Source organism: Thermobia domestica, chromosome 1 (genome assembly GCF_964235325.1).
Source record: "Thermobia domestica chromosome 1, izTheDome1.hap1.1, whole genome shotgun sequence".
In the NCBI taxonomy this organism is placed as follows: domain Eukaryota; kingdom Metazoa; phylum Arthropoda; class Insecta; order Zygentoma; family Lepismatidae; genus Thermobia; species Thermobia domestica.
Window position 1 is genome coordinate 364,646,912 of NC_137454.1, and position 72,089 is coordinate 364,719,000.

Here is a 72,089-nt window from a genome sequence, read left to right on the forward strand (position 1 = left end):
ATCTATTTTGTGAGTGGACTCTCTAGTTTAGTGGGAAGAGCGAAGGATTCACGTTCCAGTTCTCGGTCGGGGCAGTCTAAGTTTCGGTGTCCACCCAGCGTTGTGAGGCAAACTGGGGAGCCGCGAATAAAAGATGAGACGTGAATAAAATTTACGTGTTCGTCACTATAATTTATTCAAGGAACGTTCAGTACCTCATGCAAACATATACACGTGGTAATTGTTTCATTTTATTGGCTAAAGAGCCTTGGAACATGCGGCAGAAGAAAATAATCCATTGTCAAGTAAGCTCAATGTTTTTGTTGCTTATAAGACTCAATACCAGAAATCAAATTTCCTTACAATTAAATAACAGAAACAGCAGTGTATCTAAGAACTAAATTGAATTGATACAATAAAGGAGAATATGTATGCGTAGAAAGTGACTTTGACCCACCTTACGCGTGAATCACTGTTCAAATTATGGTCTCGTGCGCGAAAAATGTAAAATACGGACAGGGCACAAGCACGTGCTTCCCGAAAGAAGAGTTAACCGATAGTCAATCAACCGATGACTAGTGGAGTAATACCATTCCGCAATATTTACAGCAGGATCAGAAGGTTCGTTGAATGAACTTTAGGCTGGACGTACACACAGAGCCCGAAACGACTCAAAACGACACAAAAATGCATGTCTTCAAATTTGGACATGAATTGCCTTCTAATGGTGGACATAAGGAAATATGTCGATCTTTTGACTTTACGTATATGTCCGCCATGAACATAAAAAAATGTGAGCAACTATAGCATGTCAAAATAATCTACTGCCTTGTTTTCATTAGTTTTGACGGATTAGTATGTTATGTTTTGATTACTTGGGTAATGTTTGAGCTGACATAATTGTACGTCAAAAATTAATTACATATGCGCGGAAACGTGAGGCGGTTGTCGTTTGTCTCTTGTTATTAGTGTTACCAATGTAGCACTTTGTCTCTTGATCTAGAAATTTTTAAGGTTATTTTTTATTAAAAAATAATTGGTTCATTTATATTGTTAGAATAGAAATAGCTTTTAAATGTTGTCTAGTGACTAAACTAGCATTATTTGCACTAAAATTAATATTTTTAGCGTCTTCTTGCAGTGTGTTTAGTGACAGTATTATTCATGTTGTTGGCAGTGTGTTCAGTATCATTACGACATGTGTGTGTGCCCTATTACGGACAGGTTTGACATTATTTTTATGCATATTAAGGTATTTTTATGCCTTACCTTGTCCTTTGGGCTCTGTGTGTACTTCCGCTGATCGCTAACAAGTGGCATTGGAGGATGACGGAACTTCAGTATATCAGTATCTGGAACGCGAACACCAGAATTGGACTCACGTCTGCGCGGTCCCAGGTTCGGTTCTTGGCCGGGGCATCGCAATTTTCGGCGTCCACCCGGCACCCAGTCGGTCCGCCCGGCATCGCGAGACAAATTGGGGAGTCATGTGAATAAAAGTTGTGACGGCACTAGATCCAGAAAGTTCCTGATACAGCTGTTACAGGCAGGACGACTCAATACACTGCCCTCGTGTTCGTTGCTAGGTTCAACGAAGTTTCGCCGGTCGCTAACAGATGGCGTTGGAGAATGAGGAAACTCCAATCAGTATATTAGTATCCAGACGCGAATACCAGGATCTCGATCAGAATCTACTTGATCTAATTAGATTCAGATAACCGGGTATTGTATCGGTCTATAGTACTGTATATACTCAGTGGCGGCTCGTGGCCTAGCCAGACAGGTGTGCAACACTAGCTAATTTAGATCCAGATTTTTTCACATTTGCACACACACGCACATTGCAAGCCCCAGCTTAAAGGTTCTACTTAAAATTTGGCACAATTAATTATTTGAGCAAACACAAGGACTGCAGCTACGGAATGGCCCGGTGCACTGCTCAGCCCCACTTCGACCACCTTCAGTCCTCGGAAACTTGAAATTATTTCTTGGTATATACTGGTAAGTATAATACGCTTATTAACTGAAGTTAGGTCCTCAAAAAAATATCTTGGTTCTCTCCTGTCTTATCATGTTCTGGTTACTGGTCTGAGAATACATAGACTATATCTATTTCTTGTAATTTATTCATTATACTTTTCAATATTACGTCTAAAATTTATGGTTTTACAAGTTAATGAAAATGATTCATATCATATGTTACGACGAACTACAACGTGAACAAGAAAAATAACCTAAAACTCATTAAACATGCAAACATCAAAGTAAACAGAGGGCAGAATTATTCTCACAAAACTTATTAAAAATATTTCTAGCGTACTGTATGTGTCAGACGTAAACGCACTTTAGAACTCCTTCAGGGTTATATGGTTAGCGCAGGAGACCCGAGTTTGGCTCCTAGCAGAGCTCATGAATCGGATTCCAAGTGGAGCTCAGGGGCGCCCACTACGATGGTGCTCCGGTGCTTGAGTACCTCTATAATTCCTATGAGGGTGCTCAGCACTCACACAAAAAAGATAGAGGAAAGAAGGAAAAGAGAAAAGAAAAGAAGAAACAAGAAGAAAAGAAAAAAGGGAAAAATTCTGATATTTGACTGCATTTCTTAAATGATAGTAGGATGCGATATTTTCACAGCCGAAAGAATATATATGAAGTTTGGGCAGACTTTACCAGTGATGAAAACATGTAAAGTCCCAGAACTGTGACGCTGACAATTTTTAAGTGACAACTTAATTTAAGTGCCGTGCTAATATTTTCAGCTAAAATTTTTCACACTTGTGTATCACTAATGGTCAGCGTTGAGAATTTTGTGACGAGAACTTAGATCGGGGATTAGAACCTTAGAACACTAGAACAGTTACGCCCTCTACTCTCATTCAAGAATATATATTTTTCACTGTGAAAAAAGATGAAAAAGGAAAACAGGCAAGAAAAGGAATTCTTTCAAACATGCCTCGAACTGCATTTTCAGGAGCACCAATTCAAATTTTCAAGGGTGGACTTCCCACTATTCCTGAGTGGTATTGCATACTTCAAAATCCCCCTCTCGACGTTGGTTAACCTGTTGGTCCATGTCTCATATAACCTCGGTATAGGAAGGGATACTAAAAATCTAAAGCCTGTGACAAACATCTTGGCATTTGAGATAAACGAATAAAACGCAAGCTCTGACGCGACGTTGCCAAGTGTTAAAGAGGTGCAGCTATGACTTGGCTAATCACACAAACTACAGCGCGATCAGGTGACAGGAAATACACTGAAGTGAATGTGTACAAAATAAACGTGGCAATACCGCATGCCTCTCATTTGCTAGCAGCATTTAAAGGGTACTTGGAGCGCTGCCTTCAAATGCCAAGATGTTTGTCACGCCGTTTAATACAGTGCAAACATGCTCTAAATACACTGCTTTAGATTTCACACCAATACAAAATTTTCCACTTAACGAGAAATTGCCATCTTCACTTGGGAATACTGAATGCAAAAAGCCTGTCAGGTGAATCTTGATATCTTTCCAATATATTTCTAATACAAAAGCGAAAGGGTAAAGGGAATTTTGTCACAAATGGAATTTTTCATCGACATCCACAACATTCTCCATGGGCGGAAAATAGACCTATGATGCTTCAATAATTTTGAAATCAGACTTAGTTGTCAAATTTTCTTACCCGAATATGATGCTAGTGCAAAAGTAACTTGCGATTCTTAAAAAGACAAACACCAAAAAATATAAATTGTGATCTGGTATTTTTTTAACGCAAAATAAATAAATAAATAAATAAAAATAAATAAATAGAAAATAAGAAACAACCAATTTCGAACATGTTATACACAACTGGAGAATAAAGTTCTTCTACTAAACTTAAGTTCATTCTAACATGATGATACAAAGAAATTATGTAAATACCAGATTCTGACGTAAAATGTGCTTATTTTCCCCGACATTTTCAACTCTCTCTCTTTCAATTGAGGAAAGTAGTTATTTACCAACTACTTGATAAAACCCAGAAGATCGAAGTTTACGGATGGTTTAATCGTATATTGAAGGAAGTATGTGACATATAATAGTTTCACAATTCATTTTTTTAAAAGAATAATTTTGTATTTAGTATAACGCAGCAAATTCAAGATCAAAATGGGAATTTGCGCCTCTCGAGATGAAATTTTATAACTTTTCAGATTGAATCACTGGACACCGACGTATTTCCATGGGGTTTCTTGAAGCAAGTAGATAGTATAGAGCTACATTAAGGATAGTGACGTCACGCATAATTTTTCAAAGGTGACCATGAAGACTCTTGTTTGAAAAGTAAAGAATACATCAACCACTCTCAAATATTACGCGATTTGAAGCACGATATTATCAGGAGATTCGTTGTGCTTAGCAAAGAAGAAGAAGCCTTGATCATGGAACGATGTTATCAATTGTGTCTTCAATAGCAAGGTGAACACTTTCAGAATCTGCTGTAAACATTCCAAGTCTCCCACCCACATATACCTCTTTGAGGGTAGATGTTAGTTGTTCGTGTTATTGACTGATCGATTTTTGCTTTAGGTCTTTACGCAACATGTAGGTTGTTGGTTCGTCAGTGGCAACCTTCGAGTGCATATCGTATTCCCGCGGTACTGTGTAGAAGAGGGTTAAGTGAGACTTTCTTCACACATACATTACACTTAAACATACCTTCTTTATACGTACATTTACTCTTTCGTACACCCACTTCTTTTCTTCACACTTTCTTCCTCTTTTCATCGTACATTTTCCTCTTTCTCCCACCTTGTTTGTCCTGTCTATCTGGGTATTTAGCCTTCTTTGATTGTCTGAACTTCTCTCCTGATTTTGACCTTTTCTTTTCCTGATCGTGTCACTTTTTACGTTCATTTTAGATATGGCCAGAACCGGTTTCTGGTGGAACCGGTTTTCGGGTCTAAACGGATCCGGTTCTAGAAGATCCGGTTCCGGAACCGTTTTTTCGGATCCAGGTCTGGAACCGGTTTTTCCGATCCAAGTTTGGAACCGGTTCCCAAGATCCATTTCTGGAACTGGGTTTTCGGATCCAGGTCTGGAACCGGTTCCGGAAACCGGATCTCCAAGAACCGGTTCATTGCTGGAACCGAAACTTTGTGACCATCCCTACGCTAAACCCGAGCTGCTGGCAGACTGTGAATAGTGTGCTAGATGAAATGGTGGAAGCGACAGGCAGGTGCCCAGGCGGCGGCCGCTTGTCTCATTTGGCTAAATAAACTGGGTAACTGGCAAACTCATTGGCTAAACAGGCAAACTGGCCAACTCATTTGGCTAAACACCCACTGGTGGACCAATTTTTTTTTCTGGAGGCACAAGCGGGTCTGGGCGGGGAGGGCACAAGCGCATGGTCCTCTTTGCAGTGTTTTGAAGATGAACTTTGTGCCTACTTTACAGGTCTTTTGGGGCTTTCGGATCCAGGTCTGGAACCGGTTCCTAAGATCCGGTTCTGGAACCGGGTTTTCAGATCCAGATCTGAAACAGGTTCCTAAGATCTGGTTCTGGAACCGGATTTTCGGATAAAGGTCTGGAACTGGTTCCTAAGATCCGGTTCTGGAACCGGGTTTTCGGATCCAGGTCTGGAACCGGTTCCTGAGATCCGGTTCTGGAACCCGGTTTTCGGATCTAAGTTCAGAACCGGTTCCAGAACCTATTCTGAAAACCGGATCTCCGAGAACCGGATCCTCGCGGAACCGGTTCCGACGGAACCTGTTCTTTGTGGTCATCCCTAGTTTATTTACCTTACCACAATCCTTACTTTGTAGATTTTCTATTACTTTTTTCTATACTTATAACGTTTTTACAAATTCTACTTTTCTATTAATCAAATCTTTACATTATACATGTGTAATTACTTTTGTAAATTGCCGACAAGTCTTGTACAAGATAGTGGCAACTTTTTGCGTGGCGTTTGTGGCATTTCAAAGAACATGATGGTTACGGCAAGGAGGACGAAAGTTACTATTTACGTAGGCTTAAAAAGACATTTGAAGCTTGAATCTGGGTGCTGTTGGTGGAATCACATAGCTAATATACAAGACCACATTGCGCAGAGCAAGCCTTTCCGCACCACACCATTTTGCCTCCATGAAATTTGGATTACAGGACCACACTATAAAGTTTTTGGCCGCACCATTTATCTTAAAAATAAATAAATATGTGAGTTTCACATATATCATTGTGTAGCAACCCTGTATTTCATATGCAGTTTGTGTCTTTTTTTGTCGATTTTCTGTATAGAAGAGGAAAGAAAGAAATGAAATGAAATCTTTCAGTTTAACGTCCCACACTTATGCCCGTTAGGCTAAGAGAGACGATTGTTAAGGCAAGTGAATGATGATGGATGAATTGGTGGAATGAGAAAATGGGAGTACCCCGAGAAAACCCAAGCACGCGATGTTATCTACCACAAACTTACTTGGCCGGGGCTCGAACCAGGAGCCCTACGCACCAGAGGTAAGCACTCTACCGCTCAGCCTACCGTGTCCCCCAACTAAAGAAGATGGACCAATCGCAGCAATAAGAACCCTTAACCGGTGTTCCTTACCTTGTTTACCCGGCGTTCTCCTTTGTAAACCCTGCATACTTCATAAATTATGAGTCGGTGAGTGGTGGGTCAAGCTGGCCGAGATTTGTAAGTGAATCATTGGATAGTGGGTCAACAGGACGCGACCCATGTCGACACACAACCCACTATGACCCAGCAACCTACTCTGACCCTCTCTGCTCAGTTCATTGTAGATAGCATCTTCTAAACACTGCTGAATTTGTCTACGGTTTACTTCCAAGGTCTCCATTTTCTTCCTTTTCCACTTGTTTCTATTTACTTAACTGAGACGAATATATCTATATGAAAAAAGAACTTCCAATATTGATATTTGTAATTGTAATAAGAGCAATAGAACTTACTACTTGGCTTTCGACACACAGTCGAATTAAACACTTTTTTCTCTCCTTTACGATGGTCTGCTTTAACTTTATTTGAGAGTTTCAAATTTCATCCTATTTTCCTCTTACAAAGTAGCTGTAATTCAACAAGAAAATAATTATATACGAAAATTAAATTGAAATTCATCGTAATATGACCCATGACAAACACTTTACCATTTTATATCCTAAAGGTCAGATCCACTGGTATTGTAACAGAGCAGTTTGACCGTAGAAATTCAAACTCCAATTAGTGATAATTTCACAGCCTTGTTTTATTACAAATGTAAACTCTTTAGTCACTGGAAAAGAGGGCGTGGATCATGTGTCAGACTTGATGAAGATGGTTTTTGGTGGGCCAAAGTAGTCATGGTGGGTTGTGCGTCAGAGTGGGTCACAGTGGGTCAGTGTTAAGGGTCACGCCATCTCTGTTCAAAATAATAATAAATCATCAATCTACATTTATATCCTGCAAAACTTCTGCAAAAAAAAAAAAAAAAAAAAAAATTCTTACCATTGTAGATAGTATTATACCGGCTTTCTTCTTAATGGAGCTACAGTTCTTCCTGAATACCTATTTTGTGCTTGTATGGTATTTAACTTAACGCCTCTTCGTTATAAGATTCGTAATACTTCTAATTACTGCACGTCTAATTACTAATAAAAAGAAAATTATTAAAATTACACTTTCTTTTATTACAAAACAAATACAAATATTATTTTAAAAAAATAGTTTACAAGGAATCAAGGCAACATGATAAGTCATCAATTATCATTGAGTTCATTTTTTCAGTCGCTGCATCAATCTAGATTTTGGGGTAATTCACATTCTGATCACACTATAAATTTTTATGGATGGCAACACTGAAAATTCTCCCGATTCGTATCTTCGGATATAGAATAGCATTATCTTTTATTGTGGTACGTTACATTTCATTATCTCTTTTCATTTACGAAAAACAGGCAAAAGAAAAATGGTTAGCTTTCCCATCAGTTTTAGTAGTCTGCCCCCTTAATAAAGTTTTGTATTCATTTAGCCTATAATTAAAAGAAATATGATTTTCTCTTTTATGGTTTGAATTTTTTGCATATATTGTTCATACTTAGGATGAGCAGTGGGTGGGAAAAATAAATAATAAAAGCAAAACATGGTGCTGCATTAATTCAGGTTCATGATATTCAGCCGATTATTTACGTTGTTTCCAACGACTCGTCTTATGTGTAGTCGTCTCCTTGGGGGGGGGGAGGGGACTCAAACACCAATTGTCCCATCCCAATTTTTTCTTAAGAAAAGTTGGCAACCCTGCCTCATAGTACTTTGTTTCTTCCTCTTTTGTCGAAAACTAGAATCCCCCGAACTTGACCTTAAGAAAACAAAGATGGTGTGTAGCTGTAACCTTTCTATTCAAAGCGTCATTCTTTCTATTCTTGTGTCGTGTGTGTGTACGGAGAAACGAATAGGTCTTCTCGAAACATCTGATTCTGAAGCGGTTTCTAAGAAAATCATCTTTCGTTGCACAGTAGCGCCCTCTGGCTTTTCTTTTCTTTCATTGTGCCCTTAGAAGAAATAACGGAAGGAGTTTAAAAAAAACTGTATATAAAAATAGAATAAAGCTAAATCAATGTAAAAATGTGTTCACTGTGTTTTTCTGACATTTCAATCTCGTTTTCTTTACTTCGTTTTCAAAATCAGCAATAGTCGACCTGTTGTCAGACAGTGGTGCCAGATGAGAAACCATTATCACGACTCACTTATCTGCTTTCGATTTCGAGCCATTTTGAAAATCGGCATTTATTTTCGCGTTTCTAAACAGCTGAAAACGGAAAGCCACTAGGTGACTTGTGAAAACGGTACCTCACGCAAAATAATATTGTCTAGGGCGCTCTTGCTCCATATCTCAATTATCTTTTAACTATTTGAAGATATCACATAATTACTGTAAAATTAGCGGTATTTTAATTTCGCCGGGATGAAGACTCTTAAGTCAAAACTATCATTTCTACTTGAGAAGTTTTCACGAAACATTCTTTTTTAAGACATTCTACAATAATCTCTGTATGACTTCAAAGTCTTACTATAATGATAAGGTCATCTATATACTAATCCGTTAAATAAACAGAATGGCGCTACAACTTCGATGGAAGCACATACTTCACAGTTGCACAGCATGATGTCACTGCTTCTTTCTCTCCGTCTTTTCCCACTTATGTGGTTATCGATATTTCTGGTGAGTTTTCTCCTGTAACATTGATCTGGAACGAGCGGTGCGAGCGGTCCCGGGTTCGATTTCCGATAGGCACCCGGTCGAAAAAGTATGAAAAGCTTTTTCACCCAGCCATCCTGAATGAGGTTTCCCTCATTCACACCAGGCAAATGCCGGGATGATATCTAACATATAGGTCCCAGGCTGCTTCCTTCCCTTCCCCGGATAGTGTGCTCGCCGAGAGACGCCATCCTTCATACGTGACGGGTAAGCATGGCCATAGATGTCGAAAGCCCAGAAATCTAAATCCTAAATCTTCTGTAAAACCTTTCTTCCTGAAATAACATTCTAACCTTCCTTCTTGGTCTCCTTCTTCCTCTCTTCCTATCCACTTTCATTTGCCATAATAGTGGGGCGGGTTAACTCGAAATATAAGAAGAAATGTGCACTTTATGACTAAAGCATGAAATTTTCAGAATATGATGTACACTCATGTCCAAAATTATTGTCGCATGTCTATAAATATGTTGTTACAGGAATGTAATTTGATAACTAATACGCCGGTATTTCTTATAATGTTAGTATGTATATAATCGGCAAAGACATGTATTTGGCAAACTTCATGTCAAAAGAGCAGTAAATAAGAATAATAAAACGAAAATAAAACCTTTATTGTTCATTTAGCAACATTTTGTTTTACTCACTCTAATTTTTTGTATTTATAATTCTTATCCTATGAAATTTACCAAAAATATACATTTCCTGATTATACACATAGTATCAGTATTAAAAGTACCCTGCAAAATCATTATCAAATTATATTCTTACAAGAAGACAGTTATAGATATGCGACAATAATTTTGGACATGAGTGTACATGCCACAAGGTTTATTTCAAGATGTGGAAACATTTTGTGCTTGACATTTGTTGACTTTCAAAGGTCATTGACCTTGGGGCACTACATAGTAGATAGTCCAAAAGGTATTGGCATGTCCTAATAAATGTCAAATGCTGCAAAAATATCCAAATAAGCAATATATGTGGTTAATAGGGGTGGAGAAAGTTTTTTTGATGATACATGACAATGACATCCGCCATCTTGAAATCTGCCATCGTGAATCTTCCTCAACTTTCTTAAACGGAAAGTATAGCATGTGATATATCATTTTAAGAGCAAATTTTCTCAAAAAATCAATACTGTGCTTATTTTTGCTCTATCAGTTACGAAGAGCTGGTAAGAAGTTATGAGTTATTTGTAATTTGTAACTAGTAATAACAACAAAACGACCAGATCAGAAGAGCCCACCGACAACGCAATATTAAAGGACTTATTCATTGTACTCTTCGTTTCCATTGATTGTTGTTTTTTCTGAGTTTCCACAAACGCAAAATCTTATTCAAAATGCCAGCTGGAATGTTGGACCATATATCTGTTTTGCAGAAGGACAACATCAATAATTTCCACCGAATACACTACAGACATAACAAATTTAGGTAAAACAAAATTAGGCGATATTAAAGTGTAATAAATAATACCAGAAAAACACAACTGTTGTAAAGTAGTCTATTTATTGTATTCCTGGACTGCTGTTACAGTTTTTCATACGAGCCAAATATTTCTGAAATTAATTATCACAGCCTGCTGAACAGGCACATAATGACATCACAGCATTACATATGTCATTATGTGCCTGATGTCATATAATGACATCACAGAATGATTTCAGGCACATGTGAAATCAGGCACATAACGCTGTGATTTCAGGCACATAATGCTGTGATATCCTTACTTTGTACCGACAATTACAGCATCCAGTACATCCACTTCTGCAGGAGCAGTGCCACAGTTTGTAACAAGATTTGGAAGCTTCTGGAAGAGTAGTCCACTGAGGTTGCCAACCCGTGTTTTCATTTATCATCCCCAGTCCGTATGGCTTGGCAGATGTGGATCCAGAACTAAGGCTTGATTTCAAATATTCGCCCGGTACGAAACACGTTTCAAGTGAAACTTCAGAGCATCTTTTTTTGTGTTGGCGGAATATTTTCAACCGTCCTAGACTTGTTTGAAAAGATCTTCCTTGCTTCATTACATGAGAACCACAAAGCGCTCTAACTTTTCCAGGGAGTTCTCACTTACACTTTTGTTGGTACCTGAACCAACTCCTCAAAGGCTTCGAGGGAAAGCTTTCCAAGTGTCCCATCCTGTTTTTTTTTCTTTTTTTTTCTTTGCCAAAGAATGCAGATGTGGTTTCTGAGTCGGTTGAAGCATGAAACACTGGGAGAGTATCGCAGATTCTTGGATCCAAATTTGCCACCAAATCATGAATAGAAATGTGTCTGAAATTCGATCCAACTCCGAAAGCTATCCATATTTCCTCATGTTTAATCTTTAGGAATAAAGTCAAAGCCAACACAGCTACGTCTATATCTATTGTACGTATAGATAGTGTTTTGCTACCTTCTGCACAGCATCTAAAACATGAAGAAACACACGTGTGTCTGCTTCCTCATGAGAGCAAGGAGATATTTTACTTACGTCAGACCACTGTGGAGCACAAAGCTCTGTGTTTCCGTGTGTTGCGTACACTGTCTTGCCGTAATGTATAACTAGTTCAGCCATACACTCTACGAGTTCGGTTTTATTTATATCTACAGTTCCTTGGTACTTGAGTATTTGGTCCTACTTTTCTTCTGATATCTCTTCTTCTGTTATGTCTCACTGTAGTTTTTAAACTGTTTATTCTGTACTCATCGAAAAGTATATCTTCACGATTCACGTTAGTTAATTGCGTGTTTACGTAAGGCAGAAGCACATTATCTGATTGTTCCTTGAAAACTTCTGCAGTGGAAGATTCAGCATTTGTACAACCGCTACTCCGTCTAGGAACACAGCACCTACAAGTGGCGAGTTAACTGAAGCAATATCCTTTGGTACAATTGCAGCTTACCAGATCTGACATCGTGCCAGTCTTACATTTCCACCTTGTGATAGGGATGGTGCTGTGAGCTGGTTTTCATGGCTGAAGAACTCACCCAAATTACCTCACTTGTCTGACAAGATGTGAACAATCGAGAGAAGAGACTGCAGACATTTTTGAGTGCTTCAAGTTTTAACTCTTGTCTAGATTTGGTTTTCAGTGGAGGTCTGCTAAAGAGTGGTGGTTTACTCTTAGAAATTGTCAGTAAGTGGTTTTGTACGTTTAATTAGCCGTCTCTCTATGAAAGTCTTATATTGTCTCCTACCCACTCAGACAACTATTCTGACTGTATTTGCAACAGGTTCATTCATAACTATCTTCGTATCGATCACCAAAAGATCTCTTTGTTCCAAGAATGGATTCCACATATTCTTAATTACCTCAGTTAAGGACTGGACATCTTTCAAGTAAGCAACTTGCACACTAGGTAATTGGTCATGATGTTGCTGATCTTTGTCCGAAACGCACTGCTGCGCAATGGTTCTCGAATTCTTCAACCATTCTAGCAATTTCAGGACCAGCTAACATCCAATGACGTGATGCCCTAGGGTTTTCAGTGACACCAACTGCTTCGCCTGACCTATTATCGCACATTGTTCTGTTCATGGCATAGGTCGAGAGCCATTCCTGAGAATTTTTTGCTTCTTTTAGGCACGACAAAACTTCCAGCTGTAAATTCTGCATGAATGGCTGGGTGTTTATCACGAAGAATAATCATATCTTGCACATGAACCGAGAGCCACTTGGAGTAATGAGTATGATCCAAGACAAACATCCAGAGAAGCATGCAAATCATTCATTGCAACTTTGGAAAATTCAAGATCAGAGATACATACTAAACTGCTTCCAGGATTGCTATACAGCCGGATGTTAGGGAAAATGCCTATTCTTTAATATTAAAGATATGATCAAAAATAACATTTTAAAGTTTATGTGGGGGTCATAGTTTCGATTTAAGCACATTTTATTTTGCCTATTTTGCCTATTTCGACCTTTTCTGCCTAAATAATTGCTTTAGTGCCTAATGTTGCCTATTCTATGCATTTTCTTTAAAATAAACCTTCATTGGGAAAATATATAATTTATACAACATAAATAATATACACGTATATATGTATAATAAGTGTTTGTAAGTACAAGCAAGTGCTACGTTACAATGTACATACTGGGTGAACTTCAAAGATGTGCACATACTTTGGAAGGTGATTAATGACATCAAAAGAAGACAAAAAGTCCTCTTGTATTTTGTCGAATTCTTTGTCGTGTACGAGTGACAGTGGTGTCAACTTGGAATCGAAAATCGAATCTTGACAGTTGGAACGGAACAGATAGATGTGCACATACGTTGGGAGGTGATTCGTGACATGAAAAGAAGATAAAAAGTCCTGTTCCATGTTGTCGAATTCCTCGTCGTGTACGAGTGACGCAGGTGCCAACTTGGAATGGAAAATCGTGCACATACTTCGACAGATGATTCGTGACATGTAAAGAAGACAAAAAGTTCTCTTGAATGTCAGGAAACACCTCCCGAAGTATGTGCACACTTTTATGTCTCGTTCCAATTGTCAGGATTCGATTTTCAATTCCAAGATGGCACCCCTGTCACTCGTACACGACACGGAATTCCACAACATGCAACAGGACTTTTTGTCTTCTTTTGATATGCATCATGCAATAGTTCTTCTTTTGATATTACGAATCACCTCCCGAAGTATGTGCAGATGTTTTAGGTTCACCCACTATGTATGGAAAGCATAACAAGCTTCGTTTTTATGTGTACAAAAAAAAGAAGATATTAACAGACAGGTATGTTTGTATATTCTTTGAACATTATCTATGACCTGAATCTATTTTTTAATGGTATTGAGTATTTATCTTCATTATTTATAGTTACATTTTAGTGCCTATTTTACTGCCTATTTTTGAAATTTTGAGTGCCTATTTGCCTGCCTATTTTACAGGTTTTTAGTGCCTAAACATCCGGTCTCTACCAATAAGACTCAACTAGCCAAAGAAGTATGTATACTCTTAATACATATATATATATATATATATATATATATATATATATATATATATATATATATATATATATATATATATGTATGTATGTATTAAGAGTATACATACTTCTTTGGCTAGTTGAGTCTTATTAGTAGAGACCGGATGTTTAGGCACTAAAAACCTGTAAAATAGGCAGGCAAATATATACTGCTTTGGTCAGTTGGAGTTTTATTAGCAACCAGGGAAGCAATTTAATAAGTATCTCTGCATACAACTGAAAGTTATGTTCTCTCAACGACCTCACAAAGAAGCATGACGATTTCCAGTGATAGTGTTTTGAAACCAGAAGTAGTCAACTGCAAGACGCACCATGAACGTTCCTATGCCTTCTTTCAACAGGATGGAGCGACCTGTCAGTGCCACGAATTCATGAAAGATTCACAGAAGAAATGACTGTCAGTAAAGGATTGTGGCCGCCGTATTCGCCGGACCTGGCCACTTGTGACATTTATCTGTGGGGTAATCTAAAGGGAAAAGTGTACGCAAATAATCCAAAAACATCAGAAGACTTGATGGACAATATTTGTAATGAGATTTTGGCAATTGATGCGACAGAATTGCGCAAAGTGTATAATAACTTGTTAGTGCGCGCAAAAAAAAAAAAAAAAAAAAAAGCATTGAAACACAAGGCGGTCATTTTCAGCATCTACTGTAAAAGACAAGACAAGATCACTTCAGTAAATAAATAAATAAAGTAAGTAAGTAAAGTAAGTGCATTTCACTAACCAAACCTTTGCATTTTCTATGTATTTTTGTATATGCTCGTGGCGTACTGGGCCGGTTTTTCGTGCGCCACCCCGTTTACACACACACACACACACACACACACACACACACACATATATATATATATATATATATATATATATACAGTGGTGCCCCCCCCATGTCCATGACGCACCCCCCCTCAATTGCCTATCCGTAGGTGTTCTTCCATGAAAAAAAATCTTTTCGATTAATTTTTACACCCTCTCAAACATATTTATATAGATTTTTAACCCTCCCCAAATAATTCAATGACACAGTTTGCGTCATAGCCCCCCCTTGTGGGCACCCCTGATATATATATATATATATATATATATATATATATATATATATATATATATATATATATATATATATATATATATATATATATATATATATATATATACGGTGTTTCCAAAGGAATATCGTTGTTTTAAGGCTTTGTAAAAAATGAAATGAAATCTTTTAAGTTTTACGTCCCACGCTTATGCCGGTTAGGCTAAAGGAGACGGTGATTATGAGAAATGAATGAAATGATGGAATGAAGAAAGTGGGAGGAAACGGAAGAACCCCGAGGAAACCCACGCAGACGGCGTTTGTCCACCACAAAGTTCACTTGGCGGGAGCTGGGATCGAACCCAGGACCCCAAGCACCGTTAATACTTTGTAGTATTTATTACATTTAACGCACAAATATAAATAATATATCAAGTTAAAGAGCAACTCAAACATTTTTCGCTACAAGTCAAGTGTTCAATGTGCACACCATTCGTCACACGGCACACATCGAGTCGATAGGCGAGAAAGGCCCATAAACTTTTCGCACAAAAGACATTCAATTTAGGGGAGTCTCATTGCAACTGTAATTACCATCTCATAGGGATTTACTGACCCCCAGATGCGAACATTATGAATGTTCAGATCGCCAGTTAGGTGAAATATCCATTCATCACTGAAGACGAGACGATCCAGAAAATCTTCATCCTCATAGAGCAACATTTCATTTGCAAAGTTGTCACGTAAACCATATCCTGTAGGTTTTAGATCTTGAAAATGAAATGAAATATGTAAGTTTTACGTCCCACGTTATGCCGGTTTGGCTAAAGGAGACGGTGATTATGAGAAATGAGTGAAATGAAGAAAGTGGGAGGAAACGGGAGAACCCCGAGAAAACCCACGAGCACGGTGTTTGTCCACCACAAAGTCCGCACGGAGCGATTTGGGATCGAACCAGGGACTCCAAGCACCGGAAGTGAACGCTCTACCACTGAGCCACCGCGCCCCCCACACTTTAGATCTTGTAACAACTGTAAACGATAAGGACGTAGTTATAAGCGTCTCGTTAAAATTCTCCATACAGACTTGTTGTACTTGCAAAATGTAAAACACAAAACGCTTTTTGCTCACTAGTCGCCATCTTTGCTACTGGCGCCTCCTAATGGCAAACAGAGGAAACAATATATGAGTGTGTATTAAACTGTTTCAGTTGCTCTTTCACTTGATGTATTATTCATAATTGTAAGTTTCTGAAGACTAAAATTTAGTGCTATTAACAATGAAAGAAACAATATATGTATAAACGATTATTTTTGGATTATTTGAGCTGCTCGGGATAATATAATGCCTGTCACATTTTGTAACTTTCAAGTAAACTGGAAAAGCAGGTTCAACATTCCCATGTAATTCAATGCAATTACATATACTAAACAAGCTCTCCCTGCCATCTACAGGTGAATTTCCGAAATTAAACTACCTACGTACTATTCTGTGGTTCGATGATAATCCATTCCGCCTAATAATTCAATTTTACCGGAAGTGGCGCTTAGAATTATGTTCGTCCGAGCAGCTCATATATTCATATCCCAAATTTGATTGAATTATTTTGAATATTGTTTTTCATTACAAAATGTATTGGAAATATAGGGGGCATGTCCTGCCATCTATTATTTTTGAGGGTTTTTACTTACCTTGAGTAAGACCGTTCGTCAAGGGAGTAATTTTATGAGGAAAATATTATTTTGAAATATAGTAAAGTAGAGCCATCTAGTGAGCTACTTTGAAAATTATTCTATGTGAATTCAGAATATTTTAATGCAGTTAGAAAGGGGGCGATTGTTAAACCTATTCTGAAGAAACGGTTTCGTTGCACGAATCGTGGGTGGTCACTTAAGTGTGCAGCCACTTCCCAAACCTCTAAGTGGTTTCAGAACATATAAATAGCTGCAAAGGGGAGGAAATGGATGGGGATAACTATAACATAATAATAATAAAAGAATTTGAACCAGCATTCCGAGGAGGCTCTTGCCTTTTCATACATAGGGCCTATACACAATTTCTGAAAGGATTTCGCCTCAAAGTGGCTTCCAGGGTCCCTTTTGTCCTGCCGACCTGACTTTACCCAGCCCTGCTACCTAATCTTTTCCTCAACAATCAAGTGAGCACTATAGACTTCAAAGGTAGGCTATAAGCACACACACGCTTTTTTGTACTTCTACTTCGATTGTTCCTTTCAGAAATATTAAAAATTTCTCTTTCTGGAAACACTCTGAATTTCTGGCACACATCACAAACACACACGGTCTACCAGAGGCGGATATATACATATATGACGTGTTTGAGTATACAAAGACTGGCCAGAAACATAAATGCATCTCAGGTAATCTTGAAGATGCACACACAATAGCAGAAAGTATTCTGTTTTCTGCTTCCTTATTTCTGTTTTGGAGTTGAAGCGGAACTTTGACTTTCTAAAAAGAAAAGATTACAGTATTTATATATAAAGAATTCCTGCAAAGAAAAGCAATATACTTCGTTGGTGGCAATATTTATATATACAGCGTCCAGAAAATCAATGCACAGAAATGAAAATAGTACCTTGCACTATTTTTTTTTTTTTTTTTTTACATGAATTACAGTCTACTTCTTTTCTGAGTTTGTCAGTCTGTCTGTTTAGTTTAGCTTTGCAATAATTTTTTAGGACCTAATTGTAATACAATGAGCCCCATATAGGGCTCGTCATTCATGATAAGGAATGAACTATAATAAAATGAGCCCCTTCTAATGCTCGTCATTCATGTTAAGAGCTAATTATAATACAACAAGATCCTTCTAGTGCTCGTCATTCATGTTAAGGAGCGAATTATAATACAATGAGCTCCTGCTGCTCGTCATTCATGTTAAGGAGCGAAGTATAATACAGTGAGCTCCTTTTAGTGATCATCATTCATGTTAAGGAGCAAATTATAATACAATGATCGTCTTCTGATGCTTGTCATTCATGTTCAGGAGCGAATTATAATACAATGAGCTCCTAGTGCTCGTCATTCATGTTAAGGAGCGAATCATAATGCAGTGAGCTTCTTCTAGTGCTCGTCATTCATGTTATGGAGCGAATTATAATGCAGTGAGCTCCTTCTAGTGCTCGTCATTCATGATAAGGAGCGAATTATAATACAATGAACGCCTTCTGGTGCTTGTCATTCATGTTAAGGAGCAATTATAATACAATGAGCTCCTGCTGCTCGTCATTCATGTTAAGGAGCGAAGTATAATACAGTGAGCTCATTTTAGTGATCATCATTCATGTTAAGGAGCAAATTATAATACAATGAACGTCTTCTGGTGCTTGTCATTCATGTTAAGGAGCGAATTATAATACAATGAGCTCCTAGTGCTCGTCATTCATGTTAAGGAGCGAATCATAATACAGTGAGCTCCTTTCATTGTTCATCATTCATGCGAATTATAATATAAAAAAGAGTTCCTTATAGCACTCGTAATTAATGTCTGCCTGTGGTATGGAATTCGGATTCGGGGAGATGTTGTATGCTGACGGTGATTAGCGATTGAAAATCTTTAAGTTTTACGTCCCACGGTTATGCCGACTAGGCTAAAGGACAAGGGGATGATGAGAAATAAATGAAATGGTGGAATGAAGAAAGTGGGAGAACCCCGAGGAAAACCACGCACACGGTATTTGTTCACCACAAAGTTTACTTGGCGCGAGCTGGGATCGAACCAGGAACCCCAGGTAGCAGAGGTGAACGCTCTACCACTGAGCCACTTCGGCCCTAATTAGCGATTGAGGATGCACATGAAGATTGAGGAGGAGGAAGAGAGCAGCAGAAAATAATATCAATAAGATATTATAAGGAAGTGAGGAAGTCTTGTGAAGAATGTGGGATGAAAATAAATTAAAACAACAAAAGCTATGGTGATTGGAACGAATCGGTCGGTGTCAATATAGAAGAAGGAAGGGAGAAAATTGAGCAGGTGGCTGGTTTTGGATATCTGGGTAGTAGGCTATTATTAGTAATGATATGAAGTGTGAACGTGAAATAAAAGCAAGGATAGGAATGGCGAAAGAAGCATTGAGGAGGAAGAAAAGTATATTTTGTGAGACCTTCAATAAACAACTGACGTGAGAAAAGATTCACAAACTGCTTCATGTAGAGTATTGTAGCGTATTGTTCAGAAACATGGACATTACGCAAGAATGAAAAAAAAATGTCTGGAAGCTTTCGAAATGTGGGTGTAGAAAAGAATGGAGAGAATTTATTGGGTCAAACGGATAACGAATGAGAAAGTGTTAGGAATGCTGGGGGGAGAAAAGAGCGATTTTAGATGTTATTGAAAAGAGGAAGAGAAGGTGTTTGGGACATTGGTTAAGAAGGAACTCTATCATGAGTGACGTGCTAGAGGGTGTGGAGAGAATTTATTGGGTCAAACGGATAACGAATGAGAAAGTGTTAGGAATGCTGGGGGGAGAAAAGAGCGATTTTAGATGTTATTGAAAAGAGGAAGAGAAGGTGTTTGGGACATTGGTTAAGAAGGAACTCTATCATGAGTGACGTGCTAGAGGGTGTGGTGGCAGGTAAAAGAGGAGGGGCGAAGGAGGATACAATTTATGGACGACATCAAAACGGAAAAATCGTACGTGAAGACGAAGAGGTTAGCTGAAGACTGAAACATGAAAGCTCTTAGTTGCGGCAAGTGACCTGCCAATAGTGGCAGAATACCTTTGATGATAATGGTCTCGTCTTTGATGTGAGTGGTTCCGGGCTCGATTCCCAGTGAGGACACTTGGTCGGAAAGGTTTCAGGTCAGCCATCCTGAGCGAGATTCATTCTGGGTTTTCCTTATTCACATCAGGCAAATGCTGGGATAGTACCTCATATAAAAGCCTCAGACCGCTTCCTTCCTTCCCCACTTCCCCAGATAATGTGATCGCAGATGGACGTCATCCCTCGTACTTGAAGGGTTAAAATGGAAATAGACGCCGGAAACTCAGAATTATAATTCCTGATTCTTTAATTTCTTTTTAGCCTATTGAAGTATGTGGGAGTATTTTTCTCTTTTCTGTGGAAAAAAATGAGATTTTAATTATTTTATCTTACTGATTTTTTTCTTGAAATCTATTAAATAGTTCCTTTCTTCCTGAAAATTAAATTTTGTTACATTTGACTTTCATATAAAATTTTATATTTAATAATGCAAATTAATTTTGAAAGAAAGAAGGAATACTTAACTAGAGCTCTAGAAGAAATCAGTTAGAGTCACTTCAAGAGAGAATTCCAATTGATTTCAGAGTAATTTCCGGTATAAACCATTGGTCAAAGATTAGAATTACGAATAGGAATTAGGTTTCTAAGGTGAGGATGAGGCTCTCTGCGGACACATTATTCGGGGAGTCGTACAAGAAGAAAGGATTGAGAACGGAAGGAAACGGCCTGGGACCATTATCTTAGACCACGTTTCCATTTACATGAATCTTGTAGCTATCATGAAAAGAAAAACTTGCAACCCGATTTTTCTATTTACATTTTACATGTTACAACTTCTTGAAAGCAAGAAAGGTATGGCCACCCATGCAGCACTGCACTCTAGTGGACAAATAATGAACCTCCTCATTAAAAACGTATATTTTGGCGCACTTCCCCTCCCTGCCCAAAAGAATCCGTTGTTTCGAAAGCGGCGAACCTGGTTTTTCCTTTATGTCAGCGGGAGAGCGGTAGCAGGTAGCAAGCAAGACGACCCAGAAAGTTGCACATGGTTTAACTCCTTGCAAGACGGAAAAAAATGTTGTATGTCCCTTTCAAGATTATGTTTACATGGGAAAATATTGTAGGGTTGCAGTTTTTTTTTTTTTTTTTTTATGACAGCTACAAGATTCATGTAACGTGACAACCAAGCTTTAGGTATCATCCTGGTGTGAATGAAGCAAAGCTACGAAAATCCTCACTCACGATGACCAGCTATAAAAGCTGTTACACTTTTTTTCTTTCTTCAACCGAGTGTCCCCTCTGGGACCGTTCCACCAAAGTCAAGAGCGCGAGTGACTACGTTATGGAGGCCACCCAATGGTCAAAGAGTAAAGATGTTATCATCCATTACACTGTATATTGTCACGGACACTGTAATTAAGTTTCACAACTATTGTATCTTGCAATAAAATTAATACAGTAAATGAAATAAATAAAAAATAAATAAATAAATAAATAAATAACCTAATTTATTTGGAAGATTGCACTGCTAAATTCATCTGATGACTTCAGAAAATGAAGTTCAAACATTACATTTCGTTTGCAGCCATAAAAAATTGAAACCAATTTGAGGTATCACTCTAATTTTGGAAATTTTGAATTCTGAAGTGTAGTCAACATTCTGAGCGCTAACATAGAAACAGAATAATAAAATTCGGTGAGAAAGAAGAAATATTTAAATTAATCCTGAAAAATAATTAGAGTTAATTTCATTTTAACGTAAAACATTTTAAAACATAACTTTGAACATTTTTGTTGTAAGTTAAAAGCACTCTTATTGTTTTTTTTTTTAATCTTTCCTAAAATTAAAACGCAAGTATTTTTTTTTTCCTGACTCTATGCTGAGCGTTGCTCCTCCCTCAAAACCTATGTCCCTGGTTATTTATTAACTACTGCAATCCTGGTTGTTTGTCATATTTAGTTGTAAGCTACTTTATTACGTTAGAAGGTCTTGTATATATTACTTTAGTAGTTCCTGTCTCATTTTAACTGCACAGTATTGTATAATAAAAATTACGATTGAATGAAACAAAACATAAAAGAACCAAAACTAATCAAAGGGGTTATAAATGTTCCCAGACTAATTTTGCAAACGCTCCCACATACATTGGCATCTTCAATTGCAGCCACCAACGATTCTGCATCATGAGAGCTAATATTCTCTAAGATCTTTCCCGTTTCATTCTATATATATATATATATATATATATATATATATATATATATATATATATATATATATATATATATATATATGTGTGTGTGTGGTATATGTGAATGTGTGTGGCACAGAAACTAAATTGGCTAAGCATGCAGTATAGAACAGTTGTCATATTTTACGGAGGGCGAATTAAATTGTGTAGCACTGAAGTAGTAGTAATAGAACGAGAGCAATCTAACGGGGTTTGGTATGCAGCACTATATAATAGAAAGGAGAAGCACATATCGCAAAGTCATTCCTGCGGATCAAATTATTCGCAATTCGTTTATCCGTGATGATTTCTCATCTAACGATGGCTTTGGAAGGGCAATCTATACTTTACCTCCTACAGACCAAGACAACAAGAGAGAAAGATAGAGTAAAAGACATAGACGAGATTAAAAACCCTCCCACCCGCCACTGCGTCCTTCGTGTGACTCACGCCCCTACATTAAATCAGGGTGTTGAGGATCAATAGAGTATTGCGAGAGGGGTGCCTATAATAGTGACGAGAAGGGGGTTAACTTGTCACGGACCGTAGAATCGAAATCTCAAATTGTGTCCAAGGGGAAGCAGGAGCATGAAACAGGCGAATAGGTCATCCCTCATCGTTAGCCCAGTGACAAATGATTTTTTTTAGAAGGACCAGAGAGCGGTGGAGGTTCAAGAGTGGTAATCACCCCCACGGGAGGCTTACCTCTTCCCTCAAACCCCCTCATGAAATCAACTCTACCTTTAGTTTCATCGTCAGTCAGTTTGAGCTTTTCCAATGCACACTAACTCAGCTAGGGAACCGTTCGAAACTGATAACTGTCGTATGGAGACTCCTAAGGGACATTAAGTTCGTAAACCTGCATAATTTGGTTCCCTTTCTTTGCTCTACCACCAGACAGGGTTTCTCTGAAAAGAAGGAACCGATTTCACAATAAAGATTATTCAGCAATATTACACTCTCTTCCGAGCTATTGATCTACCTCCATCGTATTCAAAGCAATTTAGCTCTTTATAAAAAAAGACTGCAAAAACCTTGGCCTTTCCGCCAGCTTTTTTTTTTTTTTTTTTTAAAGGAAAACTTTACGGTTATTTTACTTATCTGGCCATGAAGCCAAATTGGCTAATATGAACTCACCGTTAGCACTTATTCTTTCCTGAAATTTCCCCTTCCCACTCTTACAAGGAGGGAAAAATAGTGTTTTCTAATGGACAGATAAATTGAGTGATGAATATTCCCAATAGAGACATTAACTTTTGGTGTAATTTTTAGGAATCAGCCCTTTTTATCCTATAATTCTTCTTCAACCTATTAAAAAATAAGAAATCTTCTTTTCTCCCCACTTTCTCTAGAAAACAGTTCTGAAGTGAAAAATAACATGAAATCTTTCTTCGAGAGGCATTACTATCCAAGGATTAACAAGCAAGAACGAAACTATAAAACACTTTACACTTTGGGATTAAATTTATTTTAATTCATTGATACAGTTGAAAAATCTGATTGACAAATGAGACCTGATATAAATATATCTAAGATTTATCCATGGTATATGAAAACTAAGAGCTGTTTTTTTTGAACCTCGATAACTCGAATTTCTTGATAACTCGAGTTGTTTCACATTTCCTTGGACTCTTAATAACAACCAATGATAAAATAGCTTCCATAACTCGAGCGTTTAAAAAAGTACAACCTCTATAATTCGAATTTTAAGGGTTTCATAATCAAATTAAAAAAAAAAAAACACCGTAACTCGAACTTTCGTATCTGCATTAATAAGAGGTGTGGTTATCTTTGGTCTTACAAATATAAGTCTTATCTCTATTTTATCGAAAACTATGCATGACAATTTATAATGTAATATCCCATGTGATGTTGTAAACAAACAATTCCACATGTCAATGTTTACAAACACCACCACGTTGTTCGGCAAGAAGACTTCACACCAGATGGATCTATAATCACTTGCAGACGACGGCTTCTAGCCCCTCCCATGCAGCAGAAGACGACATCGGAACAGCAGCGCCACCGCCACCCAAGGAACCCTATAAATTGGATGGACAAAGGCAATTCAGTACAAATTTTCTGGTGACTCTCCTACTGTCTGCTTTGGGACTTTAGGAGTAACTTAACCCCAGGGCCTCTAGTCTAGGCTCTGTTGGCCAACTAACCTACCCACTGCTTGCTTCGGAGCTTAGGGAACCTAATTCACTCTGCTCAGCCTGCTTCGGGGCTCTGACTGGGAATCCCAATCTCAGCTGCTTCGCCTGCTTCGGGGCTCTGTTGGCCATTTAACCATCCCTCAGCTTGCTTCGGAGCTTTGGGTCCCTAACTTCACTCTGCTTAGCCTGCTACGGGGCTCTGTAGAGATCCTGTCTGCGACCTTACGGTCAAAGACCACCTATAACTAACCTTTGAAATTAGAGAGATTAATTTGTACAGTATTTTGTGAAAATACTTGTTATAGATAAATTTGATGATAAAATTGGTAGTGGGAGATCGATTCCGGGCACTCTTTTTATTAACGCTCTACCTATACCTATATGGGACAGAGTTTTACAATAATCACGTACATCATATTTTTTTTCTCAATGAAATCTACTGACTGACATATCTAATCTCTAGAGAGCCTTTTTTCGTTAAATAATAATAGTATTATAGAATCTGATTAAAATGTGTTGTGCTTTGTTTTCCTTGAGTCCTGCAACAAATTTTGCACATTTTATTTAGTTTTTTTTTTTTTTTTTTGCGCCACACATGCATTATGTTAACCAACACCAACACTGTCATAACTTGATAATATAAGCTAGGTTCTGTGTGCAGTGCTATTTAACATATAGTGTTATTACTAAGTGGGTGTCTTGCGAAAAGGCATTCTGCATTTAAGCTATCTTAAAGCAGGAAGGTATTGATATGATAAGCTTGTGTTCCCAGCTGTCACTTCCTGAATTTACCATATGTTTGCGAAAAGGGTTATCTGGCAAAAGTAGGACTATTCTGTGTAATTTTCATTTGAATTTTGTGTCTCATAAAGCCCTAAGATAATAGATATATATTTGTTTTTATTGCCAGGTTCAAAATTCTGTATACCGGGTGTAACAAAAGTCCGTGGCCATAGGTTATCTTTATTATGAGTAAAGATACGAAAGAAGAATGATTTTGAAAAATGTGTCAAAAGATTGCGATCTTGGCTAATAATTAGTTTTTGGATCAGGGCCTAAATCAGGGCCTAAAATTTTTGAACAGCGCCTAAATCGTGTTTTTGTACTTTTTACGGAATAAGTGCATCATATTGAATTAAATGCTACTTTGCGTTTGGCTACACTGTATATAGTTCTCCAGATATAAGGCCTACAAGGAAATTTTTGACTGAAATGTAATATATCTTTTGATCCAAAAATATAAAGAAAACAAAGTTGTTGGAAATTGGTGGTGTTTGGACTTCACTCTTGTTATGCGCCCATTGTTTTTGAATGAAAATGCACGTTGCCGATTCAGCAGGCTGGGTAGAACGAGAAGTAAGGCCAGACAAAAACGATGTCAGTTCAGCAAGCTGGTCGAACGGAACGTAAGGCCAAACAAAAACCTTGTTAGTTCAGCAAACTGATCGAACGGAAAGTAAGGCCAGACAAAAAAGTTGTCAGTTTAGTAAGTTGGTCGAACAGTTCATAAGACCAGATAAAAACGTCAGTTCAGCAATCTGGTCAAACGGAACGTAAATCCAGTCAAAACGATGTCAGTTCATCAAGTTGGTCGAACGACACGTAATGTTAGACAAAAACATTGTCAGTTCAGCAAGCTCGTCGAACGGAATGTAAGGCCAGACAAAAACGGTATCAGTTGAACAAACTGGTCGAACGCAAAGTTAGGCCTAACAAAAACGTTGTCAGTGCAGCAAACTGATCGAACAGAACGTTAGGCCAGACAGAAATGATGTTAGTTCTGCAAACTGGTCGAACGGAACGTAAAGCCAATCCAAAATAACATAGAGAAAGTTCACATTGTTGTGTGAAGAAACTAAAACACCTCTTATCCATTTCTCAATAGCTCTATTTTGTGGGAATGCTGAGGGCTTGTAAGTGGTTCAGAAACGTTCTTCATGGCATTTATTTAAAACGTTCTATAAACATTTTTGACATAATTTCAAACAGTTACTTACTCAGATTTTATTGAATGGAAGTGTATTTTGGTCGAGGCTACTATGCGAAGGCAGAATTCCTTTGGCAGAAAGTGGATATATTTTGAGCAAGACTACTATGCCAAGACAAAATTTCTTTAGAAAAAAGTGAAAGGGTTTTGAACGAGGATAGTATACCAAGACAAAATTATTTTAGAAGAAAGGGGAAGAGTACTATACTAAGGGAAAATTCCTGTGAAAGAAACTGGAAATGTTTCGGGTGTTGCTACTATACGAAGGCAGAATTCCTTTGGATATGTTTTGAACAAGACTACTATGCAAAAGGAAAATTTTCTTTAGAAAAACGTGAGAGTGTTTTGAGCGAGGAAGAGTACTATACCTGGGAAACTCCCAGTGAAACAAACTTTAAATATTTCGGGCGAGATTACTATACGAATTCAACATTATTTTGACAGAAAGTAGATACTTTTTTTTTTAGTAGCAAAACCACTATACCAAGGCAAAACTTCTTTAGAAAAAAGTGGAAGTGTTTTGAGCGAGAGTACTATACCAATAGAAAATTGCTGTGAAAGAAACTGGAAATGTTTTGGATGAGGCTATACTATATGATGGCAAAATTCCTTTGATAACAATTGGAAACATCCTGAATAAGGCTTAGTACTTGAGGTTTCGTGCTCGAAAACAGGTTGAGATGAATTTAATATTTACATTATTTCTCATCATTTTCCTTTACTCTAATCTGCACAAGACAATCTTTCAGTAGTCTAAACCTTCCTTGGCAAACCTTTTATATCCCCTAAAGGCTTTTGCTGCAGGTTGGGAAACGCTGTACTACTGTACCACGTAAAAGAGTCGTCATTAGGCATTATTGTATATTGGTCACAGTTATATAAACTCTTTAGAGTTAGCAACATCGACTCATTGATTGACAGGACAAAGAACATAAATAATTTAATTGTATCCATGGCGACAACTAAAGAGAAAAAAGAAAAAAATCCAGGAGAAATGAAATCAAATGAAAAGCAATTTTATTTCTTCCTGCCTGTTTATGTGCATGGAAATATAATAGTATAGGTAAAATTTATGCAAATAAATAAATAAATTAAGTGATTGGGTATGTTAACGTAATATCCGAATATGTGGTCGAATATTAACAAATTCTGCTTTAGAGTATTTGGACAGTTGTATAGGAAAAGACGAGAGGGCCTTTGACAAATAGTGTGAAGAAAGAGAGAGGGAAATGTTCTCTGGACCAAAGGGAGGGGGCAGAGAGGGAGGTGTAAAAGGTCCATTGTCGGGATGAGTTCTAATGAAAGTGGATGAAGTCAGATTGGCAGGCCATTGTGTGCAGCCAATCAGTGTGATAGCTCTGTGATTCCCTTTGTATGTCCAAAAGGTGGGAAAGTCAACAGCTGTCTCGTATGCATACAGCTGGCTGATAGATTAAACGAGGTAAAAAAAAAAAAGTTAGATTTCACGCAAGCCAGTAAAGCAATAGTTACAATCATACAGGCCAATGAGAACTAATACGTAAATATGTCTTCCCTTCTAGCGATATCTCTCGAACAACAGAAAGTGTTATTATTCCATGCAAAATGTCTTCCTGCTGAATAACACGATATCTAACATCTCGAATGGATGTCATAGAAAGTGGCCCAATCGAAACAGGATATAACTATTAGGTTGAGTTCATTTCAACAACCTAGTACTTGATTCTTATGCAGGCTTCTTCAATATATGGATAGATCAAAACTTTTTCTTTTAAATCTCATAACGGACACAAGAGAATACAGAAACTAAAATATATCACTCTAGTATTGGGAATAAAATAATACAGAAAGTCAATGTCGGTTCTTAGAGGCAGTCATCTACGTATTAAAATTCTAGGTTTATATGTTTGTGAACGTTTATATGTTCGTGGCCAATTCATTTCACAATGATATCTCGGAAACCACAAGATCTAGAAAGATGCTGTTGTCACTGATCAATTGAAAATTTTGTGTAGATAGTTCAGTTTTCATTGAACATTTAAAAAAAAGTATGCGTTATTTCTTTATTACATTTTTAGGGGTACACTGGAAGTATTGAAATTTTAAAAGGTAAAGCATCATATCCTACAAGTTATACATTCCAACACCACATATTTGTATACAGGATTAGTATATCTCTCCAGCGTTTGTTTCGTGACCAAATGATAATGAAAAATGAAGAATAACAATTTCTCCAGTCTTAGATGAATCTTTATTGTTTGGAGTGACCCAATCAACACCATATATCACTTACATTATAATTAATTGTGTGTGTAATATATTTGCTTATTACATACTGCATGCAAGAAGAAAGAAAACACTGATCATACATGAATTAGAATCTCCAAACAGAAGTAGGCTCAAATTTTTTAAACGGTGTGAGATATTGAAAAAATACTCTAAAAAATCTCCCCTTTTTGACACCCCTTTCTGATTTTTATCAAGACGTCTTTCACTTGTGTCTGTAAAGGGACGTGTACATATGTTGTAAGGAATGACAAGGAGATTCATGCTCATATGTGAATGATATACTGTGTAGAAAGAACAGGCTCAGCTAGTATCTGTAATGATTTAAATGTAACCACTACATGCAAAGGAAGGAACGGTTACCCACTCGAACAACAGCTTTCCGAAACTGTATTAGACTTTTTTATCCTTAACTTGGAATGGAAAAAAAATAAATTTTTAACGACGTGACGTCCCACAAAAGCCGCTACTGCAGAAACTGGATCTAAAGGAAATTAATCGAATAATGGATATAAAACATTTCAGAAATTGCAATTAAAGAAAATCGAACTAATAATGGACAGAAAACAATACAAAAATTATAGTTAAAGATATTAATCTAATAATGTATGTAAAACAATACAGAAACTTAATAAAACAAAGTAAATTTAATGATAAATATACGACAATACATGAATTGTGATTAATGAAATCAATGTAATACGAGGGTTGCATTGAAAGTTACGGAAAAAAGATAGAACGCAAGAACATCAAAGTACAGCATTTTTTTTTATTACTTTTCAAACTGGTACAGGAATGCATAGTTTCATGCGATAGAACCACATCTTGAAAGTTATGCCACTCCGAAGTTTGAACCTGTGAAACATGCAATTGGTATGCTTTGATGGCTTCTTCTGGAGTGCAAAAGCTCTTCCTATCCCACGTAACATGTTCTTGATTGTTGGGAACAAAAATAAATTACTGGGAGCTAAATCAGGGGAATAAGACGGATGTATCATAACTTCAACGTTTTCCTGGTCCAGAAAATTATTTGTGGAAGCTTGCGAGCTGACATTGTCGTGATGGCAGAATGATTCGACGGTTGAGGTTGGACTGCTCACATTCAGTACTTCTGGTAGACGTATTGTTGCGTATCATTCTGCATTGACTGTTCTACGATTCTCCAGTGGGACAGTTGCAATATGACATGATTTACCCCCCCCCCAAAAAAAAATGGTGCAATCATTTGTTTGGTGACACTGCTTGCACGAACAACTTTGGTTGGTTTAGGTTCATCGGAACACCCACACAGCAGATTGTAGCTTTGTTTCCGGTTCGTATGCATAAATCCACGTTTCATCATCTGTTACAATGCTAAACACCAAATTAGATGTTTCAGATCTGAACCGTTTCGTCATAGCTGTGCACCACTTCAGAAGGGAGTCTGTACTTGAGTTAAATTATCTCGGATCCAACGAGCTCAAATGGTCACACCTAAATGGTCATGCTATATCGGTTGTAATTGGCTCATGACATGTCTAAGGTCTCCTGAATTTTGCGATAAGTCACGTGTCGTTTAGTGTTAATTAATTCACGAACAGCTTCAATGTTTTTGGGCACAGTGGCTGTCGATGGACGACCTGCATGATCTTCATCACTCAGGCTGACCCGACCACATCTGAATTTCTGAAACCAACTGCAAATTGTAGTCTGGGATGGGGGTTCATCAGGAAAAGCAGCAGTCATCCGACGAACACACTTTTGCTATGTTATCCCTTGGAGAAAATCATATAATCCCCTGAAGAAGATAAGAAAATAAATCATGGCACGAAAATGCTCTCTCATCAGGTCCGTTTTTGACCACGACCATCTCACTTCAAAGTAGTGCCCTGCAACGAGAAAGATTCCGAGTTACATACGGTTTTGCATTTAGAATGAATAAAGACGACAGTTTATAACTAAAACAAAATCTAGCATATTACAGTGTTCCCAGTACGTGATTCCCGAAACTTCCAGTGCAAACCTCGTAATAGATAGAATATAAAACAATGCAGAAACTGCATTCAAAGAAAATCAATCTAGTAATGAACACAAAGCAACAATCATAGAAAATCAATCTAAAAAGCAATATGAAACATAAAAATCAATCTGTAATAGTTAAATAATACAGAAATTGTTAATGAAGAAAATTTTTCTAATATTGATATAAAGTAATACACACTCCGAAATTTAAAAAAAATGAAAATAATAGTGGGTATAAAACAATAAAGAAATTGAAATAAATGAAATCAATTTAATAATGGACATAACACAATACACAAACTGAATTAAATAAAATAAATTTTTGATTGACATAAAATAATACAGGGATTGTAATTAAAGAAAATCAATCTAATAAGGTATATAAAACAATATAAAAAAGGAAATTAAAGAAAATCAATCTAACAATAGAAATAAAACAATGTATCATAGAAACAGTAATTAAAGAAAATCAATTTAATAATGGATAATGGACAATATATGTTCTAAAATGTAAAAAAATCAATTTAAAAGCAAATATAAATCAATTCAAGAACTTAAGTAATGGAAAACCAATCTAATAATGAATATAAACCAATCAGAAACTTAAATTAAAGGAAATCAATTTAATAATGAACATGATACAATAAAAAACTAAATTAAAGAAAATAATTTTTTGATTGATATAAAATAATAACTTGATTGTAATTAAAGAAAATCAATCCAATAATGTATGTAAAACAATATAAAAACCGAGATTAAAGAAAATCAATCTAACAATAGAAATAAAACAATGTATCATAGAAACAGTAATTAAAGAAAATCAATTTAATAATAGATAATGAACAGTATATGTTCTGAAACGTTAGAAAATCAATTTAACAACAAGTGTAAATCAATTCAAGAACTTAAGTTACGGAAAATCAATCTAATAATGAATATAAACCAATCAGAAACTGAAATTAAAATCAGTTACTAATAGACTTAACATAATACAGAAACTGTTATTAAAGAAAATCGTTCTAATGTGGATATAATGTAATCACACTCTGAAATTAAAGAAAAGTAATATAGTAAAAGTATAAAACAATAAAGAATTCGAAATTAAAGCAAATCAATTTAATAATGGACATAATACAATAAAGAAACTAAATTAAAGAAAATTTTTGATTGGTATATAAAATAATACAGGGATTGTAATTAAAGAAAATCAATCTAATAAGGTATATAAAACAATATAAAAACCGAAATTAAAGAAAATCAATCTAACAATAGAAATAAAACAATGTATCATAGAAACAGTAATTAAAGAAAATCAATTTAATAATAGATAATGAACAATATATGTTCTGAAATGTTAGAAAATCAATTTAACAACAAGTGTAAATCAATTCAAGAACTTAAGTTATGGAAAATCAATCTAATAATGAATATAAACCAATCAGAAACTGAAATTAAAAATCAGTTACTAATAGACATAATACAGAAACTGTTATTAAAGAAAATCGTTCTAATGTGGATATAATGTAATCACACTCTGAAATTAAAGAAAAGTAATATAGTAAAAGTATAAAACAATAAAGAATTCGAAATTAAAGCAAATCAATTTAATAATGGACATAATACAATAAAGAAACTAAATTAAAGAAAATTTTTGATTGGTATATAAAATAATAAAGGGATTGTAATTAAAGAAAATCAATCTAATAATGTATATAAAACAATATGAAAACCAAAATTAAAGAAAATCAACCTAACAATAGAAATAAAACAATGTATCATAGAAACAGTAATTAAAGAAAATTAATATAATAATGGATATAAAACAATACATGTTCTGAAATTTTAGAAAATCAATTTAACCAGAAATAGAAAATAATTTGGAACTTAAGTTATAGAAAATCAATCTAATAATGAATATAAACCATTCAGAAATTAAAAATCAGTCACTACTAGACAAAATAATACAGAAATTATTATTATTAAAGAAAATCACCTTAAACATGGATGTAATGCAATATGCACTGTGAAAGTGTAGAAAATCAATATAATAATGTATATAAAATATTGCAATACATACTCTGAAATTTTAATAAAATAATGTAATCTGTATATTATATAAAAATGAAAGTAACTCTGTTTGTTACTTAATAGCTCTTGAACAACGAGACCGATCTCGATAAAATTTTCAAAATAGATGAAGTTTGAGCCTGGAATATTTTTTTTTTTTTTTTTGTCATTTCACTCTGACGGTGAAATTTAGGGGAGGGGGAGGGTGGAGATATATATAAAAATGGTTGAAAATGACCAATATTAATGTCGAATCCATAGTTTTCGGAGTCACTGAGATAAACAGACACTTCCAATGCCGTTTAAATCCAAATTCAGCTCCGCAATTTGGGGAGGGGAGGAGAGAGATAACTCCTTGCTTCTCACACAGCCTATTTTATGTGGCAATGTTCCGAGTTGGAAATCCCGAAAATGTGTATATTGTTGAAGAATGCAAGACAAAAAGCATTGTTGATCAGAGAGCACTTTAGTAATAGTAAAAAGTGACTAACTAACGTAACATATTACTAATTTTTCTTATTTTGACCCAGTAAAGCGGATAGTAATGGATATGAAACAATCAAGAAGTCGAAATTAAATAATGTGTGTCTAAAAGTGGATATAAAACAATACAAGTACTGTAATATAAGACAATCTAATAATGAACGTGAAACAATACCGAACTTGAAATTAAAGAAAATTGCTATATTAATGGATATAAAGTGATACTAAAACTGAAATTACTGGAAAAATTATTTTCATAATGAAAATAAATCATGCGGCAATTGAAATGAAAGAAAATCAACCTAAAAATGATTAATTTGCTAGTATACTTTATTCAGTTACTTAATCCATATACTCGTATTTAATCTCTGACAAAAAATAAACAGTATAACGATAACATTTAGAAATATGCAGGGATTTATTTGTAACCAGGGAAGCCTGGGAATTTCCCCCCTTCTAAGTTTTGGCTTCCCTGTCCCTAGCTTTAATTCAGTCTTCCCAGCCTGGGAAAATATTTTCTCCCTTTCTTAGGCTATACAATCTGTTTTAAAGTACAAATCTATCACTGTTCTGCCCAAAGAAAATTCTTACCTTTTGTTATATTTATTGTTCGGGCGAGGAATTTGGCCTTCAAAGACCAAATTAGATCGGAGTAAAGAATTACTTGTCATAACGAAACTATTTGATTTAAGAGTGTGACACTTGTTATGACAAGTTATGCACGTTACAATGAAAATATAGGGCTTTTACTGGATGTTGCACACTTGTCCTCAGTAGTAGGATGAAAAGTAGCAAGGTAAGTAGCCCATGTAATCTAACGAAATCTTATCTAACATACCTACCCGTATTTATCATAAAATTGGTTTCTTAAAATAATAATAATAATAATAAACTTGGGACCGCCTACCAAAATATCACCATAATTGCAAAGTAGGTAGGTTTTAAAATAGCGTTATTCCAACCCAACTTTCAAATTCTTCTGTTATACGAAACACAGTCTCGCATAAATGTTCCCCCTTTCTGCAAAATCTACAAATAAATCACTGGAAATATGTATATGTTAATATGGACAACAGTCCGTATCGTAAGATATCGTTTTTCTTTACGTTCATATCTGAACATTTAACTTGTTAAGTTTTGTGGCTAAACATGTAGAGCCTATACACGTAAACATGTTTTTTCTAGACAGTTCGGATATAATACGTAAAGAAGCTATTAATAGTGGATGTATTCTCAATTATAAAGAAGGAATTTTGTGGAAAATAAAAGGGTAAATGCTGAAACTTTTCGGAAAATACATCAATTTAAATTAGTATGGATACAAAAACGATTTTTCGGTTTCTGGTTTTTAGGAAAACCTAAACTGGTTTTTGAAACTTTAAAAAAAAACGGTTGTTCACCGAAACTGATTAACGGTATTCTCCAAAATCGGTTCGATTTTTCACCAGATCCGGTTTCGGTTTTCAACAAAACCAGTTCGATTTTTTTTACCGAATCTGGTTTCGGTTTTCTTCAAAACCGATTCAGGTTTTCATCGAAACCGGTTTCCGTTTTCCCAAAACTGTTTCTATTTCTTACCAGAATAGTATTTCGTTGTTCTCCGGAAACCGATTCCGTTTCCACAGAAATGCTTTTATGTGTTCTCCAAAACAGTTTTGGGTTTTTAGTTTCAGTGAAAACTGAACCGTCTTTTTAGAAAATCGAACCGGTTTTGGAGAAAAACGAAACCGGTTTCGGTGTAAAACCAAACCGGTTTTGGAAAAAAACCGAAAACGGATCCTGCAAAAAACTGAACCGAGTTTTGGAGAAAACCGAAATGTTGGTTTTTCGGATTTCGGTTTTTCTGCAAACCGGTTTCCGGTTTTTATAAAAACAGGTTTTGCCCATCTCTAGTTTAAATATATTTTATCTTGAGTGTTATTATTGAATATTTATTGAGTAGACTACGTTTTATTAGTTCCAGAAATTATAATATAATGAACATGCGGTTAATATATCTGTAGGCGTTATACAGTAATAGATATAACTTCCAAAGTGTGAAGTTTGCTACATATTTAAACACAAATTTAAAAACTCTAAAGCTGTAAAACAAAAGTACTCTTTTGACAGTAAATAAACGGATAGTTGTTAGCACTAGTTTTTTTCTTTGTTTTTTCAATCAAGATTCATTTATATGTTCTAAGCTCTTTTTAATTTACGTATTCTATTACATGTTTCATAATGGAAAAGTATTGGTTACATATTCACAAGGGAATCTATTACTATTATTTTTTCTTTCCTTCGCCTATGGAGTCATAGTTGATAGTATTTCGTGGTTCATGGTCTCATACATGTTGACAATATGCGATGCAACCATACTCACATATTGATTTCCGACTAGAAATTTATTTCACCCTATACAGTGCCTGTGTTACGCCACACTAAAAATGAACATATATAATATAAAATACACACATAGAGTCTGAACTTGCATTAGAGAGGAACATTCATGGATATATATATATGTATGTATGTATATGTAAATGTTAAAGAAGAGCAGCTATAGCGATTGTAACAATGTGCTTTACCCATACGAATGCTATTACACCGAAAATGACTCTCCAGTCATTGAAATATTGATTCTGATTTAATAGAACTGGGAAATTACATCTCATCATCTGGAGGTAGAAAAAAAAAAAAAAAAGAACTTCGAAGCATTATCTGTTATACGGCTTTTTCGAATGTGTGGTATTAAGCAATTTACGAAACATAAATGTTCCTCTAACCAATGCTTATAGATAACACTGCATTTCAGGATTTGATACAGTACTTTTGAACCGAAAATAATATATATATATATATATATATATATATATATATATATATATATATATATATATATATATATATATATATATATATATATATATATATATATATATTGCACTCTTAAGTGCTACTCAGTAACAAGGTGAGGGGTAAAAACTAGACCGAAATTACACATAAAAATATAAATTCCTTTTTTAAAAAAGTAAAAGAACAAATAAAATATAGTTATCTATTTCCCCAACCGAAGTCATTAAGGTGTTGCTTCAGTATTTATTCTTACATATATACTATATACAGTGTGAATTTCCATGCTCAATACAAAACTTTGATGAGTGCGATAGGGGCAGAAGAAAATATTGTTGTAGGATGGTAAGCGAAGATCTAAATGTAATTGTAAATCAGGATTTTAGTACAGAATTTACTCATTAGATCGTTAAGAGGCGAAAAAGAGAGAGAGAGAGAGAGAGATCACTCGCCGAGCAACATATTAGTCTATCGTATATGTATTAAACTAGCACAGCTAAGGGGAAGTTATACGGCTAATGACAATCTTTTCATTAACCCTGCATCAGGGTATCACTTCCTCTTTCTGATAGGGTGACGTCCCATAAGTTTTATTCCTGAAAAAAAAAAGAAGGAAAGAATATATAGAGTTTAGTATATTAAAAGAAACTTATATTTATATAACTGTAGAGAGAGACTCTAGAGAGAATATTTTTTTAATGGATTTTTTTTTTTTTTTTTTGACGCTACCACGCTAACAAACATACCCGTCATGCGGTTTATGACTTCCAGTATAAAATGTGTAGGCCTATCTATGGGAAGAGGATAAGCGAGAAGGGTGGTCGTATTCTGGACGACCAGGAGGGAAACAAAAGTTTAGAAGGGACTCTCCGTAGGGATGGGAGCATCACAAACACATTATCAAGAACTCTGGATTTTTTTTTAGTATACATGTACCAAAATCGATAAGAATGAGGAAAAAGTAGAAATTTATAACTCTTAGAATCTCTCTCCATATATATATATATACTAAAACACATAAATGTATAATAAGGAAACGCACTGATAAGTTTAGAGCAATTGTCTTGACGAGGAATTTAAAAGTTCCTAAATCATTTACTACATTTTTCCCATCCTACAGGAGAGATTTTTCTCTTGTATGCCATCATGGTTTCACTTTATGCCATTGAAAATTGTCCTAGTCTTTTTTTTTTTATATATATATATTTCCAGAAGATGAGTTCGGAACGGGAAGCACAGAGTTATAGAGTGCGACCCTTTCGTCAGGGAAATGGCGCTGTTTTTCATTTCCTTCCCGCCAAACTTTATGATCACACTAAGTAATAGACAATTCTATTTATAGCCTGTCATATCCTCGTTTAATTTCTTATCGGAATTCAATGGTGCTGCAAGGATATCCAACATACTGGTATTTTCTTTATATACTTCATCTAATATAAGTTATGGTCTCGGTTAACTTTTTGTCCTAGTACTAATGTACTGAAACTATAACGTAAATAATACAAGCTTAGATCTATTTTATCCAAGCAATTTAATTTTTAGATTTAAAAAAATTCTCATCAATCATATTTAATGTAATCTTAAGGTTCTCGTGATACATTTAACGCTCATTTTGTGCAATACGTTTCACCAACTAGAAACGCACGGGTTATTTAATGTTTGCTGTTAAGATTGTAATCTTTCAAATAATTTTATGAGTAATTAACCCAGTATTACTCAGATTTAATTTTATTTATTTATTTTTAATTGATCTTATGATTTAAACGAAAGTAATGAGTTCCATCGTGGCTATGAGGATAAGGTACGAGCCTTTGGCGTGGAAGACCCAGGTTGAATTCCCAGCGAGAGCTCACATGGTTCGGAAATCTACGGTAAGCTCTAGGTCCACGACTTACATACCCTGGCTACTGAGCTGGACGCTAAACTTAAATCCAATTCAATTAAACGAAACTAAATAAATTGGCTGGATTTATTTATTTTGCTTGTGAGCTAAACGAAAGTAATTTCAACTGGGTAAATTTATTTATTTCATCTAGTGAGTTAGATGAAATTAATTTGGTGAAAATCTTCCTTTCACGTTATAAGTTAAACCTAATTAAATTCAGTTCGTTGAATTTACTTATCTGGTTGAATTTACTTATTTCACCTTGTGAATTACAGTAAACAAAATTAACCCGAACTTGTTGAATTTTATTATTTCACCTTCTGAGTTAAACAAAAGTAACTTGAACAAGTTACATTTTCTTATTTCACCTTGTGAGTTAAGTATAAATAACCTGAACTGGTTGAATTTGAGTTAAACGAAAGTAACTTGAAGTATTTCACTTTGTGAGTTAAACGAAAGTAACTTGAAGAATTTACTTATTTAATTCTGTTAATTAAAAGAAACTAACTTCAGTTAGTTGAATTTATTTATTTTACACTGTGAGTTAAACAAAAGTAACTAAACTAGCTAGATTTGATTGTTTTACCTTGTGAATTAAACGAAAGTAACCTGAACTTTTTGAATTTACTTGTTTCACCTTGTTAATTAAACGAAACTAACTTCAGCTTGTTGAATTTCTTTGTTTCACCTTATGAGTTAATTAAAAGTAACCTGAACTTGTTGAATTTCATTATTTCACCTTATGAGTTAAACGGAAGTAACTGAACTTGTTGAATTTATTTATTTCGGGTTGTTAATTAAACGAAACTAATTTTACCTGGTTGAATTTATTTATTTCACGTTACGAGATAACAAAAATAATTTTAACTTGTTAAATTCATTTATTTCACCTTGTAAGTTAATTAAAAGTAATATGAACTTGTTGGCTTTGATTATTTAATCTTATGAGTTAAACGAAAGTGACCTGAATTTGTTAAATTTATTTATTTCACCTTGGTAATTAAACGAAACTAACTTTAGGCTAAATAAATTTATTTGTGTGACGTGAGTTAAAGAAAAGTAACTTCAACTGATTGATTTTGATTATTTCATCTTGTGAGTTAAACAAAAGTAACGTGATCTTGTTGAATTTATTTATTCCACCTCGTAAGTTTTTTTTTTTTTTTTTTTTTTTTTAGTATGCTAAACTTGCTGAATTTGACTATTTCACTTTGAGAGTTAAACAAAAATAATCTGAACTTGTTGAATTTGTTTATTTCACCTTGTTAATTAAACGAAACTAACTTCAGCTGCTTGATTAAATTCATTTGTTTTACCTTGTGGGAAACAAACTGAACATAAACTTATCGAATTTGATTATTTCACTTTGTGAGTTAAGCGAAAGTTTCTTGAACTGGTTGAACTTATCTATTTCACATTGGGAGTTAAACGAAACTACCGTAAGTTCAATGGGTTGAATTAAGTTATGAAGTATTTAGATTTTTGTTAAGGTTCTCTAAGAAAGGTGAGTTAAAGGTTATGATTCGTAAGATTATTAGTGTCATCTCTGTTAGTTATAACGAATAATAACTGGTTCTTTTAGCAATTATTGAGCCTCTACAACATGTATTTTCATAATTCATTTAATAATCAAAGTTCAGAAGTGTACATTACGTTACATACTTATCCTTCAAGATGTCTACTTTCATACAAAACTGAATAGCTTTATTTATTACTGGTTGTCCTGACAACCTCTTATTCACAATCTCATTATTTAAAACATTTTTAAATATCTTTATATTAACATTATGACTACACACTATTTCTTTTTCTTTCTCTTCTTCTAATAGTAGAACAAGCCAGCCTAGTACATATTTCAAATACCTTATAACCCACAAATATACAACATGGCCCACAAATATACAACGTACCGTTGTATATTATGGCGTTCGACGGACTTTTCTTTTTATTTATTTAATCAATAAAAAGAAAAAGAATTCTGGACCTTTTACTTTTACATGTTAATCATTCGAGTTTTCGAATGCACCTCGTATACTTGAAAATTACGATTCATATAATTATACATATATATCATATTTATTTGTATAACAATATTATTATCATATTAAATATATTTATTTTAAACTTTATCATCATCTTCATCGTTTCAACGACGATGAGGCACATTCGAAATTTGATTTGCAAATTATTTGATTTTATGTCCTTTTTCGGATCCATGCTTGTTACAAGTTAATAATTATTTATTTAGGCAACATGAAGAAGGTTTTGAAAAATATGTATGTGATATTCATGTAGTTGTTCTTTGAACGTAAAATGATCGGATATTTTTATATTATTAGCATATAATTCGAATGTAACAAGAACACAAAAGTAAGAATTGTGTAAAATACAAATTCCTTTATAGAAAACATAAATTATTAACTTCAATATATATCCGAGCATTACAAAGATGCTTTTAAATATACTTCAATAACATGGAACACAAATAATGTGATTGGTACTGTGTTCTGCTATCATAGGAAAACGCATGAATATTATGAAATACAAATATCAAAGAAAAACACTTAATATTAAGACATATGTGGCCATATTAAGAATCAATTTGATATATCCTTTTGGACGCCCCTACATTAGGGTAAGTTACATGACCAATGCATTTGTTTAGGTTGCATTGAAAGTCATAAACCATAATACAGTCTTGCGCGTTATTTACATCAACAGTTCTTTGTTTCTTACTTGTATTACCGTAATTCCTGCCATCTGCGCAGGGTTTCTGAAAAATCGTATTATTTCGGCTGTGGTTAAATTGAGTTGTATTGTCAGCCAAATTAGGTTCAGTTCTTCTTCGTTTTACCGGAGGTGAAATATAGTGCCTCCTGATGGATCTGTATTTGTCCTTTACATGACATCCATGGTAGTCTGCCCTGCCATGGTTTCTGTTTCTTCTGAAGTTAGGCTCGGTTACATTACCGGTACCTATGGATTTAATATCACCTTTTACATTGGGATCACACTTTAGTCTCACATGAAAACTTCGAACGTGGTTTCGAAGGTTAGTTTGATTCAAGCTAGCACTGTATTGCACCATTGATGGATTTTCAAAACTTTGCAATATCATGCTTAAATTATTAAAGTCAATGCATTGCATCACGTTCTGTGAAAACATCATCGGATTGTTTACTAACATCATTTTGATCTTTTCGTTGAATGAACAATTCAACAGATTCAATTCAATCGACCAATCAACACAAGCACTAATAGGAACACACGTTTTCTTTCTGCATTTCACGAATATTGGAATCAACTTATCTCTTACTACTAATATCATGTACATATCATCAAACGGTTCTATTACCATTACCTCATTTCCAGAATTAATATCATGTTGAATATATTGTGAATACAAGCAATCAACAGGATTCACAAGACGAAAACGGTCGTACCTTTTCACACTTTGATGCATACCGAAATCACCATTACACGCAGCATACATAAGACAATCAAAAGTATGCGACTGAAAGGAAAAGTCAAGATAGTTTGTTTCAACCAATACAGCAGTATACTTTTGTGAAAACTCCGTAAATTCCACTAACGTAGATTCAAAGTTTGCTTTCTCCGTGGTTTCTATAATGCCTACAGTGTCTTGGACCTCGGGGAATCTCTGCACTATCTTTTCCATCACCTGATTTAATTGTTCTTGTATTTGGTCCCATTTACCGTCATTACATCGCTGCAATTGTTCTAATTTCTAGTCAAACTGTTGAGCTTGTAGATTCATTTTTTCTAATTTCTCAAACTGTTGATCACTACGTCGAGCTTGTTCTTGAGCTTGCTCCTTAATTTGTTGTGATATCTGTGTTAAAATATCCATCAAGTTCTCTGGATTCTTTTCGGTTTGGATAGATGGGATATCTGTTGCTTCACTATTCATTGTACTCATTATATTTCTGGGTATTGCTTTTCCACTTCTTAAAATTGTAAAATTAATATGAGGCTCAATGGTGCTCGTTTTACTATTCTTCGAACGATGCACTTTTACTTTCTCACTTCCGGTGTTCGGCGCCAAATTTTATATAACGAATAACTGGTTCTTTTAGCAATTATTACATGTATTTTCATAAGTTATTTAATAATCAAAGTTCAGAAGTGTACATCACGTTACATACTTATCCTTCAAGATGTCTACTTTCATACAAAACTGAATAGCTTTATTTATTACTGGTTGTCCTGACAAACCTCTTATTCACAATCTCATTATTTAAAACAGTTTTAAATATCTTTATATTAACATTATGACTACACACTATTTCTTTTTCTTTCTCTTCTTCTAATAGTAGAATAAGCCAGCATAGTACATATTTCAAATACATTATGATCCACAACATGGCCCACAAATATACAACGTACCGTATATAGTGGTTTGAAATACTATTGCAAACACTTCACTGAAAAATGTGTAGATGCAAAATGTGCATATGCTTATTTCGACATATATTTTGTTTGAGGTAAAGATACGAAAAACATTTTGAGTTGCTGATTATTGTGAAATATTTATATGGCTGTTATTTTAAGGTTGTTAATGGTTTCATTGCTAATACCTAGGTACAGTAGAATGATTTTGATTATATCCTTAAAATTTTAAACTTTTTTTCCAAAATTTTCCTTCTCGACTGTGTTTGTTCTTCTATCAGTGTATATTGATTAATTTGTGTGTATGGAGATGACAATAGATCTCTGTTCTATGTGTGAAGACCTTCATAATGAGTGGGCGCTCTTGTATCTGTTTGTATTATTGAGAACTTAAAAGAAAAACTAAACAGAAATACAATGTTTTCGAGAGGAGAGTTATTATTGAACGTTTCGAGATACGAGATACTTTTTTTTTTTTTTTTTTTGATCGCAAAAATAACTTACTACGGTATTAAATTAGATGAATCACATTCTAAGTTCCAATCTGCCTTTTGCTCGCATTTCTCTGATTTTGTGTGACAAACTACGATGCTGTACCACTTAAAAAATGAATATATATATTATTTCTCGGGGTTCTCCCGTTTTCCCTCAAATTTTCATTCCGACAATATATTTGAAATCTTTAATCTAATGTCTCATGGTTATGTCCTTTACGCTAAGGAACAGTGGCGAATCTAAAAGGTAAAAACTGGGGAGCAGCCAGAACCGAGAGCTTGATTTTGTCACTCAAAAACTGGGGGGGGGGGGCTTAGCCCCACCGACACCAGGCTAGATCCGCCACTGCCATGAAGGTATTAGAAGAAACGGGAGAACGCCGAGAAAGCACTAGAACAAGTTGTTGTTCACTCATGATAGAACTAGAAACTTATCGCACTAGAATTCCAGAGATCAACGCTCTACCACAGGGCCACTTTGTCCCCATTTACGTACATATATACAACCATGATATCTTAAGTTGCGGGGAGCAGAGGAAACTCTAGCTCCTCCACTGAAACAAGACAAGATACACTATCGTTTCGTTCCATCTTAAGTTTGATACCCATCTAAGGATTGAAGCTCCAGCCAGCACTTTAGATGTCTTATTAGTAGTTCAAGTATTCTTCCCCTAGAGGGCTCTGGTATCACAGTCTTAATTTATTGAAGATAACAACTAGTTAGAGCGTTCGTGTAATTGGATGCTTGGCGAAAGATGTCTGACCTTTATTCTCCCGCCTCTGCCGAAAAGTAGAAAGTTTTGCGAGACGAGCTTTTTGATGTTCGAAAGTCAAAAGTTGTTAATAGAGGTTTAATAAGTAAACAACCACGCAAATGAGCTTTGACCTTAACTGCGATCCTTAACAGCCCTCTTTGTTTCCCTTTCTATGTTCCTATCAGAAAGGAGACCCCTTTATTCACAGGACTAAAGATTTGATGAGAAAATTGCCATAAAATAGTTTAGTCTATAAAAGGTTGTTAATTGATTTCTTCTCCCTAAAAGAACTTCAATTAAAATATGTTCTATTGTTTCTTTCTTCTGTGGAGAATATAGTAAGTTCTAACATTTCACTTTCTATCCTCCAAAGCCGGAGTTTTGCTTGTTTGTTTGTCTCGTTTACAAATCCACACTTTTCATTTGACATACTTCTACGTAATCAATTTAGAAGTATGTCAAATTGTATTCCTCTAAATTGACATATTTCTACGTTAAACTAGGAGTGTGTCCATTTAGAAGAGTACAAATTAATTACGTAGAAGTTTGTCAATTCAGAAGAATACAAATTGATTACGTAAAAGTATGTCAATTTAGGAGAATACAAATTGATTACGTAGAAGTATGTCAATTTAGGAGAGTACAAATTGATTACGTAGAAGTATGTCAATTTAGGAGAATACAAATTGATTACGTAGAAGTATGCCAATTTAGGAGAATACAAATTGATTACGTACAAGTATGTCAATTTAGGAGAATACAAATTGATTACGTAAAAGTATGTCAATTTAGGAGAATACAAATTGATTGCGTAGAAGTATGCCAATTTAGGATAGTACAAATTGATTACGTAGAAGTATGTCAATTTAGGAGAGTACAAATTGATTACGTATAAGTATGTCAATTTAGAAAAGTACAAATTAATTACGTACAAGTTTATCAATTTAGGAGAATACAAATTGATTACATAAAAGTATGTCAATTTAGAAGAATACAAATTGACGATCTAGAAGTACGTTATGCTTTATGTATGTAATCAATTTAGAAGTATGTCAAATTGTATTCCTCTAAATTGACATATTTCTACGTTAAACTAGAAGTGTGTCCATTTAGAAGAGTACAAATTAATTACGTAGAAGTTTGTCAATTCAGAAGAATACAAATTGATTACGTAAAAGTATGTCAATTTAGGAGAATACAAATTGATTACGTAGAAGTATGCCAATTTAGGATAGTACAAATTGATTACGTAGAAGTATGTCAATTTAGGAGAGTACAAATTGATTACGTATAAGTATGTCAATTTAGAAAAGTACAAATTAATTACGTACAAGTTTATCAATTTAGGAGAATACAAATTGATTACATAAAAGTATGTCAATTTAGAAGAATACAAATTGACGATCTAGAAGTACGTTATGCTTTATGTATGTAATCAATTTAGAAGTATGTCAAATTGTATTCCTCTAAATTGACATATTTCTACGTTAAACTAGAAGTGTGTCCATTTAGAAGAGTACAAATTAATTACGTAGAAGTTTGTCAATTCAGAAGAATACAAATTGATTACGTAAAAGTATGTCAATTTAGGAGAATACAAATTGATTGCGTAGAAGTATGCCAATTTAGGATAGTACAAATTGATTACGTAGAAGTATGTCAATTTAGGAGAGTACAAATTGATTACGTATAAGTATGTCAATTTAGAAAAGTACAAATTAATTACGTACAAGTTTATCAATTTAGGAGAATACAAATTGATTACATAAAAGTATGTCAATTTAGAAGAATACAAATTGACGATCTAGAAGTACGTTATGCTTTATGTATGTAATCAATTTAGAAATATGTCAAATTATATTCTTCTAAATTTACATACTTCTACGTCAGTTTAGAAGAATGCAAATTGTCAATTTAGAAGAATACAAATTGATTACGTAAAAGTATGTCAATTCAGAAGAATACATATTGACAATTTAGAAGTATGTTATACTTTATGTAATCAATTTAGAAATATGTCAATTTGTATACTTCTAAATTGACATACCTCTACGTAACTACAGGAAAGAGACGATAGGTTATTTAGAGTTCTTTTATGAGTATCCTAAGAAGTAAGGAGGGTAGTTCAAGATTTTTATAGTATGTAATGAGTCGTTGAAGTTAGACAACCCAAACGATCATGCTAGGTTATAGGCTGCATATCAACTCTACCCGTGCAAAAAACTGGCAGTTCTACTGGTAAATAATAATAATAATAATAATAATAATAATAATAATAATAATAATAATAATAATAATAATAATAATAATAATAATAATAATAATAATAGCAAATTAATTAAGTTTCACAAATTCATTAATTCTGTCAAGTGACATGAATCCAACATTGAAACGGAGAGTAATAAACAGAGGTATGCGGATGGGGGATAAATTTGCGGATTTTGCAGCGAAGACAAGAATTCTAGGGCTGAGAAGTCAAGTAGTCTAAGTCATAAGATATTAATTTCACACGAGAAGCAAAAAAAAAAAAAAAAAAAAGTGTTTTCAAGATAATATTTTGTTGAATTGCGTCGATTGTTCATTGACAGAAAGAAAATTTCACTTCCTGCGTTCCAGTTGTCCAAATCTCAAAACTTTCCTAGTGTCCTATGCTAAACTTTCCTAATGTAAGTGAGAAAAAATATGATAGCTCAATTTAGGCCAAAAAGTGACTTGGCAAAGTTTACCTCTCAGCCCCAGATTTTTTGTGGTCATTCTTATAAGTACTTTAATTATTGAGATCATATAATAAAATGCAATTACCTTTTGAGGGCAAGTAACCACCAGAACAAAATTGTTTCTTAGATGTTCTTTCTTTGGTTTTAAATTTCTATAAAAAAAACTTTTTAAGCTTTACATCCCACACTTATGCGGCTAGGCTAAACAAGATGGTGATGATGAGAAATGAATGAAATAGTGGAAATGAAGAAAGTTGGAGGAAACGGGAGAGAAACTCGAGAAAACCCACGCACACGGTGTTTGTCCACCACGAAACTCACTTGGCGCAAGTTGGGATCAAACCAAGGATATCATGCACCAGAGGCGAACGCTGTACCACTGAGCTATCGCGGCCTTCAAAATTCTATAATAGTGGTAGACTAATGTGATATTTTATGCAATTCCATTTGAAGCGACCTATTAGAATATTATTTCTCAAGGGCTTCTTTTTCCATTTCTCCTTTGTGCTCTGAACAAAAATGATAATTTCTTATGAGTAATGGGACTCAGTGGCAGAGCTCTTATCTCTAGTGCGTGGGGCTCCTGGTTCGACCTCCGACCAAATAAGTTTGTGCTAGACAACATCGTATCCCTGTATTTCCTTAGGGTACTCCAATTTAATCCCAGATTCTCATTCCACCAATTTTTCTTCCATTATCATTCACTTCCCTTAATCATCGTCTCCCTTAGGCTAAAGGACATATGCGTGGGACATTAAACTGAAAAATCTCGTTTCATTTCTTATGCATAATGAGGTTTAAAGCAGGCCTGTAGCCAACCCAAAAATTGTAGGGGGGGCCGGCTGAAGTTATAGGGGGCTCAATGCAACCATATTATAGTAGTTCATCAGCATATTATAGTTCATTTGCCAGTCTACCGTGAAAATTTTAGGGGGAAGGCAGCCAAAATTTAGGGGGACAACATCCCCTAGACCCCCCTGGATACGGGGCTGGTTTAAAGACGGCGGTTTGCTATGAAATCAATTGGCAGATTCGGTATTGCGAACTTGACAAATCTTCCTGTCACAAATCTGCATTAAAGGATGACCTTGAAGTAATCATGTCATCAATTAATTCCGTAATTTCTGTCTTGCGTGAATTTTATTTCATTTTGTTTTATCGTACTTGGCCTGTAACAGAAAAAAATGTATTTAGACCCCTAATATTCTATTTAGTTTGAATGTTAATTGATATTATAGTCAGGTCTCCGTAACTTGTGGGAGGCAAAGGGGTAACGCCCCTTACCCCAAGGAAGCTCCCCACCGCTCGAGGGGGCCCCATTTTAAGACAAAATGTTCTTACTGCATATGCGATACGAACATGAAATTATAAATGAAGCATCAAATAGGTTCACTCCATTGCATAAACAAAACATTGCACAAAAGGTGAATAAATAAAAATGAGTCGTTGGCCCATTCCAGTGAAAAAAATGTCTACTATTAGGGGCCTTAGAAATAATATTTATTCGAATGGATTTGAGATCTGTCAATATTGTCCCCTTAATTAATTTATCACGTATGAAACGGGCCCAGGAGCGGAACTAACTCTAACACCAGGAGAGGGCTCACAAGCTCCGGGGCCCATAAAGAGTAAAAGAAAGATGGAAAGAATGGCCCCAAGAATTAGAAAAACAACTTTATGGGGGCCCAAATACGCGTATTAATGCTTCCCTCTTCCAGAAAAAAATCTCAGTTACGGCGCTGTTTACAATATTCGCTAAACTTGAAAAGAGATATTTATAAATTATAGTAGAAAATGTTTTCGAAATCATAATTGTGTTACATCTTCATGGGCAACGGCGACTTTTACTATGGCCTTCCATATCCCATTTATTCATTGATGTATGATTTGTTAAATCATCTTTACTGTCTTTAACAGAGTTTATTTATTTTTACTGTCTGATTTTGTTTCTGAATTGAAAATTTCGGTGTATTTAGTGAGATAGTCAAAAGACGTTTCCATTCAGAACAGGGCATAGGAAACCCATGCAATAATGATTTCATAAAATTTCCCCTAGAGAAGCGGAGTTCTGGATCGATCCCAGGTCGCGCCAAGTGAACTTTGTGGTGGACAAACACCGTGTGCATGTGTTTTCTCGGGGTTCTTCTGTTTCCTCCCACTTTCCTCATTCCACCATTTCATTCATTTTATTTCATCATCACCGTCTCCTTAGCCTAGCCGGCATAATCATGGCACGTAAAACTCGAATTTTTTTTTCCCCTAGAGACGGATTTTCAATTCATGCGTGAGGGTGAGGTGAGGTGGAAAGTAGTGAGAATACAGGGTGGCCCAAAAGTAGGTATACATCCCTGTATTGATCAAGTATAACATTCTAGTTTATGGATGTATTTGCTTCGACTGTTCCGGGCTTAAGCTATAAGTAAAAAGACGTTAAGAACAAATAATAAAGAAACTAGGTCTACCAATAAGAAATGATATAAAATACAGTGAGTTGTGAGTTGATCAGTACGAAACTGTATACCTACTTTTGGGCCACCATGGTCCCCAGGAAGGGAGAGGTATTTCGTGTCACCGGGATTCCCGGAGCACCCTTGAAATCATCACTGGCCTCCAGACAGTACCTCATCCAATCTCCTGGATTTCGACGAGGGGAAGGGTAGGACTGTACAACTCTAGAGAAAGACGACGAATCTACATATTTGGCTAAAATTCACTCCCTAACATCAGGGCTGGCCGTTGGCAGTTCGCCGTCCCGTGCAATGGCATCATTTAATACATACCTCTTTCCAGAAAGAACAAATTTTAAAATCCATGATTTTAAGTATGCTACCCATCATAAACAATTGAAGGGAGAGGAAGCGCAATGGCGCTCAGATAGGCCTAAAAACTACAAATACAATCTCTTTTTCTCTATTTTTTTTCTTTAAATAATAATCTGTTAAGTTAGTGAAAGATAAAGCAAACACACACACATTCAGAAGAAAGATGGTTATTCTTTCTATAGAATTCAATATCGAACCTCAATCTCAATATATCAGTTTGCAATTCCAATACAAGTAGCTCTTTTATCTTTATTTCTCGATTTTCCTTCTACATCTGTTAAAAAAAAAATAAAAAGAACATTTTGTCCCACCTTCAGTGATAAAGAACTTGTTTGTGACAATGACAAGACTAGTTTTCAAATCAAAACTATGACAACTAACTATCTGTGACATATGTTTGCTACTGTTCGTGAATTGAGTTCTTGTATTTGATAACAATCAAGCAATTCATGCTGGAATTTGTTTGACTATTTGCTTTAGCACTATCCGTGTGACCTTAAACTAATAAGACCTAAACATGATTTATGAATGTAGTATTGAAATAGGAGGTCAGCTTCGTAAATTTAACTACGATCATCATGAAATCTGCTTTTGTTATGATAGATTTCGCTGCCCCGTGCAAATGCACGTGATCCACATATGGTAGAGCCGCCCCAGCTTAATATGCCTGGATAAAACGTGGCTTAAGAACTGGTTAAAGTAGATTCCACACCTCGGCCCATACAGAAGATGATGACGTATTTAACACAATGCTCCAACCCCCTTACCTTCAGGATTTCCCATACAATTTTGAAGAGTTTGGGTGAACCCTTGAGCCACATAGGAACGAGGATAAAACGAGAAAGTATATTCCCGCTCCCATCAGGAATCGAACTTGGACCCCCTTACATGTTCATCTGTTGAGATATGTTCCAAATTCCTTCCTTTCAGAATAAATCAAACAAAACCCGTTGCTCGAGATATTATTAGTACAACTCAAAAAGAGAAATATGAAATGGTCCACAGCCTACTTCTTCAAAAGAAAAAAAAATCTTTGTTTGGATTGTGAAAGAAAAGATCTCCCAAAAGAGACTGACGATTGGTCACAAAGAAACACAAAAGAGACAATAAAATAAAAGCAGCAAAAGAACTCAGAAAAAGAAGAAGATTGGCCATACCTTTGCTAATCTTTCGTATCAAGACCTGTATTGTTTTCAGTTCTTCAGAAATCACAAAATCTTATCTGGTAAGCACATCTTCAGTTACAACAAAAAGCAAGAAAAGATTTCTTCAGTGTTCTAGATTTCCAGTACGATTCTTTCATTTTGTCCTTACAAATGTCCTCTTCTTCTGATGAATAGTTTCTCGTAGGAATGAGCATTCGAGTATTTATAACAATTTATGGAGATGATGTCTTTGCAAGTTTTCTTGGGTTGCTCTTTCTTTATTCGTACTCGGTGACATATATATATATAGTCCGTAATCTAACGAATCAGTTCGACGGTCACCTGGATTCTCAAAAAATCACGATAACACAAACTGATAAGAACAAGTAGAAGTTGCTTTTGTTGATAGTAATCCAGTTTCTTTTATTGGTGCTTGCAGAACGGGCAATGTGCCCCATTTCTAATGGTCTATTTATTGAAGATAGACCCCCACCAAAATGGCAATCTGTGTGTGTTGAAGAATCCATTTCCTTTCCATTTCAAAGGCAAATACCAATGCTGTTAAAGAATACCTGCATTCCAATGATTTGAATTTAAAATAAGTTTAGATAGTTAATAATGAAGCTGGATGAAATACCAATTCATCCGATATGTACACCTTGTTGTAGCTCATAGGGAGCCAAGCATCAATGAAAAATCCTAATCAGTGTGAATAGATTGAGAGAAATATCTCTAATCTCTAGGGAAATATCTCTAATCTCTAATCTGTAAGGAGTAACAAGATTTAGCACATAACGGGAAAAAAGTAATTTTAGCCCAAATGGCTAAAATTCAGGGAAACAAAGAACTGACTTCGGGATCTATCTGAGTGCCCTAGAAGTCAAATAACTTGGAATCAGTGGCGAATCTAGAAGGTAAAAATTGGGGGGCCACCCAGAACCCAGACTATAATAGGTATACAAAAAATTGAGGAGGAGGTTAGGCCCTCCCAGCCCCGGCCTAGATCCATCGTTGCTTGGAGTTCGAACAAATTTTGTCACTTAATTCAACCACTGCTTTTAAATCTGAACCCTCACTACCTGTTCGCGTGTGTTATCAGTGATGCAATGAATGACTAGTGACCCAGAAGACCTGTTAGCAATCAGACTCATTACTCAAGAGATTCGGTGACCCGGACAGATTCATAACCCAGAAACAATTATTACTATATGTGGATGATCTAAAAAATATATATGCTAAAATCAATTTTCTGAATGATAAAAAATAAAACTGCAGCAAAATCTAGATCATATTGGTAACTGGTGTTCTTCCAATCAACTTGGAGCCAATGCAAGCAAGTGTAAAGTGTTATCGTTCACTAGGAATAAATACGTGGTAGATAGACATGATTCAACTAAGGCTCTTGGTATTAGTTTCGATTCAAAATTAACGTTTGGCAGTCACATTGTAAATATAACAAGTGAAGCATTTATGCCATTAAAATTAGTAATTAAAACAAGAAAGGAATTTAAGAATTGTTCAACATTACAGAAGTTGTGCAATGTATAATGTTCGTTCAAAGGTAGAGTATGCGTCTATTTGGAATCCATCTCAATTAAAAAAAAATCGTAAGCAATTAGACAAATACATGCAAATTTTTTTGAAATTTCTATAAAGAAACTCACATTTATCCTACTTATGACAGCTATAAACCATCCTTGAGAACTTTCGTCTTCCAACTCGAGAACAAAGACGTCATGTAATTGATTTATTATTCATTCAGAAAGTAATTTTAAAATATTTTGGACTGTCCTGACTTAGTTACTTCATTGACTTTTTTTATGTTCCTTCATTAAAAACATAAAAACACTGGTCTGTACTACTGTTAAAAAACATCAAAAATTAACAAATTGATGAAATCGCGAATCCGGAGAACAGCTTTGTATAATAGAATATGGGTAAGTAACAATGAATGATACATATGTGATATGTCGAAGAAATTTAGAAATGCAGTCATCAAGAGCTACGCTTCTGTAATTATGTAATTTTCGACGCTGTAATTGGGTTATGGCCTGTTGTGTTGATAATAAATAAATAAATAAATAAATAAACATGGTCATACAAATGGGAAGTATATATAAGGTTCTTAATTTAATTCTAACAAACAGGATTCTCTCTTCTTTCTATTTTTCTTCTCACTAAATATATAATTTCGTTTTTCGCTTATTGTTTGCCTCTCTCTCTCTCTCTCTCTCTCTCTGTGTGTGTGTGTGTGTGTTTAAGCATTGCACTGAAAGGTAACTACAAAGTTTATAAGAGCATTAATGCTTGAGAATCACGAGTAAAGTAATATACATATTTTTTTTCTTATGAGGAATCGTCAAAATTTAATCAAGCAAACAACGTATAAAACTTGTCTTGTAGAATATCAAAATATGCCATTAAGCCCAAACACTGTTTTGTTATCAAAATCTCTTTTGTATACTCTATATTTCAAATTCACTGAATCATTTTCAGTATGGGAAGACGAATAAACATGAGATTATATTTGAATTATTCAAGACATTAATTATACTTTGATTTGAGAAATATCGCACTACGAACGAAGCAAATCAATGTTCGAGCTCGAAGAGCGGACCTCTTTAATCTAGCTGATATTTTGGATGTTTTCGAGTCTGCCCAGGTCACCGGAACGGACTGGTTTGATAAGTGATACCTCAGACCCAGATAACCCGGACAAAAAACGTGACTCAAGTGATCCAGTGACATGTTTCATTACTGTGTATTTGTCTGTACTGTGTGTACTGTGTCTTCCAGTATTTTTGCCTACGATGGAAGGTGATTCACCTTTCAAGCAATAATCTCTCCTCTAATTTTCATGCACACCGTCATCAATTTAAATTTTGGTTTTTATCTGTTAATACAGCATTTCATCTTGAAGTTCAGTCTATTTACTGCTAAAATCATTTTAATTCGAGTTTTTATGGATCTCACAGGAACGGATTAACCCAGTTTATATTATTTTAAAAGAGGAAAAAGTATTGGAACTCAAACGGAGTTCTGGAACGAATTAAGTTTGGATTCCAAGCTATTAAAATAGTTGGATTGATTAGGGATAATACTTAGATTTATGTGCTTTCGGTAGCTATGGCCCGTTTGTCATCACACTGGACGGGAAATTGGGGAGGAAGAACGGAATGGCGAAGGAAAGAAGTGGCCTGGGACCATGTGAGACACCATCCCGGCATTTGCCTAGTGTGAATGAGGTAACCCCAGGAAAACCTAACTCGGGATGGCTCGACTGTCCCCACTGGGAATAGAACCCGGGACGGTTCATACCAAAGGCGAGAGTGTTAACGACTGCATTACAAGATTTTTGGGTTACAGTCCGAGTCTTCCAGTGGCATACACAAGAGGGATTTCCTGATTTTAACCCCTTTAAGCAAAGATATTATACAAAAATAAACATTTACCATACTAAGATATGCATACAAACAACTGAAGTGACATAAACTTGGGAGCTAGAACCTCCTTGACAAAATTCCGCATACGCCACTGTGTACTTTCAATATTGTACATTCGATAAATCTATGTTCTCTTCAGTCTTCTACGAAGTCTTTCTTTGTGAAGTCCTGGCAAGTGACTGAACTTCGTGTAGCTGTTGTTCTGCCACTACTTTGGAGAAGTATGACAGTATTGAGGCAAGGAACAGATTATAGAGCATGTTGAAGGTTACAAGCCATTCTCTTACGTCAGTTCAATCTCTTCGAATCAAGAAACATTCAAGAAATGTATTGTCACAAATGTAGAAAGATCCACAATTGCGGAAGACAACTGAAAAAAAGGGAGAGTTTTTTGTGCAGTTTATAAGGAAATTGTTCTAAGAAAATCTAGGAACAAGGACTTTAGTCCTTCTGGTGATTTACTGGAGGAATGTTTCGTGGATTTGAACAAGAACATTTTTTGGAATTTTCCCTATTGTTTCCTTTAAGGATATTGCCCATATTTCGTAGTCTAGTGGATAAAGTGTCGGGCTTACGTCCATGTGGTTTATTCCCGGCCGGAGTCTCTCAATTATCGGCGTCTAACCAGGCCGGTAGCCAGCTCAAAAATGCAGGAGGGGCCGGTAGAAGTTAGGGGAGCCCGATCCAACCATATTATAGTTTATCACCATATTATAGTTATTTGCAAGCCTATCGTGAACATTTTAGGGAGGGACAGTAAAAATTTAGGGGAGCCCGACCCCCTAGACCCCCCGGGGATACGGGTCTGTGTCTAACCAGCGTCGTGATGGAAACTGGGGAGTCACGTGAATAAAAGACGTGACGACCACTAAGTCTAGAAAGCTCCTGATATGCTTGACGTGCTGACCACGTGTTAGTAGCTAGGATAGGCGTAGTTCAGTCGGTCGTAAGACAGATGGCGTTGGAGCGACTCAGACCAACAAAGGGCTATTACTCCGATTGGTTTGATTTATATCGTCCATATTTAATTAAAATTCATCTACTCACAACGCTCCCTTACAACTATTCTCTTCTTTGTTTTATTCATTTTCCTCCTTTCTTTTCTGTGCACAGAACATGTATAGCAAACAATATGGTAATTGGAACAAAAAAATGCTACTAAAGGTGAATTTAAAGAAGTGTTGTCTATTAATAGATGACCAATATTCTCCCTATATATTACCTACGTATGACGTATTCCCTATCCAAGGTTGGCAAGGTAATTTACTCGTTACGTTCTTTACGTAAACTACGCATAATTTAGTAGTAATTTATGTCTGTAAGAAACAAGTTTTTTACTCGGGTGTAAAAAACCTATTTTTTTTTTTTTAAAAAAAAGTATAAAGCATTTAAAATCGGGATACAGTCAAAAGCAGAACACAAAATACAATTTCTTCGAACTTGCTAGTTGTATCAACTGAAGCAAAGTTTATATTAATAACTCAGAAGTCACAGTTTATATTAATAAGGAGTAAGAAAGACTGCAGGAAAGAATATGTGTAACGTGTGGTCAGTAGCGTACGCAGGATTTTATTTTGGGGGGTTCAAACTCAATATGAAGGTATTTTATGTTAAAATTCCACAAATTGCCCCGAAAATTAGGCTAAATTTACACAAATTCGAAATTTCGGGGGGTCTGGACCCCCCAGGATCCACCTCCTGCGTACGTCCATGTGTGTGGTTAATATTTCTTTATGTTTTACGCTTGTTGCAGACTGCAGAGTGGACGAAAAAAACATTGAAAACTGAAATCGACGAAACAATGCCAATATAGCCGATAGCTAGTGTGAAGTGGAGTGAGTGTTGGTGAATGTAGAAAGCCGTCGGTCGTGGCGACCGGGAATGCAAATGAATAACAAGAGCAAACATTGTTATTGCGTTGTACTATTGTCCCTCATTTCACTATGCCTTCTCTGGGTTGAAACTTTTGTCGACTTATTTACCGGTATACAGCCCAGGCTACTTCAGGAAGTTTATAAAATTGCGAAATCAAGCGAGAGCCCATACAGATTTGTAAGGAGTCTTTTTAAAGCCTTACCCTTTGTGCAAAACTAAATACGAGGTGCAGTCAATTTATAACACTTCCCCCACCTATTTCTTTCTCACTAGCTAATCACACGAAAACTATGAAACTTGTGTCACTTCACGACGTTATCTCCCTGCAGTTGTACACAGTTTTCACAACGTCGACGCAATGATTCCATGGCCAAAGCGAACGTTTCTTTGGGAGTCTGTTTTGACCACAGGAAAATCGCTGATCCAATAGAGGCACGGTTAGTGAACGTGTGTCTACAGAGAGTGTCTTTCGTCGATGAAACTAAACTCCCATTCACGCCGTTATCTCGCATCAACATTGCCTGACAAAATGCCACACGTGCAGCCTTGTAGTTGTCCACCAGCATCCGTGGCACCTACTTGGAGGACACTTTTCGCACTTTCAGGCCTTTATGCAGGATTGTGTGCACAGATCCTACAAAAATGCCAGCTTTGGAGGCGATATGTTCCACACTCAGTCGACGACGATCCTCCGACGCAACTTTCTCCACTCGTTCGATCATGTCATTACACTGGCCTGTGCGAGGCCAAGATTGTCTTGGTTTATTGTCACACGACATTCTGCCTTCTTTGAACTAACACACCCACGAACGCATATCAGACACATCCATGACACCATCATCACATGTCTCACTCAACTGGCGATGAATTTTAAGCAATGTCACACCACGCAAATAGAGAAAACGAATGATTAGACGCTGTTCTTGTCGACATTTTTACGAGTATCATTGAAGCATTTAAAACAGTCATTCTCACCGCTGCTGCTAGAGTTCTGTGTATCGTATGGTGTTGCAGTCTCTGTCACGCATTGACAACGAGTGCTTGCGTATTTTTGAACAAACGGCACGTTTCTATCTGTTACCAGTCCTGATAAAAAATGGATGTATAATCTAATAACTTGAACACACTTCGTAGTAAACTAGCGTGATAAACGTATTATTGTAGACTTGTTTCTAGTTTTTTAAACGTACTTTATATATTTTACGTATCATGTAGAAAATCTTTTTAAATGTATAACTGACTATACAACTAGATTGAATCAATACTTACAGAATAATCCGTACACTTTTGTGTGTTTTATTGTTGAGAGGTTTTATTGTTGCAAGCATGCTTCTGAATCGCAAACTTTAATGTTCTTCTATGAATAAAACAAAAATAATCAAAAATTGCACGGATTGTTTTCTAAGTAATGATTTCTACAAGATTTCAATATTCTTTCCTTGAAGTTGATCCAAGTATTGTGAATATTATCGCTTCCTACGAAATGCTCTGGAAAGATAGGAGAAACGTGCTTCCATCGGTTGCCGAAAGTCGACACTTTACACTTACCTTAATATTTGAAAATTGCAATTAGGGGTCTATAGAAGCCCCTAGATATGGTAAAGATGCTTGATATTGTATAGAAGAATATCCATCCTTTAAGGTTCATGACATATGCCCGAAGGGTCTACCTACCTTCCAAAATAGAATTATTTTCAAATTTTACTCAAAGATTTTGATCTCAAATTCACCTCCTTCCAAAATTTTAGTTAAAAGATCTCTTTATTGTAAAAACTGCACAGTTTTTGCTTTTAACAAATATCTAATTTATCAATTGACTCAAGGCGCGCGATTGAACTATCACTATATGAACTGTGAATAAAAGGAAGGATAGACATGGCGAAAGAAACCTTTAGGAGGAAACATGTTATTCTGTGAGACTTTGAATAAAGAGTTGAGAAAAAGACATAAAATGCTTTGTGTGGAGTATTGTGCTGCATGGATCAGAAACATAGACATTACGCAAAAATGATGAAAAGCGATTGGAAGTTTTCGAAATGTGGATGTGGAAAAGGATGAAGAGAATTAGCTGGGTCGAGCGGAAAACGAATGAGAGTGTGTTAGAAATGGTGGAGGAGAAAAGAACAATTTTAGATATTACTGAGAAGTGGAAGAGAAACTGGTTGGGACATTGGCTAAGAAGGAAGTGTATCATGTACGTGCTAGAGGGTATGGTGGCAGGAAAGAGAGGGAGGAGGCGAAGGAGATTATAATTAAATAATGGACGATATCAGAACAGAGAAATCGTACGTGAAGACGAGTAAGTTAATGGAAGACCGTGGAGCATGGAAGCTTCTCAGTTGGAGCAAGTGACCTGCCAATAATGGCAGAATAATAATAATAATAATAATAATAATAATAATAATGATTTAACTATCTTTCCGTTCCCACTAAAATTTCAATGATACACTTTACATCATGACTCTCTTTGAGAACACCTATACTTATTCCGATCTGAAGTAAGTTTACACCAAAATGCCCAACTGGATTCAAAACGTATAGTTGCTAATAGAATTCAAATTATTAAGGCATTATTATTATTATTATTATTATTATTATTATTATTATTATTATTATTATTATTATTATTATTATTATTATTATTATTATTATTATTATTATTATTAGGCCTATTGTTATTGGGGAAATTAATAGGCCTATCTCCGCTCTTTCGCTGTGCCTCGAAGAACAGCTATGTGACATTTTTGTCGAAAATGAGTTATGTTGTGCAAATAAACCAGAAAGCTGTCAGTCAGCGTTCCTTATAATGTGATAAGTGAATATTCAATTGTTTCGCCACAACAATGAAAAAAATAATAGATTGAAATTAAAGGCTTCAGGTTCTCATCGCATACGTATTGATTACTGTATACAAATCCTTTATGTGTTTATAAAGGCGTGAAAGGTGTCACGTAAACATAAAAATATTAATATAATACTGTTGAAGTAAGCTACAACAATGTCTAGTGCATAATATACGCAGAACCAATTTTATTGTATTTTTCAAGTATTTCCGTGTATTTGGCAAAATTTTAAGAGTTCGGAATGTTTGTGGCTTCTCCTGAAAAGTTGTGGTTTTAACACATAGTGATTCTTCGAGGCGCAGCGGCGAACGCTGAATATTAGTATAGATGGACATTTCCGGAACGATTTCAAAGAAACCGTATTGCTTTAGGTGAAATCAGAAGATAAATCCACTCAGTGAAATTGACGGAATCATTCAGTGATTTCGGTTGATGGAACGAAACAACAGATAGGTAGACTCAATTAATGAATGAATCGAGATATATGGAATCTAACAAACATAATGCTTAGAAACGGGTCTGGTGTGCAGAGCAGGGAAAAGGAATCAATTCTTCCTGCTCCACTTTCCAAAATCTTTTTTCACCACTGACACCGGTATGACTACTCCACTGAAGAAAGGAATCCAATTGCAGATCCAAATGGGAGCTTGACATTATTTCAACTTAGCAGGATCACAGTATTCAATCCAGAGAAATGAAGCCTTGGCTGGATGAATCAAATTGGAGAACCACATACGAGGCGCATCCAGAAAGTAAGTTTCCCACCCGTCCCATAGCTAGGAAACTGTATGTTGCGCAAAGCGACTACGTGTACGTTAGAGAGCAAGGTCCTAGCATGGCACATGCACTAGCGGAACTTCCCTACTGCTCTCAGTAGCCTCGTGGCAGTGGTTGAAGATTGGCGTTCCTATTCTAGCTAACGCCGCGTGTGAAGTGCGAGCAGTGATAAAGTTTTTGATCGAAATCTATCATCAGCTGTATCGTTGCAAAATGTCAATGCTGATCCTGTGCGCCTTGCTTTGTGCTCTAGGGTCAGTTGCTTTAACACAAAACTTCTTGACCAACCAGCACTCCATGACAGTAGTGTGCAATAAGGAGCGGAAAACTTGCAGGAACTGCTTGCTCATCCCGTTAAGCCCATGGACCTGGCACAGCTAACGATGGATTTCGATTGGTGCTATGCCCTGTGCATTCAAAAACTTTATCACTGCTCGCACTTCACACGCGGCGGGAGCTGGAATAGGAACGTCCATCTTCAACTACTGCCACGACACTACTGAAGGCAGTAGGGAAGTTCCGCTAGTGCATGTGCCAATGCTAGGACCTTACTCTCTCACGTACACGTAGTCGCTTCGCGTAACATACCGTTTCCTAGCTATGGGACGCGTGAGAAACTTACTTTCTGGATGCGTCTCGTAGGAACTCGGAACTATTCATTGATCATCATCATCATTATCATCATAATCATATTTTTTCTGCCGTTATTGGCAGGTCATTTGCTGCAACTGAAAAATTCCATGCTCCACGTCTTCTTCTAACCTCTCCGTCTTTACGTACAATTTCTTTGTTTTGAATCGTCCATTATTAGTACGAACCTTCGTCCTCTCCCTCTCTTTCCTGCCACCATACCCTCTAGCACGTCCCTCATAATATAGTTCCTTCTTAATCAATATCCCAACCAGTTTTCTTTCTCTCCTTAATACTAACTAAAATTGTTCTTTTCACCCCCGCCATTTCTAACACACTCTCATTCGTTTTCCGCTCCACCTAGCTTATTCGTTTTCTCTCTATTCTTCCCCACACCCACATTTCGAAAGCTTCCAGTCGTTTTTAATCATTTTTGCATAATGTCAATATTTCTGACCCATACAGCACAATACTCCACAAGAAACATTTTATAACTCTTTTTCTCACATCTTTATTCAAGGTCCCACAAAATGGTATTTTTCGTCATTCCTATCCTTGCTTGTATTTCACGTTCACACTTCATACCATCACTAATAATACTTCCCAGGTATCGAAAACTAGTCATCTGTTCAATCTTCTTCCCTCCTTCATTCCAACCACCATGTTTTTTTTTTTTTTTTTTTTTTTGTCTTTCTAACATTTATTTTCACTCCGTATTCTTCACATCGCTTTCTCAATTTTTCCTACATCTTATTGATTTTCTCTTCAGATTCTACAACAAATGCCACATTATCTGCAAACTGTATACACCCAATCATTCTACCTCCTACTGAAATGCCGTTTTCATTTTCTAAGCTGTTTTTCACTATCTTTTCCAGATAGATATTAAGTAATGTAGGCGAGAGACAGCATTCCTGTCGAACTTCCTTTCCAATTACATTCTTCTCTGTCATTTCCTCCCCTATTCTAACACTTACTTGTTGGTTCATATATAAGTTTCTTATGAATCTTCGATCTTCCCCTTTCAACCCAACCTTCTTCAGAACTTCCTACAATAATTCCGAATTCAGGCTGTCAAAGGGCTCTTCAAGATCAATAAATACATCATACACTCTTTCCCTTTTTTTTAGAAACCTTTCACCGATCACCTTTAATAATCCAATTGCGTCTCTTGTGCCCTTATCTGTCCTGAACCCGAACTGTTCCTCCTCAATTTTTTTTTTCATTTGTTCTTCCATACAACCTTCTGTTCAATATTCGAAACAAAATTTTAGCTGTATGAGACATGAGACAAATAGTTCTATAATCCCCACATTTCTTTGGGTTCGATTTCTTAGCCATCGGCACCATGATCATCTTCACGAAGTCTTTTGGCCACTCTCCTGTTTCATATATTTCAATGCAGAGTCGGAACAACACTTTCTTACCCTTGTCTCCCTTATTCTTTCAGAAGAACGAATCCTTGGATGGAATGGATTGAAAGAAATGGGCTCCGAAAATGAATCAAATTTCTCATCACTACTAAATACAATAAAAAGAAATGTAAAGTGTCTAGTAACAGAATTTAAATTGTTAAGGCATTTGGAGATACTCTTTTACGTACATAGTGTCTCTCAAATCTGCACGCAGGGTTCTTTTAATTTAAAAATTTTGGCTACCCTGCTCAGAGAGAAGAGAGAGGAATAATACAAGATATAGACCCTACAGGAAACTGAAGCTGAATTTGTTATAGAAAGAAAGAGAAAGAAAAAAAATTACATTTGTGTGCCGCTGTTACCAAACGGAATAGTGAATAGCATGTTTTGAGTGTGTGTGCTGTTCAGCGTATGTGAAGAAAAAAAAGCAATCGTGTAATATTTACTTTGAACACAGAGACTATATTTCCGTTTCTTCTTGCTCGTCTACTCAGCTTTTTTGTTTTGATATGACACAAAAGAAGGACCGAATTTGATCATTTTTACATCTTACAATTCCTCCTAGTCGATCTTTCCATTTTCATTCCTTTTCTCTCTGTTTTCTCTTATCTCTTCTTCATTTTTCCTCCCCCTGTGTCTTTATATAGATACGAGTGAATGAATGTGTGTTTCGCCATTGTGCGTAAAGATTCGAATTACTCCATGGGTTTTTTTTCTGATGGAATCTCAAACACACAAAAAATTGAGGGAAAAGGGAATTATATATAACCCCCTCCTCTTTACATTTTCCCCCTTCACCATTTCATTCAATCCTCATCTTGGTGATAACATTTCGTCCTTTTCATCTCTATTTAACTTCCTTATGTCTTCTCAGCCATCTGTTTCACAAGCTTTCTTTTCTTTATTTCTTTCAGTTTTAGTTTTCTTGTGATATGAGTGTAGCAGAAATGAATAGAAGCAATATGGAAGTATTTTTTTTTTTTTTTTTTGCAGTGTAAACTTATGGGAGTTGGATGAAAAATTAAAAGAATCTTTTTTTTTTTTTTTTTTTAAAAAAAAGGTAATAAGAGTATCTTCTCCAAACAATAGATGCCTCTAAACCCTATTGAATGGATGCCGCTATAATTCGATTATTTATTCATGCCACACGACAACAGAAATGATGAATTCAATTTTAGACAAAAAATATAAGTTTACATAAGGTAAAGTTCTTCCCTTCGATTTCCGTCTTTTATTTTAGCTTTCGTCAATTCCTAACTTCACCTAACTAATATATGTAGCTAGTGTATTTATAACCGTCAGACCTATAAGCAATGCTCAATTCAAATCGTAATAGTGTACTTACGCATTCGACTAGAAAGACTCGTTGACAGGTTTAAAATTTATAGTTCTTTCACTAATTTCCTTCTTTTTTTGCGATGAACAACACGAAACTAACTGGCTTTGGGACCACCAGAAAAAAAATTGAAAAAAAAATTAGCGTTTATATGTTTGTTGACATTTCTTTTGACGATGATATCTCGGAAATCACAAGCCCTAAAAAGATGCCGTTTTCACTGATCGATTGCAAATTTTGTGTAGATTGTTCAGTTCTAATTGAATTGAAATGAAATCTTTGAATTTTACGTCCCACAGTTATGCCGGTTAGGCTAAAGGAGACGGTGATGATGAGTAATGAATGAAATGGTGGAATGAAGAAAGTGGGTGGAAACAGGACAACCTCGAGGAAACCCACGCACGCGGTGTTTGTCCACCACAAAGTTCACTTGGCGGGGACTGGGATCGAACCCATGACCCTAAACACCAGAGGTGAACGCTCTACCACTGAGCCACCGCGGTCCCTACAGTTATAATTGACTATTTTAAAAGAAAAGATTACCGTTATTTTTTAAATACATTTTAAGGGGTACACTGGATGTATTGACATTTTAAAAAGTAAAGCATCATATCCTACGAGTTATACATTCCAACACCACCCATCTGTATACGGGGTTGCTAAATATCTCCGGCGTTTGTTTCATGGCCAAATGATAATGAAAAACGAAGGATAACAATTTCTCCAGTCTAAGATGACTATTGTTTGGAATGTTTTGTCCAATGAACATTATATATCACTGACATTATAATTAATTGTGTGTGTGTGTGTATTTGCTTATTACGCACTGCATGCAAGAAGAAAGAAAACACTGATCATACATGAATTAGAATCTTCAACTGGAAGTAGGCTCAAATCTTGCAAACGGTGCGAGACACTGAAAAAATAATCGAAATAAACCTCTCCTTTATGATACCCCTTGCCGATTTTTATCAAGAGATCCTTCACTTGTGTCTGTAAAGGGACACGTACAGATGTTGCGATGAATGTCAAGGAGATTCATGCTCGTATGTGAATGATGCGCTGTGTAGAGAGCACAGATTCAGCTAGTTCTATTTAAATAAAGATAATAAAATAATGAACGAGTGAGTGAAAGAGAGAAAACAAATATCAAACGATAAACAATCGATTTCCAAAACGTTCCACACAAAATGTATGAAGAACGAAGTTAGTATCGCTAGGCTCAGCATAAGGTGATCGTACCAAAGCAAGATGAAGCCACTGCACTTGTGGAAAGAAAAAAAGACTTTTCGATTTGGAGAATACTTATTCACAAACTATCTTGTATACATGGAAAACCAAATAGTTTTACATTCATATTTTATTATTGGATTATTATTATTATTATTATTATTATTATTATTATTATTATTATTATTATTATTATTATTATTATTATTATTATTATTATTATTATTATTATTATACTGTACTTAGTATAACGTGGGAAATTTAAGGGCAAAATGGGACCTTTTGGTTCTACAAATGGAGTTTTATAACGTTTCAGGTCGACATCACTGTTTCAGTACTTTTCGTCTATTAGTCTAAAAGTTACAAGGATGTATCAAGATAATTGGTCCTACTTGTATATGATATACAGGGTATTTCAAAACAACACTGACAACGTTTCGGAAGTGATTCCTGACATGAAGATAAGATAAAAAGTATAGACCAACCTGGGAGCACAAATGCTTCCTTCCGGAGTTATATAGACTGCTGAAAACATGGAAAAATTGAACTTTAAAGGTCTATAGCACCAATACTATGTAACCTATCTGTAACGTATAGGAACCACCATCTAAAATGTAACGATTATTAACTTATTATTCTTACACGTTACATTTAGCCCACAGTTCGTGTAGATTTTAAAATATGTCAACATGATTAAATTACTCTAAATCAGACACGTCACTTATATCTCTATTAAATTTTTATTATTCTTTTTGCAACTCCATTAATAATAATCTTCTTTTTCGGTCGTCATAGCAACCTTTAAACAACTATTTAATGTTACGGTAACTAGGAGTACCGTTCATACATTTAAAACCAACATAGATTTTCAGCTACTACAATTAAATCTTATTTGTTTATATTTTAGAATCAACAACATATTATCTCTTTTCTTCTTCTTCTTCTTCTTCTACTCAACAGATTGTGTACTTTTACGCACCGTTGCCCAAACTCAAGATACGAAAATGGAAGTAATTTATCGCATAGATATACAATATCGTTGTATACCGTAGTCGGGTCAAGACTTCACTTAGGAACTAATATGTGCCCTATTCAAATATCCAAGTTTCAGAATCCTGTGGTACTTCCGCAACAAACAATTTTTATAGAGGTAGTTGGTGAATACTTTAAATTATAATAAGCCGATAACCGAACTCCCTGAATAAAATTTTTTACAAATGTGCCTTATGAACCATAGGATTCTGCAACGTGTATTTTTGGGTTGCGCACATATTAATTCCTAGGCCTAAGTAAAGTCTTAACCTGACTACGGTAGATAAGATAGTTCTGAAGCTATGGACCTTTAAAGTTCACTTTTTCATATTATCGGTACCCTGTGAAACTCCGAAATGACTTCTGATTTCTGCATCCAGGTTGGTCTATACTTTTTGTCTTATCTTGGTGTCAGGAATCACCTCTCAAACGTTACCAGTGTTGTTTTGAAACAATATATATATATATATATATATATATATATATATATATATATATATATATATATATATATATATATATAGGGTGTTACAAAAATGTGTCAAAATTTTGGGAAGAGATTCTTCACATCAAAATACCGTAAATACGCGCGTAATTTTCGCTCTCACATAATTTTCGCATACCAATTTTGAAGGGCATTTTCTGTATATTTTATTTTCCTCGCGTAATTTGCGCACGCGGAAACTTTTTGTGAAACAGCATTTTTCCAGGAATCAATTACGGTAGCTAATGAACAATTGGCAACGCAGCAAAGCCATTGTTGTAAGGTAAACCACACGACTTCTTAATCAATTTTTTAATGTTATTTTTCTACAAATTTAGAATTAGTTGTTTGTTGTCAATTTTTGCTAAGAAAATGTGTACCGATATTTTCGTGTTATTTTGACTGGGGAAAAAAATTAGATGATGTTCACTGATGTGGCTAATTTTTTTCCCTGCATAATTTACGCACCATTGTTTCAAAACAACTTTTTTCGTCTAAAAAAGTGCGAAAATTACGCGAGTAAATACGGTAAGAAAAAAAATTGTATGGACCTATGTTCAAAAGTGGATAGTTTTGAAGTTGCAAAGGTGGCGAGAACGTGAAATAAGTGAACTTTAAAAATTCATAGTTCCACTACTATGTAACCTATCGTAATCGGGTCAAGACATCACTGAGGAACTGGTATGTGAACTATCCACATATCCATGTTTAAGAATGCTCCAGTACTTGCACACCAATTTTTAGAGAGGTAGGTGGAGAGTGATCAAGTACTCCCAAACAGCCTCTCTAAAAATGATTGTGAAAGTACGGGAGGTTCTGAGAGATGGATATTTGGATAATTCGCATACTAGTTCCTCGGTGATGTCTTGACCCGACTACGATCGATCGATTCTATAGTAGTGGAACTGTGGACATTTAAAGTTCATTTCTTTTCACGTTTTCGGCACCCTATTACTATAAAATATGCACTTCTGACCACAGGTTCCTATGAACCTTTTTCTTATTTTAATGTAAGGAAACTATTCCCAAAATATTGTGAAAATTTTTTGTAACACCCTGTGTATATATACTGGTAAAACCGTACTGCTCTCTAGTGTTGGTTAACTTGCATGCTCAGTACTTCTTTTCAACTTAAATTTTCCCCAAACACAATCATGTCGTTAAAACCATATTGCAGTCGTTAATAAACCACATGAACCAGATTCACACAGTAGTTAACAAGGCAGTAGAGTGTTGAAATCTTGCAGAACTAACTTCTTCTTCTTCTTCCACATTGTTTGTTGTTAATGTGCCTCAGGTGCTATGTAAGGTTGAATTAACTTCGGAAGGAGCTTGAGGGACATATCACGCTTGTAACGTTCGATGATAGGTTAAAATTATAGTACTCTGCGATCTCGGGTGTGGCGCATATAACTCGATCTTGTGGTTCTGATGGCCAGTTGGTGCAAGAATAAACTAACGATGCTCGGAGGGTGAGGTTATATCAACACGGAGATCGTGCAATTAAAAAAAGAAAAATAAACTGTGGAAAGCACAAGGGACTTCCAATGTGTACAGAGGTCAGTGGATATGTGTGTGTTTATGTACGTATAATATGTATGTGAGGGAAGTAAAGTAGTAAATTATCTTCAGTATGAATTTTCCAACGTGTTATTGGTACGAAATCTAACAGAACCGGAACTAATGAACCAGTGATAGTCACGAAAATAGAACTCGACATGTTTCTGTATTGCCTAGTGATCTAAGTGCATTCTTTTATAGCATAATATGTGCTACATAGCATAGAACTCTCATAACAGAGGCGGATCTAGAGGGTAAAATCTAGGGGATCAGCCAGAATTCAGTCTGTGATAGGTACAATATGAGTTTACTATAAATTTTCAAAAATATATAAATAATAGCTTAAATTATTTTTTACACTCAAAAACTGTGGGAGCTAAGCCCCAAGCCCTACCTTGATCCACCACTGCCTCATAGGTTCCATAGTTGTCTCGGGATATTCCGACCAACGTTCGTAGGTTTCCTTCAGAAAATTTCCCTCGACTGACACAAAATTTCCCCTTTTCTTATCAAATTATCCCTAGTTTATTGTGCCAAGCACATTTGTTTTATTCATTCGCTTTTTGCTTTCATTTTTTAAACTTTTCCTTCATTTTTTTTTTTACAAACAAAATGCACCCAACGAATAACTGATGCAAATCGTGTTACTTGGAACACACATACACATACAAACTATTACTATTATATTGCTTTATTTCTGGAGAACAAAGAAAAATTTAGGTATATATATTGGATAATCAGTCAGCACGAGATTTTTCCTGGATTTTCACTGTTTTTAGAGCCTCTCTATTCCACCTGTGTCCTCGGAAACTATGCGAAGTATACTTCGGCCCCACCCCGCCACTCTCTGGCGGAGGAAACCCTTCCTTTGCTTAGGTAAAAGAAGTGAATGACGTCACCTGTGTTGCCAATTTGTCATTCAGTCGTTTGGTCTTGACGAGTGAAGATCGTAGGCTACTTAGAGTGGCTAACAAGACAGAGCATAGTGAAGTCCGTGAAATAATTCATTGTGGCAACGCTACCGCATCAACAAATGAAAGATTTCGGTCGCAGCAACTTGTCCCTCCTTTTTCGAGGGAGGTACGGGAAATTCCATATCGACAACAGCTCTAGCAAAGGCACAGTTGAACTAGAAAGGCTCTAGCAAAAAAAAAATCCCTTTTTTTCCTTTTTGTTAAGTTCATCTACGAAATTTCCCTAGATTAGAAAAATTTCCCTCAAACCACTAACACTGATTCAGGCTCGCAGTGAAAACTATAAGTATGATGGTGATACCCACAGAATGTTTTCCGGACTTTATTGGCACGTGTCCGTTATGGAATAATATTTGCCTGACCAAAGAATCGTCCTGTGGTTATTCCACAAAGACCCCAGAAATGTCTCACAGAAAATTCCTAAATGTCCATCTAGAATTAAACAGGTATTAACAAAAATGAGACCTCCCTTAAACATCCCTCTATCCCAGAGATTAAACCTCAGCGCTATGTAGGTTGATAAGGTGCGACTCTCATATTGATATACGAGGTGGTATCAAAAAATTTCGAAACCAGTTTTGTAACAGATCAATAGACGGTAGCACAAGGCTACACCCATAGGCAGACAGAACATAGAGCGCAACCTTCGTAAGTCAGTGTGCCAAGAAACATCGTTATGTGCATACCAGGAGCTATGCAGCTAGTACTATTCTGACGTGAGTTACCACGTCTGCAATTTCATTATGGACAGCAAGTTAGAAGAACAACATAATATGTTTTTTGAGACTGCGCAAATCCGCCTCGTATAATTGCTCGCCGTCCGTATTTTCCAAATCTTAGGACTTTGTTCATTTCTCTATTGTTCAAAAGTCTCGAAATTTAGGGCACGTATTTCCGTACTCAAATCCCCAAAACAGTGTTCATTTTATGCGTTCCTGAAATACCGGGATACCACTTACTTTACGCCATCATGAAATCCCAGAATTCTGTTAATTTTTCTGCCGTCCCTCAATATTAAAGATACGGGGAGCTTTTGCGTCTTGAAATTTTGTGATTAGTTCATTTTCTGCTGTCCCGAAGTCCTGGAATTCCGTTCACCTTCTAATACTGGGAATTTTGGGATTTTGGAGTCACTCCGATTACCTGAAATTCTGAGAGTGAAAGAATTCCTACGCTTGGGATTTCAAGAAAATAATTTTATAGTGTTTTAACCTATGACATAGTGTTTTAACAAATGTTTGTTCTGTGGTGAAAATCCTACATGATGTTCTGTGCATTAGGTAAATGCACCTCATTAGAGAATGCATGATTCAAAGGCTGCGGCGTATACAAGTTTGACGGCATGGCCTGACCTTGCATATTATTATTATTATTATTATTATTATTATTATTATTATTATTATTATTATTATTATTAATATTATTATTATTATTATTATTATTAGCTGAACCTGCGCTATTTGCACAGCGCACAGATCCAATATGAGCGTGAATCTCCTTCCCACTTCTCACTATATCTGTGCAAGTCCCTTTACGGTCACAAGTAAAGGACAGAAAGACTCTCAAAGGGAAAATGAAAATGAAATCTTTGAGTTTTACGTCCTACGGTTATGCCGGTGAGGCTAAAGGAGACGGTGATTATGAGAAATGAATGCAATGGTGGAATGAAGAAAGTGGGAGGAAACGGGAGAACCCCGAGTAAACCCACGCACACGGTGTCCATCACAAAGTTCACTTGGCGGGGGCGGGAATCGAACCCGGGACCCCAAGCACCAGAGGTGAACGCTCTACCACTGAGCCACCGCGGCCCCACTCTCAAAGGGAGTGAATTGCTATAGTCAAATATATAAATGTAGTATTGTATTCTATAGAATGTTGAGGGGAGTTAGTGGCAAATTTGGATAAGTGATAGATTATACCAAATCAAAATATTTTTTTCTTATAATTCCAAATCCGAGTAGGGACCGCGGAGGCTCAGTGGTAGAGCGTTCACCTCTGGGGCTTAGGGTCCCGGGTTCGAACCCAGCCCCCGCCAAGTGAACTTTGTGGTGGACAAACAACGTGTGCGTGGGTTTTCTCGGGGTTCTCCCGTTTCCTCCCACTTTCTTCACTCCACCATTTCATTCATTTCTCATAATCACCGTCTCCTTTAACCTTAACCGGCATAAGCGTGGGACGTAAAACTCAAAGATTTTCCAAATCCGATTATACCTCATTGTGGGTTCACAAGCCTTCGAAGTTGCCAGCTTGCGATAGGTTTTGCCATTCAGATTAAAGCAAAGCGCCTGAAATGTCCATCAACGCGCTACACGTAGCTCCTCTGCTGGTTGCCTTTCACCAAGGTCCTAGTGACGTTATTTAACTAATAGGGACAAAACGACACCTAAAATGTGGAATAGAAAAATAAAGACAAGTTTTTGAAAATTTGAATGAGAACTTCCAAATCTACATAAAATTTGGAATCGACCAACGAAAACGGCACGTTTCTAGCATTTTTGGTTTTCGAGATCTCATTGTCGAAAGGATTGGCTACAAACATATAGGTATACTTTTCTTGACCACAAATATAAACCTAGAATTCTTATTAGGTATATAGATTATTATTATTATTATCATTAATAGTGGTAGTAGTATAGTAAGAAGTAATAGTAATTTACAAAATATCCATAACACTGAACAAATAGTGGTTGGTGTATTTTGGTTGATTGTTCTGGATTACCCTATAAGGAAAATCATAGATAGCAATCAGGGCCTAGAGCTGAATGGTACTCAACAGGTTATGGCGTATGCTGATTCTGCAAATTTAATAGGGGATGATAGGAAAATAATAGAAAGAAATGCAGAGGTCTTATTAAACGTTTACAGGGACATGAGTTTAGAAGGAAATGCAGAGAAAACTTATGAACTTGGAAGTTTGCCTGGAACGTAATATTGCAAATTATGGATACATCAAGATATCATATAATACTTTCGACAAAGTGGATACTTTCAAATATCTAGGACCAATATTAACAGATCAATCAAAACCATAGATTTACTCATGAAGAAATTAAATATCGACAAAATGTAGGAAATTAGTGTTATTATTCAGTTCAAAATCCTTTGTCGTTGAGAGTTCTGTCAAGGAATTTAAGGTTTAAATACGAGTATGTAAAAAACGATAATCATACCTGTTGTCCTGTATGGTTGCGAAAAAAGGTCGCTTACTCTGAGGGAAGAACATAGACTGAAAGTATTTGAGAACAATATCCTGAGACGAATATTCGGACCCAAGAGAAACGTGAATGAGGAATGGCGGAAACTTCATAACGAGTAAACTATATAATTTATACCGTTTACCAAATATTGTTAAGGGCACCAAGTCTAGAAGGGTCAAGTGGTGAAGTTCTTTCATTTACAACTGGTCAATTTATGTTTTTTTTTTGGGGGGGGGAGGGTAACCACGTGATGACTTTTAGAGATCCAAATATTGATCTGAGAAGCATACTCTATTGCAAGTATAAAGTAAATCTGATCCATAATTTATTTATCTGCAATTCTGGCTTCAAGTATTTTTGCTCTACATTTACGTACTTCTCCCCACTATTGTCGCATATACTTTCTAGTTAGTTAGTGAAGCAGCGAGTTTTACACACTGACATCATCCTCTGTCATTAGTTTACGTACTGTGATCTTACTACGTGACTTTGCATCACCATCATCGTAGGTATGCTGCCATTATTGGCAGGTAACTTGCAGCAACTGAGAAGCTTCCATGCTCCAGGGCCTTCACTAATCTCTTCGTCTCCATGTCGTCTCTAGTCTTCATCGTCCACTCCCTCTCTTTCCTGCCACCATACTCTATACTACATCCTTCACAACACAGTTCCATCTCAGCTAATGTTCCAAAAAGTTTCTCTTTCCCTTTTCTATTACATTTAAAATTGCTCTTTTCTCCCCCACCATTTCTAACACCCTCCCATGCGTTTCCCGTTGGACGCAGCAAATTCTCTCCATTCTTCTTCACACCCACATTTTGAAAGCTTCCAGGTTTTTTTTTCTTACTTTTCATCGCTTTTGAATAATGTCCATGCTTCTGCTCCATACAGTTCATATAGTGCAAGATTAAAGGTTGTTTGTCTCCCTAATTACTCACCTTACAGCGATAACCTTACTCTGATACTTAAATTTCGAACAATTCATTTCGTTTTCTCATAAATTTTGAACTTCTTTGGTTTGCTATCCTTTGTGAAACTTAACTCATCTTCTATTTGCTGCTAAAATATTACGTATGTCTAGACGTGAGAACAATTGGAAAAGTAGTAAAGCTG